The sequence below is a fragment of the Prionailurus bengalensis genome, chromosome X (assembly GCF_016509475.1).
Source record: "Prionailurus bengalensis isolate Pbe53 chromosome X, Fcat_Pben_1.1_paternal_pri, whole genome shotgun sequence".
Taxonomy (NCBI): Eukaryota; Metazoa; Chordata; class Mammalia; order Carnivora; family Felidae; genus Prionailurus; species Prionailurus bengalensis.
The window spans coordinates 43,424,448-43,496,536 of record NC_057361.1 but is presented as its reverse complement, the minus strand read 5'-3'; the positions used below and the strand labels follow the sequence as shown (position 1 = coordinate 43,496,536).

At 40.0% G+C, this 72,089-nt stretch overlaps 1 protein-coding gene and 1 pseudogene across 1 annotated transcript; one reads left to right on the top strand and one right to left on the bottom strand.

The window, feature by feature from the left end:
• The first annotated feature begins 28,003 nt into the window (after positions 1-28,003).
• LOC122477057 lies at positions 28,004-28,834 on the top strand (annotated as a pseudogene).
• A 9,557-nt stretch (positions 28,835-38,391) lies between these two features.
• On the bottom strand, positions 38,392-41,871 carry USP27X (ubiquitin specific peptidase 27 X-linked). Its single transcript, XM_043569895.1, has one exon. The coding sequence runs from the start codon at positions 40,592-40,594 to the stop codon at positions 39,278-39,280; it is 1,317 nt and encodes a 438-aa protein (XP_043425830.1). The 5' UTR covers positions 40,595-41,871; the 3' UTR covers positions 38,392-39,277.
• Between the last annotated feature and the right edge of the window lie 30,218 nt (positions 41,872-72,089).

Below are 72,089 nucleotides of genomic sequence, written 5' to 3'. Positions count from 1 at the left end.
TGCTGGATTTATTGGCATTAAGTTGTTCATAATATTCCTTCATTATCCCTGTAATACGTTTAGAATCTGTAGTGTTTGCTTGTTTCATTCCTGATACCAGTAAATTGTATCTTCTCTTTTTTTCTAGTCAGTATGAATAGAACCTTATTAATTATATTGATTTTTTGAAAAAGACTGCTTTTGGTTTCACTGATATTTTTCCTAATTTTTAATTTTATATTAAGTGATTTCCTCTCTAATATTTATTATTTCTATTATTCTGTTTAGCGTGTTTGATTTGCTTCTCTTCTAGTTTCCTAAGATGGAAGCTTGGGTTATTTATTTGAGACCTTTCTTCTTTTCTAATGTGTTTAGTGCTATAAGATCCCCGCAAAGTGCTGCCCTAGTTGTCACCCTCATAATCTGATACGTCATATTTTCATTTTCATTAAGCTTAAAATACTTTCTAGCACCCCCTGTGATTTCTCTTCTCTATTTATGAGTGCGTTAGTTTCCAAATAATTTGAGATTATCCAGATAGGTTTCTTGTTGATTTGCAATTTAATTCTTTTGGGACCAGAGAACATACTTAGTCTTACTTGAATACATTTAAATGGACTGAGACTTGTTTTCTGGCTCAAAATTTGGGGTCTTGGTAAATATTCTGTGTGACCCTTGAAAATAATGCATATTCTTTTGTTATGGGGGAAGTCTTCTATAAATGTGAATTAGGACATATTAGTTGATAGTTTTGTTTAAGTGTTCTGTATCCTTACTGATTTTCGACTTGTTCTATTGATTATTGAGAAGAGGGTGTTAAAAATGTCATACTTAAGAATTTGTCTATTTCTCCCTGAAGATCTGTCAGTTTTTACTTCATGCATTTTAAAGTTCAGTTATCTGATGAATTGACTACTTTATTATTACGAAACAGCACCTATCTCTGGTAATATTCTTTGCCCTGAAATCTATTTTATCCTTTGTTAATATAGCCGCTCCAGCTTCCTTATGATTAACATGGAATATCTATCCTTTTGTTTTTAGTCTGTTTGTGGTTTTATATTTAAGTGGATATCTTAGGGGCTCCTGGGTGGCTCAGTCAGGTGGGCATCCAACTTCGGCTCAGGTCATGATCTCACAGCACATGAGTTTGAGCCCCACATCAGGCTCTGTGCTGATAGCTCAGAGCTTGGAGCCTGCTTCCAATTCTGTGTCTTCCTCTATCTCTGCCCTCCCCCACTTATGCTCTGTCTCTCTCAAAAATAAATAAATATTAAAAAAATTTTTTTAAGTGGATATCTTATAGGTAGCATATAGTTGGGTCATGCCTTTTCATCCAATCTGACAGTCTCTGCCTGGACTTTAATGTGATTGTTGATATGGTTGCATTTAAATCTGCCATCTTGCTATTTATTTTCTCTTAATTTCATCTGTTCTTTATTCCCATTTTGCTCTTTTATTGTCTTCTTTTCAGATTAATGGGTATTTTTTTGGATTACATGTTATCTCCTTTTTAATAACTTTCTGCTGTATTACTTTAGTGATTGTTTTAGAATTTACAGTATATATCTTTAATTTATATGGTATATGTACACAGTATAGATCTTTCACCAATCACAATCAATTGTAACAGTTCACATGTAGCAGAAGAACCTTACAACAGTATTCTTCCATGTTCCTTCTCCTTGCCTTTTGTGCCGTTGTTCTCATATATTTTGTTTCTACCTATGTTATCAACCCCATAATACATTGCTTCTTTGTTTTGCTTTAAGCTGGCAATCATCTATTCAAGAGATTTTAAAAATAAAGAAAAGAGGGGCGCCTGGGTGGCGCAGTCGGTTAAGCGTCCGACTTCAGCCAGGTCACGATCTCGCGGTCCGTGAGTTGGAGCCCCGCGTCGGGCTCTGGGCTGATGGCTCAGAGCCTGGAGCCTGTTTCTGATTCTGTGTCTCCCTCTCTCTCTGCCCCTCCCCCGTTCATGCTCTGTCTCTCTCTGTCCCAAAAGTAAATAAACGTTGAAAAAAATTTTTTTTTTTAAATAAAGAAAAGAAACTGTATTTACCCACGTAGTTTCCACCTGGTATTGTCTTTCTGCCTGAAAGACTTCCTTTAGCATTTTTTGTAGTACTGCTGCTGCTGGTGATGAATTATTTCAGTTTCTGTGTGTCTGCACAGGTCTTTATTTTTCCTTCTTTTTGAAATATTATTGCTGGGTAGGCATACAATTCTAGGGTGACAATTTTTTCTTTCAGTTCTTTAAAGATGTTACATCACCATTTTCTGCCTTACGTGGTTTCTGATGAAAAATATGAATCATTTTTATTTTTGTTCCTCTGTGCATAATATGTCTTTTTTCTGGTCCCTTTCAGGATTCTTTTTTTCTTTATCACTATTTTTTTGAGCAATTTGATTTTAGTGTGCCTTAATGTAGTTTTCTTTATGTTTCTTGCACCTGGAGTTTCTTGTTTCTTAGATTTGTAAATTTATGGATTTATCATATTTGGTGTAATTTCAGCCATTATTTCTCCTAATAATTTTTCTTTGCCCTTCTCTCTCTCCATTCCCGGGAATCATACATGTATTAGGTTGCCTGTAGTTGTCACACAGCTCACTAATGTGTTCATTTATTCTCAGACATTTCTTCTTTTTTAAGATTTTATTTTGTTTTGTTAATGTTTATTTATTTTTGAGAGAGACACAGATAGCAAGTGGGGGAGGTGCAGAGAGAGAGGGAGACACAGAATCCGAAGCAGGCTTCAGGCTCTGAGCTGTCAGCACAGAGCCTGACTTGGGGCTCGAACTCGTGAACTGTGAGATTTTAAAGTTTTTTTTTTTTTTTAAGTAATCTCTACACCCAACGTGGGGCTTCAACTCACAACCTCAAGATCAAGAGTTGCAGGCTCTACTAACTCAGCCAGCCAGGTGACCCATTCAGACTTTTCTTCTGTGTGTTTCTGTTTGAATCATATTTATTGCTGTATACTCAAGTTCAATAATCTTTTCTATGGGAGTATCTAATCTGCTCTTGATCTCATCCAATATATTTTATATTATAGACATATATTTTCATCTCTACAAAATCATGTGGATTTTTATTTATATTTTCCATTTATTGCCTTAATGCATTCATGCTTTCCTATATGCTTTCAATATATGAATATGCTTTTTATTATTTTTATTTTTTTAATGTTTATTTATTTTTGAGAGAGAGAGGTCTGGGGAGGGGAAGAGAAAGAGGAAGACACAGAATCCAAAGCAGGTTCCAGGCTCCAAGTTGTCAGCACAGAGCCTGAGGTGGGGCTCGAACTCATGAACCGCGAGATCATGACCTGAGCTGAAGTGGAATGCTCAACCGACTGAGCCACCCCAAGCACCCCTGAAATATGTTTTAACAGTTGTTTTAATGGCTTTTCCACTAACTTTATCATCTGTGCCATTTTGGGGTCTATTACTATTGATTATCTTTTTCTTCTTATACCTGCTTCTTTGTATACCTGGTAACTTTTTATTGGGTGCCAAAATTGTGAGTTTTATGTTTTTTGGTACTAAATTTTCTGTATTTCCTTTAATAATTTTTAGCTTTTTTGGGGGGGAGGAAGTTAAGTTACTTGGCAAAAGTTTGATCCTTTTGAGGCTTGCTTCTAACATTTGTAAGGTAAAATCTGGAAGGGTCAATCAAAATAAAATTGCTCTTCCCCTTTAGAACTTGCCAAAAAGGAAAGAGCACTTTTCTCTCTCCTCTTTCTTAGAGTATTTCCTAAGAAATCTAGTATTTGTGAATCCTTCCTCTGTCCCTCTGATATATACATAAATCTTTTTGAGAACTGAATAAGCCTCTCGCCAGCCTTGTAACCCAAAATGCTTTTGTTAAGGGACTGGGAGCCATCACTTTGAAATGTTAACATCAAGGAGGATAGTGCCCCTATATATCTCTATCATCCTGGGATTTTAGCCTAAGCACCTTGCTCTAAGCTGTAACCACCTGCTTGTTGTAAAGATATGAGAAGTTTTGTTTTCCCTTTGGATAAAGGCAATTAACCAGCACAGATGGCCATTCCAATTACCAGGTGAACTTAGGATGAACTATGAAAGAGTGTATAGCAAACAATGCTTTCAAGAACAGTGCTTTAAGAACATGTATGTAATGGATAAATTACATCCATAAGAATGGGATTTATTTCTGTCTTTGCAGTCTCGTTAGCAGATTGTCTGTAATGCATCACAGTCTGGTTTAATGCATATTCAATAGTAAAACTGCTTTCTATCTTTTCTGTATTCAAAGAGAGGATTTCCTGGATTGGCAGGAAATTTTATTTCTAATTTTCTCTCAATAGATCATAGCAGCAATTTATGGTGAATATTGTTCTCTACCGAGGCACTGTTCTTCTCAGCACTCTACCCAAAGCCCTGTGTATTACAAGATTTCTCCACTCTAGATATTGGGGGTATGAACTCTTCCCAGCCCTGTTTCAGCTTCAGCATTTGTTCTCCATATTCATTTCTTGTGATTCATTACCTGGCCTTGGGTAGTTTCCTCATATACATGTGCTGATCAGTACTATCTGGAGACTCTAGGAGAACCCTCTGCATACTTCCAGAGAGCTTGAGCCTGTGGCCCTCTGTCTCTCCCCCTGCTCTCTCTCTCTCCCTCTCTCTCTCCCTCTCTCTCTCTCTCCCTCTCTTCTTCTTCTTCTTCTTCTTCTTCTTCTTCTCTCTCTCTCACACACACACATGCAACTCTGTGCTGTGAATCTAATCGCCTTGTGCTCCTTGAATTTTCAACTCTGTTCTTGACTCAGAGAGACTGCCAGACTGTCTTTAGATTCTCCCTGCCTGTGCTCTGACCTGAAAAGTCTCTAAGCAGTAAGCTGAGGTAATCATAGGGTTTGCTTTGGTTCTTTCCTTTCTCTCAAGGACCAGTGTCCTTTGCTGCCTGGTGTCCAGTGTCCGAAAACCATTGTTTCACATAGTTTATCCATTCTTTTTAGTTGTTTAAGGCAAAAAGGTAAACCCTGTCCCTTTTACTTCATCATGATAAGAAAAAAACAAGCCCCTGTGTTTTCTTTGAACCATATTTCCTCTTCCCACCCCCTCTATTCCTGCCTCCCTTGGATTAATCACTTTTAAAAAAAATCTTTATTTCTCTAATGATTTCGAAGCTGTTCATTATATAGCCTTTTATTTTAGAGTTGACTATTTTCCACCTATCTTCCTGAACAAATGTTGAGCTTCCTTGCCATATTTCTGGTCCTGTAGGTGAAATTTTACTGGTTCCCTTTGTGTGAAAGGGGGGTCATGGCTTAATGGATGGAAATAAGTTCCTGCTTCATGGCCTCATCTTCAATCTCTGTGAAAATATTAAAATGCCAGTCCCTAAAATGCCACAGGTCTCAAACTTTTATCTCAGTACCCCATATACCCTTAAAAATTATGGTTTCACTCTGGTAAGAAGCACTCCAAACTCCAAACTGTCTCTCCCACCAAATACAACTGTAAAACTTGGACAGAATGTATGGAACAGCTATTTTAGGACTCAGAAAGTAAATAATAGAGAGTGTATTGGGGAAGAAGACCAGATTTTGTGGTATCACTAAATTTTGAGTAAGTTTACCACTTTCTTTCTTCTGGTATAACCTGGCATGGACCCATGGAAGTCTAAAACCAAGAGTGTTTACAAAATGCAGGTGGAACAAACCAGTGAAGGCTTAAATAATGGAGGAACATATGTTCACAGACTGGAAGTCTCAGCATAGTAAAGATACCAGTTTTTCCCAAATTAATTCATACATTCAATGCAACACAACAAAATCAACACAATCAAACTCCAAGCAATATATATTTTTTTAATATTGACAAGCTGATACCAACAGTTATAAGAAAAGACAAAGGAATGGGATAGCTAAAACAATTTTGAAAAGAGAAAAACTCAAGGTAATCATACTGATTTTTTAAAGTATTTTTTTAAGTAATCTCTACACCTACCATGGGGCTCAAACTCATGACCCCGAGATCAAGAGTTGCATGCTCCACCAACGGAGTCAGCAGACACCCCTCACACTACTTGATTTTAAGACTTACTATGAAGTTAGATAAATCAAGACAGTGTGGTATTGGTGAAGGGACACACACATAGATCAATGCAGAATAGAGAGTCCAGAAATAGAACCATACCAATAAGAGCAATTGATTGTTGACAAAGGTGTTAAGCAAGTCGAATGAGAAAAGATAGTCTTTTCATTCCTTCCAAGTTTTTCTTTAAATTCCAGTTAACATACAGTGTAATATTACTTTCAGGTATAGAATTTAGTGATTCACCACTTCCATACGATACCCGGTGCTCATCACAACAAGTGCCCTGAGAAAGAATAGATTTTCAACAAAGGACATTGCAAAAACTAGATTTCCATGTACTAAAAAAATTACCTCAACCTGAACCTCACACTTTATACAAAAATTAACTAAAAATCATAAATAGATGTAAATGTAAATATAAAACTATGAAACTTCTAACAGAAAGTGTAGGAGAAATAGCTTCATGACCTGGGGTTAGGTAAAGCTTTTTTCACATGACACTATAGTGGGACCCATAAAAGAAAAAAAAGATGATAGGTTGAACCTCATCAAAATCAGTGTTTTGTTCTGTAAAAGACACTATTAAAAGAATGGCTAGAGGAGCTCCAGACCAGAAGGAAATAGTTGCAATTCTCACATCTGACAAAAGACTTGTATCCAGCATGTATAAAGAACGCTGATAACTCAGTGAGAAAATTAAAACTCCATTTTAAAAAATGGCCAAAAGACTTAAACAATTACACCAACAAAGATGATATGTGGATGAAAATAAGCACATAAAAAGATGTTCAACACCATTAGCCGTTAGGAAAATACGTATTAAAACCATGATGAGCTACAACTACATATTTATTAGAATGGCTAAAATAAAAAGTATGGGCAAAACCAACTGCTCAGGTGGCTGAGTGTCCAACTCTTCATTTCAGCTCAGGTCGTGATCTCACGGTTCATGAGCCCCTTTTGGTGGGCTCTGCACTGACAGCATGGGGCCTGCTTGGGATTCTCTCTCTGCCCTTCTCCCACTCTGTGCACACTCTCCTCTCTCTCTCTCAAAATAAATAAATAAACTTTTAAACAAATAATGTAGAGCAACAGGTGCTCTTTTACATTGCTTTTCAGACTGCAAAATGTTCTAGACACTTTGGAAAACAGTTTGAAGGTTTTTTTTTTTTTAAATAAAGTTAAACATATACTCACCAGATGATCCTACAGTCTCATTCCTGGATATTTACCTTAGTGAAATATTCACAAGAAACATGTACACAAATGTTCATAGTAGCTTGATTTGTAATAGCCCCAAGGTGGAAACAACCCAAATGTTCTTCAGCGGGTGAATGGATAAACAAACTTTGGTACTACTCGGCAATAAAAAAGAATGAACTATTATTGATGGATCTCAACCTGAATGGATCTCAAAGGCATTGTGCTGAAAGAATTAAGCCCCAGAGGTTATATATTATATGGTTCCATTCTCAAAAAGATTTAACAATAGGGACAGGGAATAGATTAGTAGTTATCAGGGCTTCAGAGTTGGGAGCAGGGAGTATTACAAAGGGATAGCACATGGGAGGGTTTTTTAATTTATTTTTTTTTTAATTTCAGTATACTTAACATACAGTGTTATATTAGTTTCAGGTGTACGGTATAGTGATTCAACACTTCCATACATCACTCATCATCACAAGTGCCCTCCTTAATCCGCATCTCGTATTTCACCCATCCCCCCACCCACCACCCCTCCGGTAACCATCAGTTTGTTCTCTATAGTTAAGAGTCTGTTTTGGGGGCACCTGGCTGGCCCAGTCGATGGAGCATGTAACTCTTGATCTCAGGGATGTAAGTTTGAGCCCAACATTGGTATAGAGATTACATAAAAGTAAAATCTTTTTAAAAAGAGTCTTTTTTTAGCACAAGGGAGTTTTCAGAGTAATAGAACTGTTTTTTATTCTGGTTGTGGTGATGTTTACATGAACCTACACAAGTGTTAAAATTCACCGAACTGTATGCCAACAAAGTACATTTACTATATGTTAATTTTAAAATAAAAATTAAAAAAATTATTAAACATCCAAATAGTATCAGTTTATATGGGTTATATCTATCAGTTTTGCCATAATGGAAGTTAAAAGTGATAAAAAAATTAATTTGTTAGTTCATTTAAAAACAATACTGAGGGGCGCCTGGGTGGCGCAGTCGGTTAAGCGTCCGACTTCAGCCAGGTCACGATCTCGCGGTCCGTGAGTTCGAGCCCCACGTCAGGCTCTGGGCTGATGGCTCGGAGCCTGGAGCCTGTTTCCGATTCTGTGTCTCCCTCTCTCTCTGCCCCTCCCCCGTTCATGCTCTGTCTCTCTCTGTCCCAAAAATAAATAAACATTGAAAAAAAATTTTTTTTTAAAAATAAAAATAAAAACAATACTGAAAACATGTTACATAAATAACCTACTTATAATAAAAAATAACCATATATTTCAAAATGTGCAAAACATATAATCTCATTGTTTTACATTTTTGTAAATCTCTTTAGTGTCTGGCTTAATAGAAGACAGCTGGAGTCTATTTCCATTCAATCTGTTATAATATCATAGGTCAAGTAGCTTCAGGAAAACTCTAGTTTTACTTGACAGAGAGAGTGATCAGTTCAAATAAAATCTCCATATTATTGTGAAAATAGTTTTTACTTTGTGGACCCTGGAAAAGATCATGGAGATCCACAGAGGTCACCAGACCCCCCTTCCATTATTGCTGCTAGTGTATGCCAAAATCTGATACCCTCCTAACTAATTTTCCTCTTCAGCTCAGGGTCACTGATCTAACTTTGCCTTCCCTTTTTGTCTCTGGTACTTGGGGATTTCTGCTTCTTGATTCCAAACATGGGTATATCCATTTTATTTCCATTTATCCAGCACTTATGTATCTGAAGTTGAATGAAGACGTTCTATCATCATGATGTTATTGATATTTTCTATTTTGTTCCAAGTGATTTCCTTGAGCCTTTCCACAATGTTTCTAAACTTTCAGTTGTGGAGTTTGCTTGCTTGCTTGCTTCTAATGTGGCTTTGTAATTTATTTTTCTTTTCTATTTTGTTTTGAGCTGTATAACGTGTTTTCTTAATCTCCTACTGTCTTACATATCTTCTTTGAACTCTATTATTTCTTAACTGTGCTCTTTTTATTTTTTTTATTTTTTTTATTTGTTATTTTTTTTAATTTAAATCCCAGTTAGTTAACATATAGTGTAATAATGATTTCAGGAGTAGAATTTAGTGATTCATCACTTACATATAGCGCCTAGTGCTCATCCCAGCAAGTGTCCTCCTTAATGCCCATCGCGCACTTAGCCGGTTCCCCCATCCAACACCCCTCCAGCAACCCTCCGTTTGTTCTCTGTATTTAAGTCTTATGGTTTGTCTCCCTTTCTGTTTTTACCTTATTTCTGCTTCCCTTTTAAAGAGCCGTCGTGATACCTATAATAACCACATACCATCATGATATTTATAATATCTATACATGATCATTATATCTGTAATACTTCCAGTGTTTCCTTGGTCAACCTTCTTTCTTTTCCTTAAGTTTTTTTTTCTTTTTTTGAGAGACAAAGAGTGAGCAGGGGAGGGGCAGAAAGAGAGGGAGACACAGAATCTGAAGCAGGCTCCAGGCTCTGAGCTGTCAGTACAGAGCCTGATGTGGAGCTCTAACAAGCTGTGATATCATGACCTGAGCCAAAGTTGGACACAACCAATTGAATCACCCAGGATCCCCTCCTTGGTCAACCTTCTAATTGTGTGTGCTCTTCATTTGCCTTTTTCTTTTTTTTGTTTTTTGTTTGTTTGTGGGTTTTGTTTGTTTGTTTTTTGCCTTTTCCTTATGTTCCTTTCTCTTCCTCATTTCCCCCACTGGTTTCTACACATAGGTCTTAAACTGGTTCCTTTTTGATTACCATTCATATTTTGATGGGCTGGCTACCTGTTGAAGACACTATAAAGCAGCCCACATCCTTGACAAAGGTATATTGAATCAAATACTCTATCTCAAATCATGTCAGCTTATTTTTTCTAGGAGAACATCTCTCCTCTATCTTTGTCATTCCTTACCAAGGGCAAACGTGGTGGGAACAGCTTTCCACACCAGGTGGCAGGACATTAAATGGGTATATTACCTTTAGATAATTTTAAAATAATAATAGGGGTGCCTGGGTGGCTCAGTTGGTTAAGCGTCTTGACTCTTGATTTCAGCTCAGGTCATGATCTCACAGTTCGTTGAGATCAAGCCCCAAGTCAGACTCTGCACTGAGCACAACCTGCTCGGGATTTTCTTTCTCCCTCTCTCTCTGCCCTTCCCTGCTTGCTCTCTGTTTCTCAAAATAAATAAATAAACATTAAGAAGTAAATAAAATAATAATAATCAACTAAAAGTCAGTATGCTTTTTATCACCAAGTATGAGCAATTCTAAATAATATCAGTGATAAAATACTGCTCCCTCCAGGGAATGCTCCCATTGCTCTCCCCCCCCACCTCTTCCCTGCCCCTGCCACTGACTCATCAGATTCATGTGATTCAAGGCCTTTATGATACAATATCTTTATAAAAGAGGTTTTTGCTGGGTTGCTTATGTGTATTTGTGGTAGCATGGGGGAGGACAACAGACTAAGCTGTTCTGTACACAGATCTATCATTCATTCCTCTATTTTCCATCTCCTTTCTCATTCCTACCAACCCCCAAATCCTGTCTGGGACTCCACTGGCAAGATGGGCTTCAACCTCCATTCCAGCCTCCTCATAAAACTACTGCAGTTAGGCTTCTCCTTTTCCTCTAGAATATAGACTCTTTAAATCAGGGATTTTCACATGTTTTGTTCACTGCTATATACCCAGCATTCATTACAGTGTCTGGCATATAGTAGTTATCTATGTACCATGTGTCTATCTATTTATCTATCTATCTAATCAGCCATGATCATACATTTTTCTGTATTGCTATGTGGCACAACTCAACAGATGGTGCCATAGGCAGCATTATGAAAATTACATGTCCCCAACATGGCATAGATTCATCAGATAGCCACCAGACTTCATGGGACTGTGAGGCCCAAGATTTACTTAGTGGCAAACTATGTAGACAGATGATTGAGGACCAACCGCCAATCTCCAATATCCTGGCACTATCTAAAATATCTGGATTTCGGTGGTAGATGGGGATAGGTCTGAAATAGTATTACTGGTGAAATGAAGGCTCAGAGACACAAATTAGATTGAATTATTGAAAATATGGTTATATTCCAACGGAATGGGAAAAGATATTTGCAAATGACATATCAGACAAAGGGCTAGTATCCAAAATCTATAAAGAGCTCACCAAACTCCACACCCGAAAAAACAAATAACCCAGTGAAGAAATGGGCAGAAAACACGAATAGACACTTCTCTAAAGAAGACATCCAGATGGCCAACAGGCACATGAAAAGATGCTCAACGTCGCTCCTCATTAGGGAAATACAAATCAAAAACACACTCAGATATCACCTCACGCCAGAGTGGCCAAAATGAACAAATCAGGAGACTATAGACGCTGGAAAGGATGTGGAGAAACAGGAACCCTCTTGCACTGTTGGTGGGAATGCAAACTGGTGCAGCCACTCTGGAAAACAGTGTGGAGGTTCCTCAGAAAATTAAAAATAGACCTACCCTATGACCCAGCAGTAGTACTGTTAGGAATTTACCCAAGGGATACAGGAGTACTCATGCATAGAGGCATTTGTACCCCAATATTTATAGCAACACTCTCAACAATAGCCAAATTGTGGAAAGAGCCAAATTGTGGAAATGTCCATCAACTGATGAATGGATAAAGAAATTGTGGTTTATATACACAATGGAGTACTACGTGGCAATGAGAAAGAATGAAATATGGCCCTTTGTAGCCACGTGGATGGAACTGGAGAGTGTGATGCTAAGTGAAATAAGCCATACAGAGAAAGACAGATACCATATGTTTTCACTCTTATGTGGATCCTGAGAAACTTAACAGAAACCCATGGGGGAGGGGAAGGAAAAAAAAGAGGTTAGAGTGGGAGAGAGCCAAAGCATAAGAAACTCTTAAAAACTGAGAACAAACTGAGGGTTGATGGGGGGGTGGGAGGGAGGGGAGGGTAGGTGATGGGTATTGAAGAGGGCATCTTTTGGGATGAGCACTGGGTGTTGTATGGAAACCAATTTGACAATAAATTTCATATTTTATAAATATATATATATGGTTATATTTATTTCACATGTGTTTGTGGACAGAGATTAATACAAGGTAAACATACATGGCTTACATAATTGAAACCATATCTCTGGGGTAGATAATACATTCACATGAGATGGTGGCATTTCATGCTTATTATTCTGTACTTTGCTTTTTTTCACTTACTGTGTCTTGCCAATTATTCCACGTGAACACATCAAGAGTTTATTTGTTTTTTTTTTTTAATAGCTGCATTTTAGACTATTGTATAGAGGTGCCATAAATTATTTAACCAGATCTCTGTTGATAGACATTTAGGTTGTCTCCAATGGTTCAGTAAATAACTTTATACATCATTTTGCATGTGTGCAAGCATATATGGTAGGATAAATTCCTACAAATGGAAGTGACTAGTTGCTGTACACAGAAGCTGCACCAGTTTAATAGCTACCAACATCTCTCTGTCTTGTCTCTTCACATCCTCACCAATTTGGTGAGTTAGCAGACTTTTTATTTTCATCTTTGTTAATCTGATATATATAATATGGCATTTCAACTTAGTCTTAATTTGCATTTCTGTTATTATGACTGAGGTTGAGAATCATTGATGTGTTAGAGCAAATTTTTCTCTCTGTGAACTGTCAATATTCTTTGCCCACATATTTATTGTGGTCTTTTTCATATAAATTCGTAGGAGTTCTTTGTATTTTAGAAAAAGAAGCCAGGTGTGATATGAGTTGTAACTATTTTTCAGTTTGTTATCAGTCTTTTGGCATTGCTTATGGTGGATTAGAGCAATAAATCATGCTTTTATTACTAAATATTTCAAACACATAGAAAGTGCACAGAATGCTAGAACAAATACCTATGTACTCTAAATTTTGTTATTTGGGGCATGTTTGCATAAAATTTTTTTTAAATAAAATGTGCCATGGGCGCCTGGGTGGCTCAGTCAGTTGAGCATCCGACTTTGGTTCAGGTCATGATCTCACAGTTCGTGGGTTCAAGCCCCATGTCTGGCTCTGTGATGACAGCTCAGAGCCTGGAGCCTGCTTCAGATTCTGTGTCTCCCTCTCTCTCTGCCCTCCCCGCCCCCCCCCCCAGCTCATATTCTGTCTCTGTCTCTCACAAGTAAACATTAAAAAAAAATTTTTTAAGACATAAAATGTTCCAGATACAGATGAAGTCCCCTCTGTACTCCTTTCAGATCCCTTCCCCTCTGTCCCTCCCCCAAGGTAACCATTATTCTGAAATTAATTTGTATTCTTCCTATTAATGTTTCTATACTTCTACTATATGGATGTGTCCATAAAAACTGTACTGTTTGGTATATTTTTAAAATCTACAGGGGTGCCTGGGTGGCCCAGTTTAACACCCGACTTTGGTTCAGGTCATGATCTCGCGGTTCGTGAACTCGAGCCCTGCTTCGGGCTCTGTGCTGACAGCCTGGAGCCTGCCTCAGATTCTTGTCCCCCTCTCTCTCTGCCCCTCCCCTGCTTGCGCTCTGTCTGTCTGTCTCTCTCTCTCTCTCTCAAAAAGAAATAAACATTAAAAAAATTAAATCTACATAAATGACATCAAACTGCATGTATCACCTCCAAACTTTTTTTTTGTTACTCAATATTATGTTTGTAGGGCTTATACAGGTGGTACATATAGATCAAGTTAATTGATTTTCATTTCTATAAAGCATTCCATTGTGTTAACATATCAACATTTGTTCATCCCTTCCCTCACTGGTGGAAATTTTACTATAAAAAGCAATACTGTCTGTGCAAGAGTTCTCTGGGGTTTATGCCTAGAAGCGCAGTAGCTGGATGGTACCACATCCCTTTCACAACCTGTGAGAGAGAAAAAATAAAAAACTTCCAAACTGCTCTCTAAAGTGGTACCAATATATACAACCAGCAGTATATGAAAATCCTACTTACTCTAACATCCTTGCCAGCGCCAAGTTGGTATTTTCAGACTTTTAAAATTTTCCAATCTGATGAGTATGAGAATGGTAGATCAACATTGTTTAATGTGCATTTCCTAACTGCTAGTAAAATTGAATATCATCCATCTGGGTTTCCTCTTATGCAAATTACCTATTCATCTGTTGTTCATTTTTTCCATTGGCTTGTGCATCCTTATTGTTTTATAAAAGAGATTTTAAGGGGTGCCTGGATGGCTCAGTCAGTTAAGCGACCAACTCTTGGTTTCAGCTCAGGTCATCCCGGTTCGTGTGCTCGAGCCTTGAGTCAGGTTCTGCACTGACAACGAGGAGCCTGTTTGGGATTCTCTGTCTCTCTGCTTCTATCCTTGCTAGCACATATTCTCTCTCTCTCTCTCTCTCTCTCTCTCTCTCTCTCTCAATAAACATTTTTTAAAAGGGAGTGAGATTTTTATATTCTGGACAATAGTGGTACACAGAGCACATATGAATGACATTCAGTCAAAGTCAAGGCCAAAGCTGAATATAATTATTATAGAATAGACTCCTGGAATGCAAGAATAATTCTGAAATTTTATCAGTAAGCATTTTTACAATCACAATTTTATTACGGGCTTTTAACAATTTGACACAATGCAAGAATATGAATTTCTCAGCACCGTCAGCAGCTGGACTCCTATGCTCGCTAGAGTGCATATGTTCAGTACTAAATACTTTCTTTTTTAAAATTTTAAGTTTATTTATTTTTGAGAGACAGACAGACTATGGGCAGGGGAGGGGCAGAGAGAAAGAGGGAGACACAGAATCCGAAGCAGGCTCCAGGCTCTGAGCTGTCAGCACAGAACCCGACACAGAGCTCAAATTCACAAATGGCGAGATCATGACCTGAGCTGAAGTAGGACGTTCAACCGACTGAGCCATCCAGGAGCCCCTACTCACTTTCAATTGAGTTCAATGAAAGAATGAGATATTTGGGGCAGGAGTTTCTCATTTTTCTCTAAACTTTTTCCCTTTCTTTGAACTCTTTATAATCTTTATTAAGTCTGAACTAAAGATTTATCATGAATGTTGTACAAGATTTTGGAATTTTTCCATCACATGAAATTTTAACCTTTTGCTTTTATGGAATGAAAAGATGGAATCTTCACAAGATATGAGGAATTCTCAAGGCTTTTTCTTAAAAGATTTATAGTCTAAATGGAATTCAGCAACTTAATATTAAATATAACTTAAAAAATTATTTTGTTCAACATGAATGCTCTATAGGTAAACACCTCTTATCTTCGTATAATAAAATTATTATATAATCAATTATCTGTTATTGTACCTTGGATTATTATGTAAAATAACATATACATCTGTCCAAAAAGCATATAATGCCTTTCCTAAAATTGTCTAGCTAATATGTTCTCTTAATATTGACATTAAAGGCCAACCTATGTCCCACTTAACTATTTGAAATTTCTTAATTGGTTTTTGACATAAAATTCACACTTTACATGAAATTAACAGAATTAACAGGTTTTTTAATTTTTCTTAACATTTATTTATTTTTTTGTATAACCTTATTTTTTTTTCAATATATGAAGTTTATTGTCAAATTGGTTTCCATACAACACCCAGTGCTCATCCCAAAAGGTGCCCTCTTCAATACCCATTACCTACCCTCCCCTCCCTCCCACCCCCCATCAACCCTCAGTTTGTTCTCAGTTTTTAAGAGTTTCTTATGCTTTGGCTCTCTCCCACTCTAACCTCTTTTTTTTCCTTCCCCTCCCCCATGGGTTTCTGTTAAGTTTCTCAGGATCCACATAAGAGTGAAAACATATGGTATCTGTCTTTCTCTGTATGGCTTATTTCACTTAGCATCACACTCCAGTTCCATCCACGTGGCTACAAAGGGCCATATTTCATTCTTTCTCATTGCCACGTAGTACTCCATTGTGTATATAAACCACAATTTCTTTATCCATTCATCAGTTGATGGACATTTCCACAATTTGGCTCTTTCCACAATTTGGCTATTGTTGAGAGTGTTGCTATAAACATTGGGGTACAAATGCCTCTATACATGAGTACTCCTGTATCCCTTGGGTAAATTCCTAACAGTACTACTGCTGGGTCATAGGGTAGGTCTATTTTTAATTTTCTGAGGAACCTCCACACTGTTTTCCAGAGTGGCTGCACCAGTTTGCATTCCCACCAACAGTGCAAGAGGGTTCCTGTTTCTCCACATCCTTTCCAGCGTCTATAGTCTCCTGATTTGTTCATTTTGGCCACTCTGGCGTGAGGTGATATCTGAGTGTGTTTTTGATTTGTATTTCCCTAATGAGGAGCGACGTTGAGCATCTTTTCATGTGCCTGTTGGCCATCTGGATGTCTTCTTTAGAGAAGTGTCTATTCGTGTTTTCTGCCCATTTCTTCACTGGGTTATTTGTTTTTCGGGTGTGGAGTTTGGTGAGCTCTTTATAGATTTTGGATACTAGCCCTTTGTCTGATATGTCATTTGCAAATATCTTTTCCCATTCTGTTGGTTGCCTTTTAGTTTTGTTGATTGTTTCCTTTGCTATGAAGAAGCTAAAACTCACACTTTTAAAGTGTACAATTTGGTGGATTTTAGTATATTCACAGGATTATGCAATAATCACCATTTTCTAATTCCAGAACATTTTTATCAACCCAAAAGGAAACCCTGTCCCTTAGCAGTCACTGACATTCCCCCTTTCCCTCAGCCCCAAGTGACCACTAATCTAATTTCCGGCTCTATGGATTTGCCTATCATGAGCATCTCCTATACATGGAATCATACAATGCATGGTACTTTGTGTCTGGCTTCTTTCACTTCGTAATGTTTTCAAGATTCACCTACGTTGTAGCACATGTGTTGTAGCACATACTTCATTCCTCTTGTAGCTGAATATTCCATTGTATAGATATGCCAGATTTTGTTTTCCATTCACCAGTTTAGGGTCATTTGGGTTCTTTCTGGATTTGGGCTATTATGAATAATTCTGCCATAAACGTATATCTATGAGTTTTTGTGTGTGCATGTTTTCATATTTCTTGGGTATATTCCTAGGAGTGGAATTTCTGGGTCATATGATAACTCTGTCTTCAACTTTTTGAGGAACTGCCAAACTGTTTTCCAAAGCAGCTGCATCATTTTATATTCCAACCAGTAATGTTCAAGAGTTCCAATTTCTCCATATCTTTGCTAACTCTTGATATTGTTTGTTTTTTATCAAATCTGTTGAAATTATCATGGAGTTTTTTCACTTCATTCTATCAATAGGGTTTATTACATTGATTTTTTTTTTAATTTTTAATGTTTATTCATTTTTTGAGAGGGAGAGACAGCAAGTGGGGAAGGGGCAGAGAGAGAGGGAGACACAGATCTGAGGCAGGCTCCAGGCTCTGAGCTGTCAGCATAGAGCCCAATGCGGGGCTCGAACTCACGTACTCTGAGACCATGACGTGTGCCAAAGTTGGACACTTAACCGACTGAGCCACCCAGGTGCCTTCATTGTTTGATTTTCATACGTTGACTCAATCTTGCACCATGGGACGAATCCGAATTTGTCATGGTTTATAATCCTTTTAATATGCTGCTGTACTCAGTTTATTAGCATTTCGTTGAGGAGTTTCACATCTATTTTCATAAAATATATTGGTCTATAGTTTTCTTGTAATGTTTTTCTCTGGCATTGGTATGAAGGTAATATAAGCTTCATACAATCAGCTGGGAAGTGTTCGTCCTCTTGTACTTTGTGGGAGACTTGTAAAAGATTGTTCATAATTCTCTTTTGAAAATCTGGTAGAATTTGCCAGTGAAATCATTGGCTTCCCGGCTTTTCTTTGTGCACTAACTGCTTCTTAAATGATTTATTAACCAAGCCTCCTATTTTTAGTCTCACCATCACCCCTACCGTCAGAAGTTATTGATGCCATCAATTCCTAAAAGTTTTTGAGGATCTCATTGTGTAAAATGGGATTGCCTCTCTACTTGGTCCACTACCATTTTAGGATTCAGCTTTCTTGGGACTACTAAGTCAGTTATCTGCTTTCTCTGTATTCCTTTAAGATTTTCTCTGTCCTTAGTTTTCTGAAGTTAGGTGTGGGCTTTTTGTGTTTTATTTTGTTTTTGTTTGGTGTTTATCTTCCTTGCTGTTCTCTGAGCTTTCCAGATTTGTGGTTTTGTGTCAGTCATTAACTTGGGACCATTTTTGGTGATTACTGCTGCAAATAGCTTCAACTATTTCTTCTGTTTTTGTATGAGTAGGGTTAGTCAAAGAATCAGGGTCAACAGGCTATCCCTCTCTCTATATGTAGACATAATGATAGATATATAGAGATATAATGATATATTCCCTGTGTGTGTGTGTGTGTGTGTGTGCACCAGCCCACAGTTTCCAGCAATATGTCCAAATTACTAGTCAAATACGTGGTCTTAACTCTATTGCTTATACTGGCTTCCATTCCAGATAAGCACAACTCAGGTACCGAATTTCTTTGTATCTGCCTGTGTCTCCAGATTTCAAGGTGGCACATTGCCCTGTGACTTCAGTTCTCCAATGGGTCTAAGAAAATCATCTATTTTCAGTTGGCCCAGCATTCTTATTGTAAGCATGGGAGCAATAACTTCTAAATTTTTTACATGTTGGAGTTGAAAACTGAGCTTTCTAGGTCCCCCAATTTTATTGCTCTTGCATACTCTCTCCTTGTCTTTGTGGATTTTTTGCTTTCTAAAATCCCTTTGCTATCCATTTAGTAATGTCTCAGGAGGGAGGAAAAACTAATGTGAGATTCAACCCTCCATCTTTGACCAGAAGTCTCAATCAATTTTCTAATATTAAGCCATACTTGCATTCTTGAGTAAAATAAAATTTGGTCATGATATATCTTTTTCATATGCATTGCTACTTTGGTTTGCTAGCATTTTAAGGATTTTTGTATCTAAGTTTGTATGTGAGATTGGTTATTCTCCATAAAGACTATATATCAATTGCATACAATGATATGGGAGTGTTTCCTCTTTTTACATTTCCTGAAACAGTTTGTATTAAGTAGGTTTCTAAGTAGGTAGATCTTACCTTAGAAAACTTTTTTTAGGGGCACCTGGGTGGCTCAGTCACTTAAGCGACCAACTCTTTATTTCTGCTCAGGTCATGATCTCATGAGTTCATGAGATCGAGCCCCACATCAGGCTCTACACTGACAGCACAGGAGCCTGCTTGGGATTCTCTCTCTCCTTCTCCCTCTGCCCCTCCCCTGCTTGTTCTCTCTCTCTCTCAAAATAAATAAACTTAAAAAAAAGAAAACTTTTTTTTAATATATGAAATTTATTGTCAAATTGGTTTCCATACAACACCCAGTGCTCATCCCAAAAGGTGCCCTCCTCAATACCCATCACCCACCCTGCCCTCCCTCCCACCCCCCATCAACCCTCAGTTTGTTCTCAGTTTTTAACAGTATCTTATGCTTTGGCTCTCTCCCACTCTAACCTCTTTTTTTTTTTCCTTCCCCTCCCCCATGGGTTTCTGTTAAGTTTCTCAGGATCCACATAAGAGTGAAAACATATGGTATCTGTCTTTCTCTGTAAGGCTTATTTCACTTAGCATCACACTCTCCAGTTCCATCCACATTGCTACAAAAGGCCATATTTCGTTCTTTCTCATTGTCACGTAGTATTCCATGGTGTATATAAACCACAATTTCTTTATCTATTCATCAGTTGATGGACATTTAGGCTCTTTCCATAATTTGGCTATTGTTGAGAGTGCTGCTATAAACATTGGGGTACAAGTGCCCCTATGTATCAGTACTCCTGTATCCCTTGGATAAATTCCTAGGAGTGCTATTGCTGGGTCATAGGGTAGGTCTATTTTTAATTTTCTGAGGAACCTCCACACTGCTTTCCAGAGTGGCTGCACCAGTTTGCATTCCCACCAACAGTGCAAGAGGGTTCCCGTTTCTCCACATCCTCTCCAGCATCTATAGTCTTCCGATTTGTTCATTTTGGCCACTCTGACTGGTGTGAGGTGATATCTGAGTGTGGTTTTGATTTGTATTTCCCTGATAAGGAGCGACGTTAAACATCTTTTCATGTGCCTGTTGGCCATCTGGATGTCTTCTTTAGAGAAGTGTCTATTCATGTTTTCTGCCCATTTCTTCACTAGGTTATTTGTTTTTCGGGTGTGGAGTTTGGTGAGCTCTTTATAGATTTTGGAGACTAGCCCTTTGTCCGATATGTCATTTGCAAATATCTTTTCCCATTCCGTTGGTTGCCTTTTAGTTTTGTTGGTTGTTTCCTTTGCTGTGCAGAAGCTTTTTATCTTCATAAGGTCCCAGTAATTCACTTTTGCTTTTAATTCCCTTGCCTTTGGGGATGTGTCGAGTAAGAGATTGCTACGGCTGAGGTCAGAGAGGTCTTTTCCTGCTTTCTCCTCTAAGGTTTTCATGGTTTCCTGTCTCACATTCAGGTCCTTTATCCATTTTGAGTTTATTTTTGTGAATGGTGTGAGAAAGTGGACTAGTTTCAACCTTCTGCATGTTGCTGTCCAGTTCTCCCAGCACCATTTGTTAAAGAGACTGTCTTTTTTCCATTGGATGTTCTTTCCTGCTTTGTCAAAGAGGAGTTGGCCATACGTTTGTGGGTCTAGTTCTGGGGTTTCTATTCTATTCCATTGGTCTATGTGTCTGTTTTTGTGCCAATACCATGCTGTCTTGATGATGACAGCTTTGTAGTGGAGGCTAAAGTCTGGGATTGTGATGCCTCCTGCTTTGGTCTTCTTCTTCAAAATTCCTTTGGCTATTCGGGGCCTTTTGTGGTTCCATATGAATTTTAGGATTGCTTGTTCTAGTTTCGAGAAGAATGCTGGTGCAATTTTGATTGGGATTGCATTGAATGTGTAGATAGCTTTGGGTAGTATTGACATTTTGACAATATTTATTCTTCCAATCCATGAGCAGGGAATGTCTTTCCATTTCTTTAAATCTTCTTCAACTACCTTCATAAGTTTTCTATAGTTTTCAGCATACAGATCTTTTACATCTTTGGTTAGATTTATTCCTAGGTATTTTATGCTTCTTGGTGCAATTGTGAATGGGATCAGTTTCTTTATTTGTCTTTCTGTTGCTTCATTGTTAGTGTATAAGAATGCAACTGATTTCTGTACATTGATTTTGCATCCTGCAACTTTGCTGAATTCCTGTATCAGTTCTAGCAGACTTTTGGTGGAGTCTATCGGATTTTCCATGTATAATATCATGTCATCTGCAAAAAGCGAAAGCTTGACTTCATCTTTGCCAACTTTGATGCCTTTGATTTCCTTTTGTTGTCTGATTGATGATGCTAGAACTTCCAGCACTATATTAAACAACAGCAGTGAGAGTGGGCATCCCTGTCATGTTCCTGATCTCAGGGAAAAAGCTCTCAGTTTTTCCCCGTTGAGGATGATGTTAACTGTGGGCTTTTCATAAATGGCTTTTATGATCTTTAAGTATGTTCCTTCTATCCCAACTTTCTCAAGGGTTTTTATTAAGAAAGGGTGCTGGATTTTGTCAAAGGCCTTTTCTGCATCGATTGACAGGATCATATGGTTCTTCTCTTTTTTTTGTTAATGTGATGTATCACGTTGATTGATTTGCGAATGTGGAACCAGCCCTGCATCCCAGGAATGAATCCATTTGATCATGGTGAATAATTCTTTTTATATGCCGTTGAATTCGATTTGCTAGTATCTTGTTGAGAATTTTTGCATCCATATTCATCAGGGATATTGGCCTGTAGTTCTCTTTTTTTACTGGGTCTCTGTCTGGTTTAGGAATCAAAGTAATACTGGCTTCATAGAATGAGTCTGGAAGTTTTCCTTCCCCTTCTATTTCTTGGAATAGCTTGAGAAGGATAGGTATCATCTCTGCTTGAAACGTCTGGTAGAACTCCCCTGGGAAGCCATCTGGTCCTGGACTCTTATTTGTTGGGAGATTTTTGATAACCGATTCAATTTCTTCGCTGTTATGGGTCTGTTCAAGCTTTCTATTTCCTCCTGATTCAGTTTTGGAAGAGTGTGGGTGTTCAGGAATTTGTCCATTTCTTCCAGGTTGTCCAATTTGTTGGCATATAATTTTTCATAGTATTCCCTGATAATTGTTTGTATCTCTGAGGGATTGATTGTAATAATTCCACTTTCATTCATGATTTTATCTATTTGGGTCATCTCCCTTTTCTTTTTGAGAAGCCTGGCTAAAGGTTTGTCAATTTTGTTTATTTTTTCAAAAAACCAACTCTTGGTTTCGTTGATCTGCTCTACAGTTTTTTTAGATTCTATATTGTTTATTTCTGCTCTGATCTTTATTATTTCTCTTCTTCTGCTGGGTTTAGGCTGCGTTTGGTGTTCTGCTTCTATTTCCTTTAGGTGTGCTGTTCGATTTTGTATTTGGGATTTTTCTTGTTTCTTGAGATAGGCCTGGATTGCAATGTATTTTCCTCTCAGGACTGCCTTCGCTGCATCCCAAAGTGTTTGGATTGTTGTATTTTCATTTTCGTTTGTTTCCATATATTTTTTAATTTCTTCTCTAATTGCCTGGTTGACCCACTCATTCGTTAGTAGGGTGTTCTTTAACCTCCATACTTTTGGAGGTTTTCCAGACTTTTTCCTGTGGTTGATTTCAAGCTTCATAGCATTGTGGTCTGAAAGTATGCATGGTATATTTTCAATTCTTGTAAACTTATGAAGGGCTGTTTTGTGACCCAGTATATGATCTATCTCGGAGAATGTTCCACGTGCACTCGAGAAGAAAGTATATTCTGTTGCTTTGGGATGCAGAGTTCTAAATAGATCTGTCAAGTCCATCTGATGCAATGTCTCATTCAGGGCCCTTGTTTCTTTATTGACCATGTGTCTAGATGATCTATCCATTTCTGTAAGTGGGGTGTTAAAGTCCCCTGCAATTACCACATTCTTATCAATAAGGTTGCTTATGTTTATGAGTAATTGTTTTATATATTTGGGGGCTCTGGTATTCGGCGCATAGACATTTATAATTGTTAGCTCTTCCTGATGGATAGACCCTGTAATTATTGTATAATGCCCTTCTTCATCTTGTTACAGCCTTTAATTTAAAGTCTAGAGTTTCTGATATAAGTATGGCTACTCCAGCTTTCTTTTGACTTCCAGTAGCATGATAAATAGTTCTCCATCCCCTCACTCTCAATCTGAAGGTGTCCTCAGGTCTAAAATGAGTCTCTTGTAGACAGAAAATAGATGGGTCTTGTTTTTTTATCCATTATGATACCCTATGTCTTTTGGTTGGTGCATTTAATCCATTTACATTCAGTGTTATTATAGAAAGATACGGGTTTAGAGTCATTTGTGATGTCTGTATGTTTTATGCTTGTAGTGATGTCTCCAGTACTTTGTCTCACAGGGTCCCCCTTAGGATCTCTTGTATGGCTGGTTTAGTGGTGACAAATTCCTTCAGTTTTTGTTTGTTTGGGAAGACCTTTATCTCTCCTTCTATTCTAAATGACAGACTTGCTGGATAAAGGATTCTCGGCTGCATATTTTTTCTGTTTAGCACACTGAAGATCTCGTGCCAATTCTTTCTGGCCTGCCAACTTTCAAAAGAGAGATCAGTCACGAGTCTTATAGGTCTCCCTTTATATGTGAGGGCACGTTTATCCCTTGCTGCTTTCAGAATTTTCTCTTTATCCTTGTATTTTGCCAGTTTCACTATGATATGTCGTGCAGAAGATCGATTCAAGTTACATCTGAAGGGAGTTCTCTGTGCCTCTTGGATTTCAATGCTTTTTTCCTTCCCCAGTTCAGGGAAGTTCTCAGCTATAATTTCTTCAAGTACCCCTTCAGCACCTTTCCCTCTCTCTTCCTCCTCTGGGATACCAATTATGCATATATTATTTCTTTTTAGTGTATCACTTAGTTCTCTAATTTTCCCCTCATACTCCTGGATTTTTTTATCTCTCTTTTTCTCAGCTTCCTCTTTTTCCATAACTTTATCTTCTAGTTCACCTATTCTCTCCTCTGCCTCTTCAATCCGAGCTGTCATCATTTCCATTTTGTTTTGCATTTAGTTTAAAGTGCTTTTCAGCTCCTCGTGACTGTTCCTTAGTCCCTTGATCTCTGTAGCAAGAGATTCTCTACTGTCTTCTATACTGTTTTCAAGCCCAGCGATTAATTTTATGACTATTATTCTAAATTCACTTTCTGTTATATTATTTAAATCCTTTTTGATCAGTTCATTAGCTGTTGTTATTTCCTGGAGATTCTTCTGAGGGGAATTCTTCCGCTTGGTCATTTTGGATAGTCCCTGGGGTGGTGAGGACCTGCAGGGCACTTCCCCTGTGCTGTGGTGTATAACTGGAGTTGGTGGGCGGGGCCGCAGTCAGACCTGATGTCTGCCCCCAGCCCACCGCTGGGGCCACAGTCAGACTGGTGTGTGCCTTCTCTTCCCCTCTCCTAGGGGCGGGATTCACTGTGGGGTGGCGTGGCCTGTCTGGGCTACTTGCACACTGCCAGGCTTGTGATGCTGGGGATCTGGAGTATTAGCTGGGGTGGGTAGGCAAGGTGCACTGGGGCAGGAGGGGCAGGCTTAGCTCGCTTCTCCTTAGGTGATCCACTTCAGGAGGGGCCCTGTGGCAGCGGGAGGGAGTCAGGTCCACTGCTGGAGGGGTGGCTCCGCAGAAGTACAGCGTTGGGTATTTGCGTGGAACAAGCAAGTTCCCTGGCAGGAACTGGTTCCCTTTGGGATTTTGGCTGGGGGATGGGCAAGGGAGATGGCACTGGCGAGCGCCTTTGTTCCCCCCCAAGCTGAGCTCTGTCGTCCGGGGGCTCAGCAACTCTCCCTCCCTTTGTCCTCCAGCCTTCCCGCTTTCTGAGCAGAGCTGTTAACTTATGACCTCCCAGACGCTAAGTCACGCTTGTTGTGGGAACACAGTCCGTCAGGCCCCTCCGCTTTTGCAAGCCAGACTCGGGGGCTCTGCTTGGCCGGCGAGCCGCCACTCCGCCCCGGCTCCCTCCCGCCAGTCCGTGGAGCGCGCACCGCCTCGCCGCCCTTCCTACTCTCTTCCGTGGGCCTCTGGTCTGCGTTTGGCTCTGGAGACTCCGTTCTGCTAATCCTCTGGCGGTTTTCTGGGTTATTGAGGCAGGTATAGGTGGAATCTAAGTGATCAGCAGGACGCGCGGTGAGCCCAGCGTCCTCCTACGCCGCCATCTTCCCTCTCTCCTCAAGAAAACTTTTTTGATTCAATTTTTTTAAATGTGTATATATTTTTAGGCTATTTCTTCTTAAATAAGTTTTGCAGTTATGTTTTTCTAGAAAATTGTTCATCTCATCCATACTATTATATGTATTTGGTAGAAAGTTGTTTATAGTATTTTAAAATTATTTAAAAATCTGTAGTATTTTTAAATTATTTAAAAATCTCTGTTTGGGCTGCCTGGGTGGCTCAGTCAGTTAGGTGTCTGACTCTTGATTTCAGATTGGGTCATGATCTCACATTCGTGATTTGAGCCCCACATCAGGCTCTGCACTGACAGTGCAGAGCCTGCTTGGGATTCTCTCTCTCTCCCTCTCTCTCTGCCCCTCCCCTGCTCGTGCATGCGTGTTCTCTCTCTCAAAAAAATAAACTTAACAAACAAACTTTAAAAACAAAATAGGAATGCCTGGGTGGCTTGGTCAGGTGGGCCTCCGACTTTGACTTGGGTTGTGATCTCATGGTTGGTGAGTTCAAGCTCCACATCAGGCTCTCTGCTGTCACTATGGAGCTGGCTTCAGATCCTCTGTCCCCTTCTCTCTGCACCTTCCCCACTTGCTCTCTCTCTCTCAAAAATAAAACATTTAAAATAAAAAATAAAATAAAATAAAAATAAAAATTTCTGTCAGGTAGCTCTTGGATGGTTCAGTAAGTTAAGTGTCTGACTCTTGATCTCAGCCCAAGTCTTGATCTCATGGTTTGTGAGTTCAAGCCCTGCATTAGGCTGTGCATTAGGTGTGAAGCCTACTTAAAAATTAAATTAAATATAATTTAAAATTTTTTATTAGTTTATTATTTTTTTTGAGAGAGAGCGAGAGCAGGGGATGGGCAGAGAGATAGGGTGAGAGAGAATCCCAGGCAGACCCCAAACTGTCAGCACAGAGCCTGATATGGGCTTGAACTCATGAACCATGAGATCATGACTTGATCCGAAATCAGGAGTCCAACTCTTAACTGACTGAGCCACCCAGGCACCCCTAAATTTAATTTAATTTAATTTAATTTTAAAAAATCTCTGTAGTGCCTGCAGTTTTGTCCCTCTATTCATTCCCAATATTATTCACTTATGCCTTGTCTTTTGTTTTCTTGTTCAATCTTGCCAGAAGTTTCTCTTTCCAAAGGACAAAGTTTTGATTTTATTGATCTTCTCCTTTGCATCCTTGTTTTCTATTTCATCACTTCATGGTCTTATTAGATTATGCTTTTTCTTTTGCTTTCATTAGGTTTAATTTGTTGCCACTTTTCTAACTTCTTGAATCAGAAGCTTAAATTTGTTACATTTTAGACTTGTGTTCTAATAAAAAGATTTCAAGGCTATACAGTTCCCTTTAAGTTCTGCTTCAACTATATCCCACAAGTTTTGATATCTATATGATCATTCAGTTCTAAATACTTTTTAATTCACATTATGATTTACCTTTAACCCAGGAGTTATATAAAAGTGTTTTTTAAACATTCCAAAAAAAACCTCTTTTAACATTTTTGTGGTTATTGTTTTTTATTTAGAACTTAATCATAATCAGGGAAGGTAGTCTGAATGAAACTAATGCTGTGGTATTTATTGAGACTCGTTTTATAGACTGTGGTCATTATTTCTAACTATGCTATAAAAAAAGTGTATTAATACTTAGGTGAAGGAAATATATATGTGTGTCTGTGTACAATACCATTGACTATATTCCCTATGCTGTACCTTTTATTCCATGAATTATTCATCCCACAACTGGGAGCCTGTATGTCCCTCTCCCTGTCACCCTTTTTGCCTATCCCCCACCCTCCTCTCCTCTGGCAAACATCAGTTTGTTCTCTGGGTTTATATGTCTGCTTCTGTTGTTTATTCATTTGTTGTGTTTTTTAGACTCCACATATAAGTGAAATCATATGGTATTTGTCTTTCTCTGATTTACTTCACTTGGCATAATACCCTCTAGGTCCATCCATGTTGTTGCAAATGGCAAGACCTCATCCTTTTTTATGGCTGTGTAATATTCCACCATATATGTACATACATATATACCACATCTTCTTTTTTCATTAATCTATCAATGGTCTTGGGCTGCTTCCATGTCTTGGCTCTTATAAATAGCGCTGCAATGCATATAGTAAAAAGCTTCTGCACAGAGAAAGAAACTATCAACAAAACATAGAAGCAACCTACTGAATGGGAAAAGATGTTTGCAAATCATAGATCTGATAAGGGGTTAATACCTAAAATATATAAATAACTTATACAACTCAACACCAAAATAAACAAATAATCTGGGGTGCCTGGGTGGCTCAGTTGGTTAAGCGTCTGACTCTTGATTTCAACTCAGGTCATGATCTCACAATATGTGGAATCGAGGCCCGTGTGGGGCTCCACACTGAAAGCTTGGAGCCTGCTTGAGATTGTCTCTCTCTTCTCCCTCTCTCTGCCCCTCCTCCTGCCCTCTCTCTCTTTCTCAAAATAAATAAACATTAAAAAAACATATAATCTGATTTAAAAATGGGCAGAGGCCTGCCCAGTGGTGGGACCTAGGCTACAATGCATCCCGCCCACCACTTCTGCTCTTGGGCAGCAGGTGCAGCAACTCACCTGGGGGGGGGGGGGCGCCTCTGGAAGCAGTGGACGCTGCTGGCAAGGATAGCACTGGAGAGTGTGGCCCACATCAGGAAGGTGCAGCTCTCCATGTATCTAGAGCGGCCCTGTCCCCGAGAGCATTATTAGGTTCACTCAGCTCACAGTTTCAGAATGACTTTGGTTATTGCCTTTCCTTGGTATACTTGTACTACTTGGCTACCTTGCAATTCGCCCATTTCTCCAGAAGGAAAAACAACAGGACAGCTTGATTAATCTTAAAATACAAAAGGAAAATCTCAAAGTGGTGAATGAAATAAAATTGAAGATTTGTGTCTCACTAAAGCAGCTTATTGTAGGTGTTCGCATTCTAAGACGTTACCTGCCTGTGATAGTTCACATAATAAACACAATGTATTGACAGGAGGTAATGTGGGTGTCCACTAATACTTAAGAAGAAAGAAGCATAATAGGAATGAATTTGGAATGAATTCAGTTGTGTGCTGTAAAATCTTATAACAATATTCCTTCATTCTTTGTGTATAGAAGATCTTTCAAATGGTGGTCTTAATTATTGCTACTGGCTGAGTAATTATTTCTGCCAATTTATTTTCTTGCTACACTACTGTTTATATTTGATACTTTGTATATTCAAACAATCGTTTATGTAGAAATTAAATTGTACAACCCTTTCATTCTTACTTCAAAGACTTAATGTATCTTCCTGTGGCTAAGTCCTTTGAGTGACTGACTTTGGCTCAGGTAGTGATCTTGCAATTCCTGCATCAGATTCGCAGCCTGTCAGTGTGGAGACCCAGCCAATTAGATACTCTGTCTCCCTCTCTCTCTCTCTCTGCCCCTCCCCTGCTCACACTCTCTGTCTCTCTCAAAAATAAAAAAAAATATTTTTAAAAAAGACAATGTATCTTCCTAAATAAAACCAACATGCTTGGTTTTAATTAACTGAAAAAAATCTAAGTGTTGGCAATGGGTCCAAAGCTTTTCCTTTGAATATCAATATTTTCAATAGAATCTATACGTAAAATTTTACTCCCTACATGATTAGGTATATTATTTTCAGTCCTCTTCTGTTTTGATCATTTGAAGCGATTTTTCCTCTTTGGCCTTCCACACTCCATTCTTTTTAGACCAATAAAAAAAAATGTTGCTCTCAAGAATTACTTGAGTTTGAAAAGTGATAAACACTTTGCTTTATAAAGATTGTGTCAAATAAGTGTGACTATCTCAGTTTCAGAAAAGACATGAACTACATGTAGAAAGTTCCAAACAGGAACAGTTATTTACATTATAAAAAATTTGTTTACTTTACAAAGGCTTGTGTCTGTTTACATGTGTGTTTTGTATATGTATCTTGAACTCTTTGACTAAGTGGGATGGGATGGCAAGAATACTCATACTTCACGGAAATCTACCCCTGAAACCAAGAGCACACTGTACACACTGTATGTTAGCTAACTTGACAATAAATTATCTTTAAAAATAATAAAAATAAAATTAAAATTAAAAAATAAAGAATAAAAAAATACAAAATAAAGAATACTTATACTAAACTCATGAGCTGCTGCAACTTGGAGGTCAATTAGAAATAAACATAAAGTATATCTGAATTCATATTAAAATGGTAAGTAGTTCAGTGTTCAAAATTGTATACACTTTTCTCCTTATAACGTGTAAGCCAATAAAACATACAATACAAAATGTTTGCAAAATAAAATTACTGGAGAATCTTTTAAAAAAAAATAAACATAAAAAATAAATTAAAAATTAAAAATGGGCAGAGGACGTGAATAAACCTTTTTCCAAAGAAGACATACAGATGGCCAACAGACACATGAAAAGATGCTCAACATCACTCATCATCAGGGAAATACAAATCAAAACCACAATGAGATACCACCTTACACCTGTCAGAATGGCTAACATTAACAACTCAGGCAACAATAGATGTTGGCAAGGCTATGGAGAAAGAGTATCTCTTTTGCATTGTTGGTGGGAATTCAAGCTGGCGCAGCCACTCTGGAAAACAGTATGGAGGTTCCTCAAGAAATTAAAAATAGAACTACCCCATGACCCAGCAATTGCACTACTAGGCATTTATCCAAGGGATACAGGTGTGCTGTTTCAAAGGGACACATGCACCCCAATGTTTATATCAGCACTATCAACAATAGCCAAAGTATGGGAAGAGTCCAAATGTCCATTGATGGATGAATGGATAAATAAGATATGGTATATATATATACAATGGAGTATTACTCAGCAATCAAAAAGAATGAAATCTTGTCATTTACAACTACGTGGATGGAACAGAAAAGTATTATGCCAAGCAAAATTAGTCAGTTAGAGAAAGACAAATATCATATGACTTCACTCATATGAGGACTTTAAGACCCGGAACAGATGAACACAAAGGAAGGGAAGCAAAACTAATATAAAAACAGGGAGGGGGACAAAACATAAGAGACTCTTAAATATGGAGAACAAACAGAGGGTTACTGGAGGGGTTGTGGGAGGGGAGTGGGCTAAATGGGTAAGGGGCACTAAGGAATCTACTCCTGAAATCATTGTTATATAATATATGCTAATTTGGATGTAAATTTAAAAAATAAAATTTAAATAAATAAATAATTAAATTAAAAAGAAATAAACATAAAGTATATCTGAATTCATATTAAAATGATAAATAGTTCAGTGTTTAAAATTGCATACATTTTTCTCCTTATAACCATGTAAGCCAATAAAATATAAAATACAAAATGTTTGCAAAATAAACTTAATGGAGAATCGTTTTTAAAAAATAAACAAAAAACAAATTAAAAATTAAAAATGGGCAGAGGACATGAATAAGCCTTTCTCCAAAGAAGACATACAGATGGCCAACAGACACATGAAAAGATGCTCAACATCACTCATCATCAGGGAAATGCAAATCAAAACCATAAGATATTACCTCACACCTGCCAGAATGGCCAGACTCAAAAACACAAGAAACAACAGGTATTGGTGAGAATGTGGAGTAAAAGGAACCCTCATAGTGGGATGTAAACTGTAAATTGGTGGGATTGTAAATTGGTACAGCCACTGTGGAAAATAGTATGGAGGTGCCTCAAAAAATTAAAAATAAAGATACCATAGGATGCAGTAATTCCACTGCTGGGCATTTGCCCAAAGAAAACAAAAACACTAATTCAAAAAGGTATATGCACTCCCTCCTTTTACCCCCCCCCCTTTTATTTTAAGCAAAAGAGTTCTGCTTGGTGTCAAGGCAGCCGTTCAGTACAGTTCTCTGGGATTGCTGGGAATAGGCATGTTCATTCTGGTTGGCCCTTATGCAGCAGATGTAGCCCATTGGGGTCTCAGCTCAATGTGGAGAGGTTCTTTTATTAAACTCCTACCTCGGGCTGCCCCTAAGCCTTAACTTCTGCCTCTCTAGCCCTATGTGGCCATTGAATCAATACTCAGGTGGGCAATGTAGGCAAATATGCTCAGAGCAAATTGCTTTGGTGCACCAATATTCTGCTTACCTGTCTGGTTACAAGCTTTCATCCAAATTTGGCCTGGACATTTTCCTCTGTCCTCTTGGCTCTTCAGTCCTTTTAAAGTGGTTTTGAGGGACACCTGGGTGGCTCAGTCAGTTATGCGTCTGACTTTGGCTGAGGTCATGATCTCACAGTTCATGAGTTCGAGTCCCGCATCCAGCTCTGGGCTGTCAGCCCAGAGCCTGCTTCGGATCCTTTGTCCCCTCTCTCTCTGCCCCTCCCCTACTTGTGTGTGTGCACATGTACTCTCTCTCTCTCTCTCTCTCTAGAAAATAAATAAACATTGAAAAAAATTATTTAAAAAAGTTTACAGGGCGCCTGGGTGGCTCAGTCAATTAAGCGTCTGACTCTTGATTTCAGCTCAGGTCATGATCTCAGGGTTGGTGAGATCGAGCCCCAAGAGTCAGGCTCTGTACTGTTAGCGGAGCTTGGGGCTCTCTCTGTCCCTCTCTCTCTCTCTGCCCCTTTTCCCCACTCATGTGCACTCTCTCTCTCAAAAGTAAATATTTTTTTTTAAAAAAGTGGTTTTGAAGGATTTTATCCAGCATACTTCATTACTTCAATAGAGAAGTTGAATCAAATAACCAAGCCTGCCATTGCCAGAAACTAGAAGCCCATATTCTTAAATGTTTAAACATTTATCTTGACTTAACAAGGTCCAAATATCCCTACCCTTCTTCCAAACAACACAAGAGCTTCAGAATGCTTTAAATATTAATAGTCTCCCACTGTCTTAGATGTTTTTGTGCTCCATTGTTTGGTGCCAGCTTGTTTTTATACCTCCATAGTATTCAATGTTATTGTTTTATATACTTAACACCTAGATTTCCCCACATTTGTCAGTTTTTGTCCACTCTTCCTTGCCTCCTGTTCACCCCTTCTTCCTGATTTCAATTACCTTCTTCCTGAAGTATATCTTTCAATAGTTGTTCTAGTGACAGTCTATTATTGCTACACTTTCTTAGGTTTGTTTTTTTCTGAAAATGTCCTTATTTCACTCTCAAGAAAATACTAGTAGTTCTCATCAGTATTTCTTGGGGATACTAATTCTATTCCTTGTGCCACCTGGTGACTCTCCTTCATGGTGTATCATTTCTTTTGCAAGTATATTTCTATTGTTCGTTTCTGAACCCATATTCAGCAGATATTGTCTTTTTCTGTGACGTTCCATGTGCCCTGGATTATAAAAATGTACATTTGCTCTCGCTGGGGTTCTAGAGATTTGAATGGTTCTGCTCCCATTTTCACTTTAATTTTTCCACATGTGGTTTCCATAGCACACAAGAGGGTAAATTTTGACCCCACCTCCATATATAACATAAGCCTGGGGTGTTCATTTCTTATGGTAGCTCCAGAGAGAGCATAAGACTTTTCACTACTCACTTTCCAAACCAGTTTTAACAGACAGAGAAGCTACTAGAGGCTTTATCCAGAGGTTTCAGTCACAGCTTCTCTGCCTCTTGTGGACTTGAGGCTGTGTTGTGAGTTCCTGCATGGGCATGATATTACCAGGTCTAAGCCCCTAGCCACTAGTGTCTGATACCTGGGACCAGCACCATAATGGGCTATTACAGTGTCCGTTTACAATTACTCACCTGGCTTTAATTTTTCTGTTACTCTGGTGATTTTATATGTAAAAAAAAATTTTTTTTATGTTCTAGTTACTTTTCAGAGAGAGAGAGAGACAGAATGTGAGCAGGGGAGGGTCAGAGAGAAAGGGAGACACAGAATCCAAAGCAGGCTCCAGGCTCTAAGCTGTCTGCACAGAGCCCGACGCAGGGCTCAAACCCACGAACCGCGAGATCATGACCTGAGCCAAATCCAGACGCTTAACTGACTGAGCCACCCAGGCGCCCCTGATTTTATATTTTTTAAGGTCACCTATAAATTAAAATTTGTGTTATAGATTATCTAGTGTTAATATGTGTGTATAGTTGGGGAGTGCTATTCATGTCATCTTAGCATGCTATATTGCCAGAAAAAAAAAAACATACTTTATGTATATGCACCTTATTTATAATTAAGCATTTTCCCTTATCACTTTCATCCTCATAAATATGTACTTCTTTAAGTTCCAAGGAAATTAAGTTCCCTGCAGGACCATCTAGATTAAGGGCATATAGGAGGCCAGGTCTCTGTAGCATGTTGGATTATTTTCCAGATAGGCCACCCATGTAGTTCAAATACATCATTCCCCCAGGGGCTACAATTCCTTAGCACAGTGATTTCCAACTTTTAAAATTTTAGTAGCAGAACTTTTGCTTCAAGTATTACTTGGAATTTAAAAAAATATTATTTTGAATTCCACAATATAAAATAAGTAAGAAGAGAGCTGCTCTGGTTAAAGTGAGATTAAGAGTTCTTCATATTTAGGATACCCAGGTGGCTCAGGCAGTTAAGCATCTGACTCTGGATTTCAGCTCAGGCCATGATCTCATGGTTCACGAGTTCAAGCCCTGCATCAGGCTGTGTGCTGACAGCACAGAGCCTGCTTGGGATTTTCTCTCTCATTCTCTCTCTCTCTCTCTCTCTCTCTCTCTCGCTCGCTCGCTCTCTCTCTGCTCCTCCCCCTGTCAAAATAAATAAACATTTAAAAAAAGAGTTCCTGATTTTCACCAGTTTAGCCACCCCTTGGGGTACCTGGGTGGCTCAGTCAGTTATGCGTCCAACTTGGGCTCAGGTCATGATCTCGCAGTTCGTAATTTTGAGAGTTTGAGCCCCCCATCGGGCTCTGTGCTGACAGCTTGGAGCCTGGAGCCTGCTTCAGATTCTGTGTCTCCCTCTCTCTCTGCCCCTCCTCCACTCTCACTCTGTCTCTCTCTCAAAAATAAATAAACATTAAAAAAGGTAAGAAAAATTTACCCACCCCCTTGCTCCCCAAGATGCTCTCCAAGATGCTCCCTGGAGCACCTTCATAGCCTCCTTGGGCTCCGAGTACCACAGTGCGAAAACAAACTGAATAGAACACTGGTTCTCAAAGTGTGATCCCAGAACCTAAAGCGTCACTCAGGAATTTGTTAGAAATGCAAATTCTCAAGCCCCCATCCCAAATCTACCGAAATCAGAAATTCTAGGGGCAGGACCCAGGCATCTATGGATTAATAAACCCTCAAGGTGACTCTGCTACACATTAAAGTTTGAGGATTTACTAGAAAAGAGTATCCCATTCAGGAGCTACTGGAACAGGGCTGGGGTCCAAGATTATTAGAACAGGACCCAAGATTAACATTTCTGTGGTACTTAAATATCCCAAGATTCTCTGGAAGGTTATTTTCCATCCACCATTTTCTTATAGCTGAGATTAGACACTCTCGAGGTCTAACTTTGCAATGGCCTATGTCCCTTTGAATTGACTCAATGTCAGAAATCACTAGAAAGAGTATGGATTCTTACTTTTGGTTCATTAGACAGAAATAATGACATTCCTCATAATTTTTTGTGACAAAAAGACTTCATAGCTGAAGCTCATAAATGTTGAGCCAAAGAAGCCAAACACAAAAGTAAACATACTGAACCATTCCTTTTATAGAAGGCATAAAAAAGGCAACACTGATCTACAGTGAAAGAAGTCAGGATAGGGTTTGCTTTTTGGGGTTATTGACTGGAAGGAAGCAGAAGTGGGGCCTGACTTATGGATAATGTTCTGTTTCTTGATCTGGATGTTGTTTGCAGGGCTCTGTTCATTTTCTAGAAATTCATCAAGTTGTACCCTTATGATATGTGCATTTTCCTATATATCTGACATACTTAGATACATGAGTTTAAAAAAATGGTATTGGGTCAACTACAGGGAAAGGACAGTGTGTAATGACATACGCTGTGGGCGCTGAACTTCATACTCTCAGAGGACCTAGGCCTTCACTTCTGGGTGTGAGTGTACATTTGGTGCAAACACGGGTTCCTGGCATCAGGTCTACTGCATTATGACAACATGAGTTGTGTGGGGGCCATTCTGTTTCTTGATTGGAAAAGACCTCTTGGTTGATGGCATCCCTGATCAGGATTCCCTGTGGATGGGGAAGAAGTGAGGCAGTTAAGTATGTGAACTGTGGGCCAGAATAAGTTTCAGCATTCGGCTACTCCAGGAAATGGGAAGTAGTAGCCTTCTGAATTTTCAACCGGGTTAGGCCAAAAAAACCTACATACATATAAGGCATGTATGATGGGTGAAAGAGAGCTCAGAATGGTCCCTCATTCTGAGCTCTGTGGGTGGATAAGACCCCAGTTGTGAGCACTCATCTTTTGCCCATACCCTTCTGGGCCCCGATCATAAATGTACATGGGAACTGAGTTTTCCTGGCTGGCTGATGACAGCTTGTGGGAGTCTCAGTTAAAAATTAGCTTAAATTTCATCAGCTCTTGCCCACATCTGCTCACACGGGAATTCCAGGCATCATGTAAAATACCCCAGTTGTGTCTGAAAGTTCCCAGTAAGTCACAAACCACTGTTTTTGACATCTCCTGTGTTTTTCCTTATTCGGGGCCCCATCTTCACGTACTCTGCCCATGAAGCTGTTTAAGAAGTACTTAACCCCTTCCCTGCTCCCCTCCTTGTGCCCCCCATGCGAATGTTGATAAAGGTGCCAAGGACATTCTGTTCTGATCCCCCTAAAGGCCCCACCATGGAGGTGCCTGCCCAATGTGCCAGACATGCCTGAATCTCCATCTGGGCTCAAGGTAACACATACCTGCTGAATACATGATTCCCTGGGTCCCACGGTGGTGTGATCTGAAAGCAGGCCCTGGCTGCTGTTGTTACACTCCATGGCTCAATTTGGGGGTTGGTGACAGGTAGGGGCATTGGGCTGGGCTTGAATGGCTCCCCTGTTGCTGAGGGACAATGGTGTTTCCCAGAGGTGGTGCGTGCTTCAATCAGGAGGTGCCAGGCATAGCTGCTCCCTCTGGTGGTCTGTGCCTTCCACCAGCGGAGACAGGGAGGTCAGCTTCAGCAGTCTCGCGCCATTCATATCTCTTAGAACTATTCCTGAGTGCAGGGTATTTAAAAGACAGTTTCTGTATCAGACAAACCCAAAATGAGGAGCATTGTATTAAAAATGCTAATGCCATACAAGACAAAGTAAGTTTGTGGAAATGTTCCAGGTTAAACCTGACAACTAAAAGCAATACCTCACCCTAGACCAGATCCTATGATGGACAAGGAAATGCTGTAAAGGACATCATTGTGCCAGCCGATAAATTTGAAGTGCTAATGGTAGATTAGATACTAGTATTGCATCAATGTAGAGAACATGCCTATCTTTAGGCAATGCATGAAGTACATTAGTCATGAAGGGCTATGATGCATGTAATCTACCATCATATGGTCCAGACACACACATACACACACACACACACACACACACACACACACACACACTTATGAGGGTGTGCATTCACGTAAACAATAAAGTAAATGGGGTAAAAACTGTTAGCAATAGGTGAATCTGGCATACAGATGTTCTTTATACTATTTTTATTTTTGCAACTTTCCTCTACGTTTAAAATATTTCCAAATAAAAAAGCTTAAAAATGTCAAAGATAGTTTCTGCAAGCAGTCAGAATCTGGTGGCACATGCCTTACTGAACGCTACCTATGGCAGAGAGGAGGAATGAGGACATGGCTGTCTTCCCAGGCAGCCCTACCAGACACATCCCAAAAAAATAATCAGATACCCTGCACTGATTTGCCAAGTGGCACCTGAGGCCACTCATCCCTGGATCTCCCCCTTCCTCCAAGATACCAAAGGTAACACTTTTATATATTTTGAGGATCTTGGGCCCCGGGTGGTGGCAAAATTTTGCTTATGAAAGGAAGGTGCATTGGTTCATTGATTCATCGGTATGTGTTTTGACTGTCTACTTACTATGCACCAGGAACTGTGCTAGGGGCTGCGTGTGCAGCCTAGGGTCCAAGAGGAGACACAACCCCTGTCCTAAACAACATCTATGAGCTAGCTGGGGATGCATCCCCAACCACATTCATAAACGTATATTTTCCAAATGAGTGGAACATGAAGTAGATTTGGGAAGCCCTGTAGGTGGGGGTGGGGGGAGCCAGCCTTTTACCAGAGCCAGTGGATCCAAGCCCCATGGGTCTGATAGTCTCCCCCCTCCCCACAAAGATTTTCTAGGTTATAGATACTTTTGTACCTGATGCCGGGGAGAAAAGAAGGAACCATCAATGCTTACCCCCTCCTGGGCACATCCCATCTGTTCTGGCTTAGCCCTCTGCAGGCTGTTCTGCCCTCTGGGAGAATCAGGGAAGAGGCCAATGTGCCACTCCATCGATCTCCTTGGGCTGGTGGACCAGTGAGCTTTGGAAAATAGTCTTTCAACTGATCCAGGCCTGCAGGTGAATGTGACAGCCCACACATGATTGTGGAAGGCAAAGACTAGCAAACACCCTCATTCAGAGGCCTGGCAGCCTACTGGTCCTGAGAGTCCCCTCATCAGGGTGCTTAGTCATGGAAACAACAGGATGGTCTTCCAAATGGACAGAAGGTCTTTGGGAGACAGTTGTAGTTCTCCCCCCACGCCCCGGTGTGGCACTGGCTGTGATGCCCTTACATAGGGACAAAGGTGGAATCCATTGCCTTGGGGCTCCAAGTAGACAGTGTTGGGGAGGGAGTCGTTAAGTGTGTGTGCATGTGTGTGTATGTGCGTGAGTGACTGCATGTGAAACGAGGTGTGTCCATTCTGTCCATGGGTCTCAGGTTGGACCAACCCTCACCTCTGATGCATTCTGGTCCTGGTCCGAAGAAGTTTCAGATCCAACAAACGTTTACTGAGCCCCTACAAAGTTCCAAGCCTTTTACTTGATACTTAGACACATTTTATATCGTTTAATCTTTAACAATAACCCTTTAAGGTAGGAATTATCTGCATTGTACAGATGAGAAAACAATCGCAAAGAGGTTCATTGATTTGCTCAAGTATATCATACAGCTTTTTTTTAAACACTCACACACTATACTCTTAGCTGAGGCCTGTCTGTGTTGGTTGCTTATCTTACAGTATTTTTTTTTTTGTCTTCTCTACACTTGGAGCAATTGCTCCCCTTATACAAGCCCCCTTCCTTCTTCACCTTTCACTAGCCTCATGGGCTTTTCTTTTTTTTAATACTGCATTTAATAGCACAAAAAATCACGAATACAAAGAAACTGGCAAAGGTGTTTGTCAATGAGATATCCTTGCCTCCTCCACTTTTCTGCTTTCAGACCCATATAGGTAATGGGCTACATTTGTATAGACTTTTCTCCCCCCCTCCAAACATATAACTGTTATGTGATTGGTCAGTTGAAGCTGAAACACCCATGGAGAAAGATGTTTTACGGTTACAAGGGCACACACCCCCCCACACACCACCCCCCTCCCACCCCACACTTTCCCACACAATCTTTTGGAGGAATATAGGATATGTACCAGTGTCAGGATTTCCCTGCTCCTGCCTTCCCCACCTAGAGCATTCCTGCCATTGAATTCTCCTTTAAGTGACTGTTTAGACTAGAGCCTCTTCTCCCACCCCGTCTACTTCTCTTCCAACCAGGACCTTTTAGACACTGGGTACTGTTCAATTCTTACTCTGTCAGGCCCATGGGCCATGCAAGTAGGTCCTTTAAATCTCGAAGCCAGTTGTAGTATAGGTGTTGTCATCTTCCATTACAGGTAGGTCTGTGTCACTTCAGTAGGCTTGTGTATTCATTTCTTTCACTTTTTCTGACTCATGTTCCAGGACCTGTTTGTGATAGAACAGTAAATACCCTTCACTGTCCAGAACGTCCTTAATACTGGCCTTGGTGATGACGGCATCATCACACTTGAACCACTGGTCCTTGTGGTGCCGGATGAAGCTGGTGTAGTGGCCACTCTCCAAGGTTCCTTGGTGATTAACCACAGCAAACAAGGAATACTTATTCTCATCGTTTCCACTATTGGTTGGCAGCTGCAACTGTCCATTCACCCTGCTCTCTTTACTCGAGGCCATAAATGGTGTCATATCCAGCTCCAGAGGAAAGGATATGTATGTAGTGATCTTGCGCCTCTGTTTGGCCGAGTGTTCAAACCGTTTGAAATGAAAACAGGCAACAACAGGTAATTTATTCATCGTGAGCTGTTTGGTAGATTCCTGGTAGCTTTGGCAACTACCGCATTTGATTTTGGCACTGCTACCTAAGTGCTCTGGCCTTGTAAACCTTCGCAAGCAGTCCGTGAGGGTGGTGATTCCTGGTATGTGGCTTTCCCCATTCACACTGCTCTCCCTCCCTGGGCTCATGGGCCAGAAGGAGGTGCAAGAGCCAGGCAAGTCCAAACTGATGTCCCAGCATGGGTCTATGGTGGTGGAGACGCCATGGCAGGCTTGACAGGTGACATCAGACTGCAGGCCACCTGTGAAGATTTGGTCTATGATGCAGTTACAGTGGTTGGGATTGTTGGCAGCCTTCCCGGCATCATCACCTTTGCAGTGCCTGTGCAGGACATCTAACGCGGCAATGAGGAACTCGTGGGCATCCTGTTGCCTGTATCCTGCTAAGTGACGAGCGTGTATCCATACCAGGTGCAGTAATTTATAAGGAACGTGAGGAGATGGGTTTCCAGAATACAACTCCCGAAAAAGCGAAGACATCTCACAGACCAGACACAACTCAGGACTTGGCATTTCACATCTGTGCCTGTCGGACAGGAAGAAATCTCTCAGGATCGGAGTATGGGTAAGGGCCTGGACGATGCAGTTCATAAAGCACGTGTTGCCAAGATTGATTAGTCCTCTTAAACCGATGGTAAAGCTGGAGGTGATTCTTCTTCTCCTTGGGTTGTGTCCCAGCAGTTCTAACTCGGGTTTGGTTGTCTCCCAGGTTGGATATTTCTCTCCGAGTCCTGGCATTGAACACTGCTGGTGAGAAACCTCGGTTGAGGTGGAGGCCTGTAATTTCAAAGCTTCTCCTTGCTCTTCTTTGGCAATTTGCTCAATGTCTCTGTCATATACATAATCCTTACACATAAAGCAGTATATACCTCCATAATAAAGGTCTACGGCTAAGTTGTGTTGTTTTGTCTCGGCGTGCTCATGAATGTGTTTCTCTGTGAAGCAGCCAAAGAAGACACAAGAAAGGCAAGAGTGAAGTCTGTTCAAATGGGTGCCACACACATGGCAGATGCACGACTTTGCCTTGCTTTTCCTGGTCTCTGGGGTTCCACACCACACGAAGCACTGGTAGATCACCCGCAGTTCCTGCCTCCAGTTCTCTCCCACCTTAAAGCTGTTCACGTGGGAACAGCCTGGTGGACCCACAGAGAAATCCACATCCAGGCATCCGCCCCCAGGGCCGCGCCGGGGCCGGGGCCGGGGCGGGGGCCGTGGCCTAGGCTGCGGCGGGGTACGGAGCCGGGTCTGTGGCCGCGGCCGGGGTCGGCGGCGGGGGGCACGACTGCGCCGCGGAGAGGGATCGGGGGGCCGCGGGGGTTCGGAGGGAAGGGTGGGGGGAGGAACCTCGTCGCTGCTGCCGCCACCGCCGCTCCGCGCTGGGTTCTCATCCTCCAGCTCCTGCTTCGGCTCCCCCTTCGGCTCCTGCTCCGCCTCCGGTACGGGCTCGGGTTCGGGCTCCAGCTTGAGCTCAGCCTGGCGGCCCAGACCCTCCGCTGTCTCCACGTTCCCGGCGGTGTCCACCTTCCCCGCCGCCTCCACCTTCCCCGCCGCCTCCACCTTCCCCTCCACCTTCGCCTCCGCCTCCACCTTCCTCTCCGCCTTCTCCGCCTTCTCCGCCGTCTCCGCCGTCTCCGCCTCCTCTACCTCCTCCGCCTCCACTGGCGGCGGCTCCTCCCCCTGCTCGCAGGGCTCGGGCGGCCACTGGGCGTGGCGGCACGGGGGCCACGCAGACCTGGGGTGTCCCCCGCCCGGCCTGAGGGAGCGCGGTGGCTGTGACAGCTGGACCCAAAAGGGACTTTCACTGAAGGAGGCGGCGGCGGAAGCAGGCGACGCCCCCCGGGAATCCTCCCGCCGTAGCCCCCTAGCGGAGGCCGCTTCGGCAGCCAGGCCCCGTTTCCTTTAATTCAGTATTTCCCAAACTTGCTTGTTCACGAGAATCACGTGGGGAGCGTGTTAAAATTACAGATTCCTCGGCTCCACCCGCAGATGTACTGAATCAGAATCGCGAAGGGAGGTGCTCCGGAACCTGTATCTTTAACTAGGGCCCGGGAGGATTCTTATGATCAGGCAAGTTTGGGAAACACAGCTCTAATTCATTGAGGCTGGCGGGAAGGGGGGCGGGGACCGCGCAGTCTCTTTAAGGCGCTTCCAGTTCTCAGCTCCAATCGCAGCTCTGACCCCCTTCATCGTCTCCTCCCCTTTCCCCGTCCTTCCCTTCGTCCATGCAGCTTCCCCCAGCCCTGCGGGGCTGGGGACGGAGGAATAAAGTCCAGAAAGGTCTTTGGGGCTGTGAAATGTCCCCTCAGAGACCAGGTCCTCAGGAGCAGTCGGAAACCACGATAGGCCATCATCCCTACAGCTGAGCCTGCCCCCAGCCCTGTCCCAGGCTCCCTCCCACCCCAGGTCCTGTCCTCACAGATAAGGACCAGGTCCATTCTGGGGGCGGGCTTGGACCCCACATCCGGAGAGGCAGAGCTCCCAAGGTTGCTGGGCCCGGAGAGGCACATCCCTTTTGCCCATCTTATTGGTGCTCTGCAGAATCTATGCCTGTTCCTCACCTTCTCTGGCTCCAAAGGCCGCGGGTGGGATGAGGGTTTGGCAGTATGCCCTCTGCCCCAGCAGACGCTGAGCCGCCCGGGGGCACCAGAAGGGACAGGCCATGCCTACTGCTGGCACCTCCCCTACCGCTGAGAAAGGGGAAGACACCACCCCAAGACCCCCAAGTCTGGCAGAGAGCCCCTGATAGGCAGCAGGTGGGAGTAGGGGGTGGGGAGCAGCTTCGGTAGTTGTAGCAGCCAGCAGGGGGAGGGGGCGGGCCTGGGTCTGAGAGCACTGAGCTGCTGGCAGTGGAAAGTGGCCACAGGTGCTGGTCCCAGGGAGTCAGGAGGGGGCTCAGAAGAGGTAGATAGCCAGTGTTCTAGGAAGAGTCAGTTCCCTGAGTCCCGTAATGGCTGGCCTTGACCCCGTATACACAGTCTGGCTACGGGGCTGTGCTGCTTGAGTATACCCTAGCAGACTTCTCCTTGGTTGGCACTGGACATCACCTCTCAGCCGGCCCCTTCCTGCTGGGAGGAGGTGGTGCCTAAGCCTCCTGGAGTTAGCAGCGAGAGTTGGTTGTCAAGAATTATGCACCCTTAAGGAGAATGAGATGCTTGGCTCCCATACAGCTAAGGTCCCCCAGAGCTGCCATGGTGCCCTGCCTTTCAAAGCCAACTCTTGCTTCAATTCCTTGAAGCACCCCAGCATCTTTCCAATAAATGCCTGCCCTTTGTGACCTGCAACCAGAGGAACTGCAACTAGCATACCCACTGAAGAAATCCTGCTCCTGCTCCTAATGCTGCTGCTAAAAATGCCTGAGGTCATGAACTGGAGGGAGGAGGGGGAGGTACTCCATCCCACCTCCCCAGAGTGACAGATATCAAAGAGACCTAAAGATCTCTATGTACCTAAGACTGTCTACCCCTGAAGACTAACCAAAGCAACCTGACTACTTTATTATCCAACCTCCAGCAGAAGCCCACGTGTCCAGGAGGTTCTGGAACGGGGTGGAGGGGGGGCTTTCCAATCATCCACTCAGCAAATGTGTTTTCAAAAGCTCCAACCCAGAGCCAGGTGTTGTACTAGGGGCTATGGGCAGCACTAAACCAAACAAACTTGCCCAGGGCCACAATCAGGGCTGGGTTCCCCAATCAGGGCAGACTAAGGAAGTGTCTAGGTCACCAGCAGAGAATAGGCACCAAAAACAAAAGAATCAAGAAAAAAAATATCGGAAACAGTTTGACATTTGCTATTTTTTTAAGTAGCCCCCATGAGAAAAGTCAGAATTTTATTGTACTTCCTTACATTTCTTTCCTGATTGCATGTTGCTTTTGACGTGAATCACGTTCAGGGGTGGGGGTGGGGGTGACAGCCTAATCCTTTTCATGCTTCGCGCTTGCTTGCCTGTGTCTCAGTTCAGTCCTGCGCAAGTGTCACCGTGTCTATCTCACAGCGACCTGACTGAAGGCTAGCAGAAGGGACTGACAAGGTGAGACCCCTCCTCATGCAGCCGGGGCGCCTGGGGTTGAACACAGTTCTGACCACAAGGTGGCAAAAGAGTATATGACACTTCCTGGGATATTTATTTTGTATAAACATACATAAAACTATCGGTTTATATCAAAATACACTCAAATATTTTTTCATCTTTTTTTACTTGCAGTATAGCTGGCATACAATGTTATGTTAGTTTCAGGGGTACAGCATAATGATACAATTCTATGCATTACGTAGTGTTCTCAGTGATAAATACAGTTACCATCTGTCACCATACAAAGTTATTACAATGTTATTGACTACGTTCTCTATCGTGTACTTTTCATCCCCTGTGACTTACTTATTTTATAACTGGCGATTTGTGCCTCTTAATCCCCTTCACCTATTTCACCCATCCCCCCACCCCCCTCCTCTCTGGCAACCATCAGTTTGTTCTCTGTACTTACGAGTCTGTCTCTGGTTTTTCTGTTTGTTTGCTAAACCATATTGCTTTAGAATGCAGAAACAAATAGTCAAAATGTAAGGAAAAGCAGGGAAATGATTATGAGAAGAGTCAGGAGAGGGATTCTTTCTTGAGGACCGATGAGAACTATGATCAGAAGGGACACCTTGGGGCCTTCAAGTGTGGAGCTATGTCCTATTTTTTTCTTAAAAATATTTTTGGGGGTGCCTGGGTGGCTCAGTTGGTTAAGTGTCCAACTCTTGATTTCGGCTCAGATCATGATCTCAGGATTCGTGAGTTCTAGCCCCAAGGGTGGCTCAGTGCTGTCAGCACGGAATTCTTTCTCTTCCTCTCTCTCTGCTCCTCCCCCTGCTTCCCGCTTGTGCTCGCTTCCACTCTCTCTCTCAAAATAAATAATAAACATTTAAAAAATATTTTTTAACCTTTTGCTCCTTCACACATTTTTAAGTTGCCATCTAAAATTTTGCATCAAAAAATCAGCTGCAAATAATGTGATTTCTGACAAATGTTAACATTCACAAACAAAACTGTTATGTCACCATTTTACCTGAAACTAGTCAAACCCAAATACCTTAATGATTTGAGAGCCACCATCATCTGTTTTAAAAATTCATAAATGAGTTCTTGATGGTAGGAAGTTGTAAATTTTTCCTTTTCTCCCTAAGTTCTCGATTCCATTTTAGTCTTCTAACAGAATTTTACCCCAATAATACATTTTTTGCACTGGAAATTATTTTATTGACAATCCTATTATATTTCCCTGCAGGGAAAAATATTTTGCTATTTAATTTGTATGTATATATTTTGCTATTTAAACGCTTTTTAAATGTTCCTGTGAGCCTAAAGCTCTAAAGGTTGTTTAAAAATTTACTCCTGCTTGGGGCATCTGCCTGGCCTAGTCAGTGGAGCATGCGATTCTTCATCTCAGGATTGTGACTTTAAACCCCATGTTGGGTGTAGAGATTACTAAAAAATAAAATCTTTTAAAAATTTTACTCCTGCTTGAATTAGGACAATTAATATTAGAATACGATAGATCAAAAATTATAAATATATTACAAATTTTGATAGGTAATTATTAAACATAAAAATTAAAATGTATTAGAGATAGAAAAGCCCTTTTTTGAAAAAAAGTTAGTGGGTGTCTCCATGGGTAAATATTGCTTATTGCTAGAATGAAACAGGATTCAGCATCAATTCTCTTTCTACTTTTTGTTTGGCTAAATGTTAGCACACAGAAACCTTGGTTATATAAGTAAGTAAATGGAAATGGACGTTTGTTTTAGCAATGTCACTCAAGTCTCTGAGTTCCTTTAGAGATCTATGGGGGAGGGGATTATACAATGATTTATCTTCAAAATTATTTTCCCTGATTTATCAGCTGACAGCTCCATTGGGTTTTCCTTCATTTCATTGGAAGCCATCTGAACTGCAAAAGGATTTGATCCCCATTCATTTGTTAGAGCAATTTTTTTTTTCTTCACCATTGACAACAATGTTTGGAAGTGTCTCTCTGGTGCCCTGAGGATTTTCTACTGTGGGGCAGTGCACCCAGGTAAGATTCTGGATGCATAAAAGGAATGCTTTGTTTTGTAAAGTGCACAAAGCACCATTTTGAAAGGGGAGATGGAAAGAATCAGCTTGATTCTGCCACCACATGTGTTCTCTGGCAGATCAATTTTAGGAAATATGAAATAGGAAATTTGAGGATAAAGAAGTTTATCCCCTTAAAACTCTAAGTGCTTATTTACCCCGGGGAAAGTCTACCTGTGTCCCCAGGTTAATGCACACTCTACTTTTAAGGTTCCTGGTTTCTATTTATTATTATAAAAGTAATGTGTACAATATCTGTGGTTTTTTAAAAAAAGGTTTACAAGAAGGCATAACATGAAAATTTAAAGTCCCTCTCTTCCCTGCCAATCACACCCAATCTATTCCCCTGAAATGACCACCTGTTAACAGTTTCTCATTTCAGAAATTTTCTAGGGAAATGCAAGCATGCTGTATACATTTATCCTTTTTATGAAATATAAATGGGACTGTAAATACATATTGATCTACAGATTAGCACTGTACATTGGGCATCAGACGGTTTTCTCCAAGTTGATCTACATATCCAAAGCAATGCCAATAAAAATTCCAATGAGTTTTTAGGGGAAGACTTTCACAAAATTAATATAGAAGAATAAAAGGCATTTCCTCCCTCCTAGTTTCCCCTTCTTCCTCCTGGAAATGAGGGTATAATGACTATAGCTGAGTAGCCATCTTGCAACCAAGAAAATGATTACCTCTGGACCTATTCTTACGTGAGAAAAAAAATGCCATTTTTTACCAACTCTAAGAGGTATATCTCTTCATTCATATTTCAACATCTCTGAAATCTTTGAGTGACAGTTTATGATTCTGCTTGGCAGCATTTTGTTTTCTTTCTCGATGGCACGTATAATAATGGCATGTCTTGGGGTGCCTGGGTGGCTCAGTCGGTTAAGTGTCCAACTTCGGTTCAGGTCATGATCTCACAACTCATGATTTCAAGCCCCATGTCAGGCTCTGTGCTGACAGCTCAGAGCCTGAAGCCTGCTTCAAATTCTGTGTCTCCCTCTCCCTCTGTCCCTCCCCTGCTCATGCTCTGTCTCTCTATCTCAAAAATAAATAAAGATTTAAAAAATTAAATTTAAAAGACAATGGCATGTCTTACAGTTGATTATGTTTTAGAATCAATATCACACTTGAAACATCATCCTATTTGAGCTTTTGTTATTTGGATCCCAGTCATGTACAGGTGATTACAATTCTAAATGATGGCAAGCTTTCTATTTTACTCCTAGTATGTCCCAAGTCCTTATCCTAGCCTTTAAAGCCCTAGAGAATCTGACCACAGTCTCTTAGACCTCACTTCCTATCAATTCAGCCTTGCCCCAAACAAACTGGATTTACTGCTGTTCCTTGAATAAGCTAAGCTGGCTCCTGCTTCTAAGCCTCTGCCTTTGTTGTTTCCTCTGCTTAGAAAGCTCTTCCCCTAGAAATCCCTATGGCTTTCTCGATTACTTAAGATTACTCCTTAAATGCCACCTTATCTCAGAGTCCTTCCTTGATCTCTATATAAAATAACACCTCATCTCTGCTTTGTCTTCAAAATACTATCACCACATGATATATTAAATATTACACACACATATAAAAATAACTATAATGTAAACTCCCTAAGAGAAAGATGTTCACTATTCCCAAAGAATCTTTGGCACTTGATAAATATTTAAATATTTGTGAAATAAACGAACGCATGCTTTTAGTTATGAGTGAAGTTGACCATATTTTCAAATATTTATTGGCCATTTTGTATCACTGTTCATGTGAGGTATCTGTTCACATTCTTTGCTGGTATTTTTGGCTGCTTACTAGCAATAATAAATAACAGTTGTATGACACCTAAAGTATGCCAAGAGTTGCTTTCTTAAAGAGATTTAACCCTTACAACAATTTTAGGAAGTAGGTGTTATCATCACTGTTTTACAGGTGAGGAAATAGAGGCACAGAGAGATTGAGTGATTGATGCTCAACGTCACACAGATAGTAAATGATGGACCTGGGATTCAAACCCAGCAGTCGGAACCTAGAGTTTGGATTCTTAACCACTAAGCTATTAGCCCTTCATCTGTCATACTCTAGTATATTTTTCCCATTTACCATTTGACTGTTGTGTTTTATTTCATTTTTTAACCTTATGGTGCTTAAGATAATTATGTAGTTGGGATGCCTGGGTGGCTCAGTCGGTTGAGCATCCTACCCGACTTTGCCTCAGGGCAAGATCTCATGCTAGGTGAGTTCCAGCCCTGCATCAGGCTCTGTGCTGACAGCTCAGAGCCTGGAGCCGGCTTCAGATTCTGTGTCTCCCTCTCTCTCCGCCCCTCTCTCCCCCACAGTCTCTCTCTCTCTCTCTCTCAAAAATAAATAAACATTTTAAAAATTAAAAAAAAAATGGGGCGCCTGGGTGGCGCAGTCGGTTAAGCGTCCGACTTCCGCCAGGTCACCATCTCACAGTCCGGGAGTTCGAGCCCCGCGTCGGGCTCTGGGCTGATGGCTCAGAGCCTGGAGCCTGTTTCTGATTCTGTGTCTCCCTCTCTCTCTCTGCCCCTCCCCTGTTCATGCTCTGTCTCTCTCTGTCCCAAAAATAAATAAACGTTGAAAAAAAATTTAAATAAATAAATAAATAAATAAATAAATAATAAAAATTAAAAAAAATTATTAGGTAGTTAAGATTCTCAGACTTTATGGATTCTTGATTTTAGTGTCTCTTTTTTTAAGTTTTTTTTTGTCCAGTTATAAATGTATAGAGCAAGTGCAAAGGTCCTGAGAGTAAAAAAAGCTTCATAATTTTAAGAAATGAAAATAAGGCCAGAATGGCTTGAGTTTGGTGATCAAGAAGGAGGAGAGTGATATAAGATGAGGAGAGAGGTGCAGGCAGGAATCAAATCACCTGAAGCCTTGCAGACCATTGTATGAAATCATTTGGGGTTGGGGGGCAGTTATCAAGGGAATGACATGATATGATTTATAATTTACACACAATTATAATGAAATAATTAACATTCATCAATGGTTTATTATATGCAGGCACTATTTTAGAAGTATTTTACTATTTTATGTAAACCTCATAGCGCCCTGATGAGGTCGGCACTAATATTATTCTCACCATACAAATGAGGAAACTGCAGCACAAAAACATTAAGGACGCTGAATTTCCTTATGCTTGCTCTCTGCTTCTATGCCTGTTCCCATTCAGAATATATCTACTATCAACGAGATGTCTGACATCTACTTTATCCAGGCCCTGACATCTCATTAGTGGTCTGCAAGTCTTCACTGGGCTAAAGAAAGGGAAATTGGCAAGTCCACTCAGCACCAGGATCTTTGGGTCTAGAAGCTGGTCAGGTGGGCTCTTCCCATTCCATTTGGACCAAACCAAATTTCCCTAAGTTCAGCCATAGCCCTCCTGCCAGCCCATTCATGATGATCAAGGATCCAGCTCAGCAGCCCCTACCTGCCATTGCAGCAGGACAAGGCCTCACCCCCTGCACTCCCATAGCCATATCAACAACCAGAAGACTGAGGAATGGGCTCATCGGGATCCACCAATGGCTTCCAGGAGATGCCAGCCCTACAGAGGGAAGCAGCAGGCCTGGTGGTATGCAGCAGGCACAAAATGGAAGAGCTTAAGGCCTTCTTCAAGCACACATCTAGCCCCTGGTAGCCTGTACCTATGTGATTCCAGTGACTGGGGCCCTTCTCTGGCCAAAAGAAAGGCTCACAAAGAGAGCAAAGTCATGTTTGTGAGGGATGACAGCAAAGATGAGGTTACATTGCATCATATTCTAACCAGCCATTTCCCCAGTTTGCACCACATGCTGACTGAGGAATTCTGGGTCTCAGCTTCCCTCAATCTTTACCAACTCTGACTATGATCCTTCAGACTTCTGCCCTGTTTGACTCACACTTTTGATTCCTTACCTATCTGCCTCATCACGTGGTCTCTGAACATCCTCCTGCATTCTGACACAGCATCTGACCAACCATCTTACCCCTCTCTTTTAGGAAAACTCTGGAATCCCAAAATCTGTTCCAGTGCTGGAGGTCAGCTTTGTGGGATATAGCATGGCCCTGGGCCTGAGCTTAGACAGAGGCACAATAGAGAACACATTCTCCAATTTTACTCACTAAAGTGTGGAATCTGACTTCTTGTGCTTGTCCTAGATGTCTCTTAAAAGTTTGAAGAGGAATATGGAAGCAAAAATTCTCAATAAGATACTAGCAAATCGAATTCAACGGCATATAAAAAGAATTATTCACCATGATCAAGTGGGATTCATTCCTGGGATGCAGGGCTGGTTCAACATTCGCAAATCAATCAACGTGATACATCACATTAACAAAAAAAGAGAGAAGAACCATATGATCCTGTCAATCGATGCAGAAAAGGCCTTCGACAAAATCCAGCACCCTTTCTTAATAAAAACCTTGAGAAAGTCGGGATAGAAGGAACATACTTAAAGATCATAAAAGCCATTTATGAAAAGCCCACAGCTAACATCATCCTCAACGGGGAAAAACTGAGAGCTTTTTCCCTGAGATCAGGAACACGACAAGGATGCCCACTCTCACCGCTGCTGTTTAACATAGTGCTGGAAGTTCTAGCATCAGCAATCAGACAACAAAAGGAAATCAAAGGCATCAAAATTGGCAAAGATGAAGTCAAGCTTTCGCTTTTTGCAGATGACATGATATTATACATGGAAAATCCGATAGACTCCACCAAAAGTCTGCTAGAACTGATACAGGAATTCAGCAAAGTTGCAGGATACAAAATCAATGTACAGAAATCAGTTGCATTCTTATACACTAACAATGAAGCAACAGAAAGACAAATAAAGAAACTGATCCCATTCACAATTGCACCAAGAAGCATAAAATACCTAGGAATAAATCTAACCAAAGATGTAAAGGATCTGTATGCTGAAAACTATAGAAAGCTTCTGAAGGAAATTGAAGAAGATTTAAAGAAATGGAAAGACATTCCCTGCTCATGGATTGGAAAAATAAATATTGTCAAAATGTCAATACTACCCAAAGCTATCTACACATTCAATGCAATCCCAATCAAAATTGCACCAGCATTCTTCTCGAAACTAGAACAAGCAATCCTAAAATTCATATGGAACCACAAAAGGCCCCGAATAGCCAAAGGAATTTTGAAGAAGAAGACCAAAGCAGGAGGCATCACAATCCCAGACTTTAGCCTCTACTACAAAGCTGTCATCATCAAGACAGCATGGTATTGGCACAAAAACAGACACATAGACCAATGGAATAGAATAGAAACCCCAGAACTAGACCCACAAACGTATGGCCAACTCCTCTTTGACAAAGCAGGAAAGAACATCCAATGGAAAAAAGACAGCCTCTTTAACAAATGGTGCTGGGAGAACTGGACAGCAACATGCAGAAGGTTGAAACTAGACCACTTTCTCACACCATTCACAAAAATAAACTCAAAATGGATAAAGGACCTAAATGTGAGACAGGAAACCATCAAAACCTTAGAGGAGAAAGCAGGAAAAGACCTCTCTGACCTCAGCCGTAGCAATCTCTTACTCGACACATCCCCAAAGGCAAGGGAATTAAAAGCAAAAGTGAATTACTGGGACCTTATGAAGATAAAAAGCTTCTGCACAGCAAAGGAAACAACCAACAAAACTAAAAGGCAACCAACGGAATGGGAAAAGATATTCGCAAATGACATATCAGACAAAGGGCTAGTCTCCAAAATCTATAAAGAGCTCACCAAACTCCACACCCGAAAAACAAATAACCCAGTGAAGAAATGGGCAGAAAACATGAATAGACACTTCTCTAAAGAAGACATCCGGATGGCCAACAGGCACATGAAAAGATGTTCAGCGTCGCTCCTTATCAGGGAAATACAAATCAAAACCACACTCAGGTATCACCTCACGCCAGTCAGAGTGGCCAAAATGAACAAATCAGGAGACTATAGATGCTGGAGAGGATGTGGAGAAACGGGAACCCTCTTGCACTGTTGGTGGGAATGCAAATTGGTGCAGCCGCTCTGGAAAGCAGTGTGGAGGTTCCTCAGAAAATTAAAAATAGACCTACCCTATGACCCAGCCATAGCACTGCTAGGAATTTATCCAAGGGATACAGGAGCACTGATGCATAGGGCCACTTGTACCCCAATGTTCATAGCAGCACTCTCAACAATAGCCAAATTATGGAAAGAGCCTAAATGTCCATCAACTGATGAATGGATAAAGAAATTGTGGTTTATATACACAATGGAATATTACGTGGCAATGAGAAAAAATGAAATATGGCCTTTTGTAGCAACGTGGATGGAACTGGAGAGTGTGATGCTAAGTGAAATAAGCCATACATAAAAAGACAGATACCATATGGTTTCACTCTTATGTGGATCCTGAGAAACTTAACAGGAACCCATGGGGTAGGGGAAGGAAAAAAAAAAAAAAGAGGTTAGAATGGGAGAGAGCCAAAGCATAAGAGACTGTTAAAAACTGAGAACAAACTGAGGGTTGATGGGGGGTGGGAGGGAGGAGAGGGTGGGTGATGGGTATTGAGGAGGGCACCTTTTGGGATGAGCACTGGGTGTTGTATGGAAACCAATTTGTCAATAAATTTCAGAAAAAAAAAATAAAAAATAAAATAAAAAAAAGTTTGAAGAGTGTGAAGGGTACATCTTGTTATAGTATATCAAAGCTGGTAGCTAAAAATCCTAATCACACTTTTTATTCCTTTTTTAAAATTATTTTTTATGTTTTTATTTTATTTTTGAGACAGAAAGACACAGTGAGAGCAGGGGAGGGGCAGAGAGAGATGGAAATAAAATCTGAAGCAGGCTCCAGGCTCTGAGCTGTCACTGCAGAGCCCGACGTGGGGCTCGAACTCACAGACTGCAAGATGGTGACCCGAGCCAAAGTCAGATGCCCAACCAACTGAGCTACCCAGGTGCCCCTCCTTTTTTTTTTGAAGTTTATTTATTTTTGAGAGAGAGAGAAAGAGAGTGAGAGCACTTGTGAACAGGGGAGGGGCAGAGACAAAGGGAGAGAGAGAATCCCAAGCAGGCTCCGTGCTGTCAGCACAGAGCCCAACGCAGGGCTTGATCCCACAAACTGTGAGATCACGACCTGAGCCAAGATCAAGAGCTGGCTGGATGCTCAACTGATGGAGCCACCTTGGTGTCCCTTTCTAACTCTTTTTCAAAACTTTATTCCTTTTAAAATATTTGTATTTATTTTGTTTATTTTTATTGAAATTTGATACATTTATATATTGCAATATGATTGTCATTGTAGTGATAGCACTTCTATCACATCATATAATTATAATTTCTTTTTTGTGGTTGGAATAATTAAGATTTAGTCTCTTAGCAAGTTTGAGGATTCTAATGCACTATTGTTTATATTCACTATACTGTGCATTAGCTCTCTAAGGCTTATTTACTACTAATTGCAAGTAAATTTCGTTCCTTTTAAAACCACTAAAAGTGGGGCACTTGAGTGGCTCATTTGGTTAAGCATCTGATGTTCAACTTCAGCTCAGGTCATGATCTCACAGTTCATGAGGTCGAGCCCCACATTGGGCTCTGTGCTGACAGCTAGGAGCCTGGAGCCTGCTTCGGATCTGTGTCTCCCTCTACCTCTGCTCCTCCCTTGCTCTCTCTCTCTCTCTCTCTCTCTCAAAAATAAATAAAAACTACAAAAAAATTTTAAATGTCTTCAGATGTTGTCAAATGTCCCATGGAGGACAATTATCTCTGGTTGAAAATCACTAATCTAGGGCAATGATCATGAATGGATGAACAAGATTAGGCAAATGGTGATGGAGAATTTTATAATGGAGGGATCAGATTAATACCACCTGAACCCACTGGTCAAATTTAGCATCACTAAGAGTGGGATAGCTAGATATTATATACCTCCTGATGTAATGCAGTAGTAAGCATACAGCACCACCTATAATTTACTGATGTCAAAACTAAAAATTGAAACTAAATCTAATCAAGTGTCTAGCTCTAACTGCCAGTTTATGGTACATATAGGAGATAGAGGAACAAGTATAGCATCACCACTAAGAAACAATCAGGCAAATCCAGAACGTGGAATATTTTATAGGAAGAATGACCCGTTTTCTTCAATGATAAGTGGGATTTAAAATGGGATGAGAAAAAGAAAGATGAGAAATGTACAGATCCTTTTTTAGCTTTATTGAGGTATCACTGACAAATAAAAATCATATATTTAAGGTGTACAACATGATGTTTTGATATACATGCACACTGTGAAATAATTACCACAATCAAGTTAATTAACATATTCATCACCTCACATAGTTACCTTTTTAATGGTGAGAACAGTTAAGATCTACTTAGCAAATTTCAAGTGTACAGTACAGTATTATTAACTATAGTCACCACGCTGTACCTTAGATCCCCAGAACTTATTCATCCTGCATCCTGAAACTTTGTACTCTTTGACCAACATGTCCCCATTTCCCCCACCCTCCAGCCCCTGAAAAACACCATTCTACTCTCTGCATCTATGACTTGGCCTTTTTTAGATTCCACACATAAGTGATGTCATGCAGTATTTGTTTTTCTGTGGCTGGCTTAGGAAATTTATAGATTTTTAAAAGAGACAAGAGAGATAACAACCAAATATAATGTTACATTTGGCTTGGATCCTATTTTGAGAAAACCAATTTTAAAAACACTTCTTGAACCGATCAGGGAAATTTGAATATGAATTAGTCTTTAATTACATTAAGGATTTATCGTGAAATAGTGAAATGTGATCATGTCATTGTGATTATGTTTTAAAAGGTATTTTTCTGTTAGGGATGCACACTCACACTGAGTGAGACAATACTATTTCTAGGACTTGAGTTAAAAGACTCCAACAAACCTCATGGTGGGGAGAATAAATGAGACAAGGTTGGCAAAATGTTGAAAATTGTTGAGGCTGAGTAAAGGAGATTCACTCGACTAATCTGTCTACTATTGTGTATGTTACCTTTTTCATAATAAAATGAAATTTAAAAACAAAGCAACTATGATGTCTGCTTCTGGAAAGATGTAGTTGGTATACTTCTTCCTATCCCTTCTGCTAAGTACAGTTAAAAGCCCTTAACATTGTCTATAAAACAAACATAAGACTCTGAGGGGCACCTGGGTGGCTCAGTCGGTTAAGCATCCGACTTTGGCTCAGGTCATGATCTCACAGTTCATGGGCTCAAGCCCCGCCCGTGTCAGGCTCTGTGCTGACAGCTCAGGGCCTGGAGCCTGCTTTGGATTCTGTGTCTCCCTCTCTCTTTGCCCCTCCCCCGCTCACGCATGTGCGTCCTCTCTCTCTCTTTCAAAAATAAACATTAAAAAATTATTAAAAAAAAAAAGAAGACTCTGAAAAGTAGACAGAAGAAGGCAGACTGGCTATAGACCCCAGAATCCAAGGACTGACACAGCAGTGAACTCCCTGAGGCTTTGTTTTGTTTTTGTTTGTTTTGCCTCCTATATTCTAGACTGAGCTTCTGCAGAAGCTGAAAACCCGGAAATGTCAATGGGCATAGGTTTAAAAAAAAAGAAAAAAAAAAACTCCTGAAAAGCCTGCTGTCTCTAAGCAAAGGACCAAGAATAGGGCAACCTTGCAAGACAGAAAAATTTTAAATAATTTTTCTACTCTACTTCAACCAAACACCAAAGAAAAAAGTGCAGTCCCACCCATGCTAACAAAGGCCAAGTGGGGAAATTAGACTTCTATCCTTCCAGAGAAAGGCAAGATGGGAGCCAGAAATTCCATTCCTACCGGGTGGTAACAAGCCCTCTCTGACACAGTGTCACTGGATACTACATGCGAAGCCTGGATTTCATGCCCACCTGGCGATAACAAGGGGTCCCTCCTCTTTTCCCCACTGGGATGGTGTCAGAGAAGTCCCAGGGGAGAAGCAGTGTTTTCACCACCATCCAGCAGTCACAAGCATCCTTCCACAGAAGTGAAGTTATAAGAAGAACTCTAACAAGGCATCCCTGCTCCTTTCAGCCAGACTGGTATAAACAGAAGCATCACAGAGAGCCTGAACCCCCACCTTTCCAAGCAGTGAGAAGACCCTTCCCACAGGTGTCAGTGAAAGCTGACTGAGGAGTCTCAACTTTCATTCCACCTGGCAGCAATGAAATAGTATTCCCCTTCCCATACCAGAGCAGTGTTAGAAGGAGTATGATTAAAACAGAAGACTTAAACAAGATCCAGTGTCTCATAACATGATACCTAAAATGTCCAGGTTTAAATTTAAAAAATCACTCATTATATCAAAATCCAGGAAAACATCCACTTGAATGAGAAAAGACAACCAAAAGATACCAACAACAAGATGACATAGATATTCATAAGGATGCTTCCCCCCAAGCAATTACAAACAGAAACAAATAAAAGAAAATAGAAACTCATCAAAGAAATAGAAGACATAAAGAAACTAAATGAAATTTTTTAAACTAAAAAATATAATAACTGAAATTTAAAAATTTAATAGATGGGCTCAACAGCAGAATGGAAGAGACAAAGGAAAGAATCAGTGAACTTGAAAACAGAACAAAAGAAATTATCCAGTGTGATCAATAGAAAGAAAATAGACTGAGGGGGAAAAAATCAACAGATCCTAAGAAGCATGTGGAAGTATAACAAAAGATTGAACATCTGTGTCATTAAAGTTACGAAAGGACAGGAGAAAAAAGGTGGGGCTGAAAAAGTATTTTTTAAATATCTATTTATTTTTGAGAGAAAGAGAGAAAGAAAGAGCATGCGTGCACAGGGGAGGGGCAGAGAGAAAGAGAATCCCACGCAGGCTCTGCACTGTCAGCACAGAGCCCAATGTGGAGCTCGAACTCACAAACCACAAGATCATGACCTGAGCCGAAATCAAGAGTCAGACACTTAGCTGACTGAGCCACCTAGGCACCCCTGAAAAAGTATTTAAAGAAATAATGGCTTAAATTTTCCTCCAGTACATAAGCCTACAGATTCAAGAAGCTGAACAACCCCAAAACTGTATAAACATAAAGAAATCTGTACCAAGACCCATCATACTCAAACTTCTGAATACAAAGGACAAAATAAAAAGGTAGCAAGAAAGAAATGACACCTTGCCTATAGGGAAAAAGCAATTTGAATCAAAGAGGATTTCTCATCAGAAACCACAGATGCCAGAAAGAACTGGCACAACATTTTTCAAGTGCTGAAGAAAAGAACTGTTGATCCAGAATTCTATGTTCAGCAAAAATTTCCTTCAGGATGAAGGGGAAATTAAGTCATTCTCAGATAAAGGAAAACTAAGGGAATTTGCCACTAGCAAACCAACCCTGAAAGAATGGGGAAAAAAAAGTTCTCCAAACAGAAAAGAAATTCTAAAAGAAGGAATCTTGGGGGCGCCTGGGTGGCGCAATCGGTTAAGCGTCCGACTTCAGCCAGGTCACGATCTCGGGGTCTGTGAGTTCGAGCCCCGCGTCGGGCTCTGGGCTGATGGCCCAGAGCCTGGAGCCTGTTTCCAATTCTGTGTCTCCCTCTCTCTCTGCCCCTCCCCTGCTCATGCTCTGTCTCTCTCTGTCCCAAAAATAAATAAACGTTGAAAAAAAATTTTTTTTAATAAATAAATAAATAAAAAATAAAAAAAAAAAAAGAAGGAATCTTGGAACATCAGGCAGGAGAAAAAGCATAACAGAAAGAGTAAAACTATGGGTAAATACAATAGATTTTCCTTGTACTCTTGAGTTTTCTAAATTATGTTTGATGGTTGAAGCAAAAACCTGTAACACTATGTGATGTAATTCTCAATGTATGCAGAGAACATATGTAAGACAATTATATTATAAATGGAGTAAAAGGAAGTAAGGTTTCTACATTTCACCCAAACTGGTAAAATGTTGACACCAGTAGACTGTGATAAGTATGTATGTGTAAACAATGTAATATCTAGAGAAAACATTGGCAGTTCTCTGTCTCTATGTGTGTGTGTCTCTCTCCATACACACACACACACACACACATACATATATAACATATATATAATAAAATACATATATACAAACAACAGAAGCAACATATATATAATGTCCTATGTACATATAATGTAACACAAACATTGAAAAAGTGATACAGGGACACCTGAGTGGCTCAGTCGGTTAAGCGTCCGACTTTGGCTCAGGTCATGATCTCACAGTTCGTAAGTTCGAGCCCCAAGTCGGATTCTGTGTGTGTGTGTCTCTCTCTGTCTCTCTGTCTCTCTCTGTCTCTCTCTTTCTCTATCTCTCTCTCTCTCAAAAATAAACATTAAAAATATTTTTAAATTAAAAAAATTAAAAGTGATACAAAGAGCAAAGATTTTAAAAAGCAATACAAAGGGATACACTTCAAAAACACTACAGGTCAATAAAAATTCACTTCTTTTTTTCTTAAAGTTTATTTATTTAATTTGAGAGAGAAAGAGTGAACGAGCATGGGAAGGGCAGAGAGAGAGGGAAAGAGAGGATCCCAAGATGTGGGGCTTGAATTCACGAACTGTGAGATCATGACCTGAGCTGAATCCAAGAGTTGGACGCTCAACCAACTGAGCCACCCAGGCGCCTGGAAAAATTCTCTTCTTAAAAAAAGTTCAAGTAACCCACAGGAGGGAAGAAAAAAGAATACAAAACAACAAAAAAAAAGAGATCAAACAAAACAAAAAATAAATTATATGTCAGGCGTAAGCCCTAACATCAATAATTATGTTAAAGTGTAATGTAATGATCAAAATGGTCAATATACCATTAATTGAAAGTAATACGGGATTAAAAAAATATGTCCCAACTGTATAGTGTCTGTAAGAAACTCACTTCAAATATACCAACACAGGAGTTTGAAAGTAAAAGGATTGTAAAAATATATTCAGATAAAGTACACTTTGGAGCAAAGAATATTACAAGAGACTAAATATCCATGAGGCCATACTGATATAAATAAATGTTTGAATAAATTAATAAATGGGGAAAAGAAATAAGAGTCCCTTGCAGAAGAATTCCAAATAATTTATGTAGATACTCTGCTCTCATGGAGTATAAACTCTCCCTCCTCAACTATGGGTTGCACATAGTAACTTCTTTCCAAAGGGTATAGTTTGGAAAGAGTAAACAAGTAAAGCAGTGGAGAAACCTGACCAACACTACTTTGGCCAGGTGATCAAAGTCCACATCACCTACATGGTTGTAATCTTGATATGATGTCATGAGAATGGCACTTTACCTCTGGGATCTTCCTTGCTAAAACCCATAATCTCAGATTAGTCATAAGAAAAACAGGCAAATTCCAATAGAGAAGTCCTCTACAATATACCTGACCTCCACAAAACTGTTACAAGGTCACCAAAAACAAGGAATGCCTGAGAAGCTGTCACAAAGGAGATTAAGGAGACACAATGACTAAATGTAATTGTTTTTCTGTAACTGACACCGGGGCAGAAAAAGGACATTAGGTAAAAACTAAGGGAATCTGAATAAAGTATGGGCTTTAGATAATAGTAATGTATCAATATTGGTACATTGATTGTGACAAATGTACCATGTTAATAATAGGGAAAACTGTACAAGAGATATATGGGGACTCTGTACTATCTGATCAAATTTTTTTGTCAATCTAAACTGTTCTAGAAAATTAAGTCGATTAATAAAAAAATTATCAGATATATTACATAATTATATAAAGGTTAATATACCAGGAAGACATAGCAATCATAAATGTATATAAACCAAACAGTAGCGCTGTAAAATTCATGAAGAGAAAACTAATAAAAAATAAATTCATAATGAAAGTTAAAGATTTTAACACATCGGGGCGCCTGGGTGGCTCAGTGGGTTAAGCATCCGACTTAGGCTCAGGTCATGATCTCGTGGTTCGTGAGTTTGAGCCCCACGTAGGGCTGTGTACTGAAAGCTCAGAGCCTGGAACCTGCTTTGGATTCTGTGTCTCCCTCTCTCTCTGCCCCACCCCTGCTTGAGCTCTTTCTCTGTCTCTCAAAACTGAATAAATGTTAAAAAAAAAAAAAAGATTTCAACACATTATTCTGAACAACTGATAGAAAAACTACACAGAAAATCATCAAGGATATAGGAAGAATTCAAAGGCATTATCAAACAACAGGATCCAACTGGCATTTATACAGTACTCCACCCAACAAAAGAATTCATATTCCTTGCAAGAATTCACAGAACAGTTACCATGATAGACCATATCCTGAACCATTAAAAAAAAACTCAAAAATTTAAAAGAATTAATGTCATACAGACTGTGTTCTCTGATCACAATAAAATCAAACTAGAAATCAGTAATGGAAAGATGATAGGAAAATTTCCAAACACTTGGAAACTTAAGAACACATTTCTGAATAATTCATGGATCAAGGAAGAACAAAAAATTTTTGCAAATGCATAAAATGAAAGAAAATAAAAAGCACAACATATCAAAATTTGCAGGACACAGCTAAAGCAGTACTGAGAAAGGAATTTATATATTACTAAATGTTTACAGTAGAAAAGAGAAAAAGTCTCAAATCCATAACCTAAGCTCCTGCTTCAAAAAACCAAAAGCTATCTGCGGTGCCTTGGCTGGCTCAATCAGTTAAGCGTCCAAATCTGGCTTTCAGCTCAGGTCATGGTCTCATGGTTTGTGGGTTCAAGCCCTACATCAGGCTCCATGCACTGACAGTGCAGAGCCTGCTTGGGATTCTTTCTCTCCCTCTCTCTACCCATTCCCCGTTCACGCTGTCTCTGTCTCTCTCAAAATAAAAAAATAAACTTAAAAACAAAAACAAAAAGTATCAAGTGAAAGAAGGAAATACTAAAGAGCAGAAATCAATAAAATTGAAAATGGGGTAACAATAGAGAAAATTAATGAAACAAAAAGCTGATTGATTATTTGAAAAGATCAATAGAATTGACAAACCTCTGGGGCCTGGGTGGTTCAGTTGGTTAAGCATCCGACTTCAGCTCAGGTCATGATCTCACGGTTCATGGGTTTGAGCCCTGCGTTGGGCTCTGTGCTGACAGCTCAGAACCTGGAGCTTGCTTCAGATTCTGTGTCTCCCTCTCTCTCTCTGCCCCTCCCCTGCTGGCTTGCTCTCTCTCTCTCTCTCTCTCAAAAATAAATAAAAACATTTAAAAATTTTTATTTTTAAACCTCTAATAAGACTGACAAAGAAAAATAAGACACAAATTACCAGTATCAACAATGAAGCAAACAATATCAACTGTAGACCCTGAAGAAATTTAAAAAATAATAGTAACAAGGGAAAACTAACAACTCTATACATATAAATATGACAATTTAAATAAAATGAACCAATTCCTCAAGAAGTAAAAACTACTACAACTCGCCCAATATAAAATAGATAATTTGGACACAAGTATAACTATTAAGGAAACTGCATACGTAGCTATGAAAACTCCCCAATTAGAAATATCCAGGCCCAGATGGTTTCACTGAAGAATTCTACCAAGCATTTAAGGGAGAATTAACACCAATTTTATATAATCTCTTACAGAAAATAGAAGAGGAAGAATATTTTCCAAACCATTCTATGAAGCCACTGTTACATGATAATAAAATCAGCCACTGACAGCCCAAAAAGAAAATTACAGACCAATATCCCTCATGAATACAGACACAGAAATCCTTAAGAAAATATTAGCAAATGAAATTCAGCAATATATACAAAAATTATACACCATGACCAAGTAGGCTTTACTTCAGGAATGCAGGACTGCCTGAAAATTTGAAAATCAGTCAATGTAACCCACCATATCAACAGACTAAAGAAGAAAAATCATATGGTTATATCAACTGATTCAGAAAAGTATTTGACAAAATTCAACACCCATTCACAATAAAGATTCTTTAAAAATTTGGAATACAGAGGAACTTCCTAAATTTTGTAAAGGACACCTACAAAAAATCTACAGGTAACATATTTAATGACAGACAGAATGTTTTTCCCCTAAGGTTTGGTACAAGACAAGGATGTTCATTCTCACCACTGCTATTCAACATAGTACTGGAAGTTCTAACCAGTGCAGTAATGCAAGAAACAAAAATTAAAAGAAAAGAGATCAGAAAAAAATACATAAAACTGCCTCTATTTTCAGATGACATGATTATCTACGTAGAAAATCCCAAGGAATCTACAAAAACAAAAACTCCTACAAAGTATAAGTGAGCTCAGCAAGTTTGAAGGATACAAGATCAATGCAAAAATGTCAATCACATTTCTATATATTACCAACAAATATGTGGAAATCAAAATTAAAAGCACAACAATATTTGCAATTGTTCCAAAAAGTGAAATCTCAAGTCATATATCTGACAAAACATACATAGGATGCATATGTTGAAAATTTCCAAGTTCTGACAAAAGAAAGCATAGAAGATCTAAATAAATAAACATACTGTGTTCATGTGTTGGAAGACTCACCATATAAAGATGCCCATTCTTCCCAAATCTATATACAGCTTTAAAGCAGTTCCTATAGGGGCACCTGGGTGGTTCAGTCAGTTAAGTGTCTGACTTTGGCTCAGGTCATGATCTCACCAATTTGTGAGTTCAAGCCCCGCATCAGGCTCTGTGCAAACAGCTCAGAGCCTGGAGCCTGCTTTGGATTCTGTGTCTCCCTCTCTCTCTTCCCCTCCCCCACTCGTGCTTTGTCTCTGACTCAAAACTAAATAAGCATTAAAAAAAATTTTAAATAAAGAAGCTCCTATAAAAACTGCAGCAAGGTTTTTTTTTTTTGTACAGATGTAGGCAAGGTTATTCTAAAACATAAGGGTTCCTGGGTGGCTCAGTCGGTTAAGCATCTGACTTCATGATTTCACAGTTCATGGGTTTGAACCCTGCATCAGGCTCTATGCTGACAGCTTGGAGCCTGGAGCCTGCTTCAGATTCTGTGTCTCCCTCTCTCTCTTTCTCTTCCTCTTCCCTGCTTGCACTCTCTCTCTCTCAAAAATAAATAAATAAACTTTTTAAAAAAGTACATAAAAAGGCAAAAAAATAAAAATAAAAAACCTAGAATAGCTACAATATTGAAACAGAAGAATAATGTTTAAGGAATCACACTGCCTGATTTTAAGATTTCCTTTATACTGTAGTAATTAAGACTATGTGGTGTTTGTGGAGAGATAGACATATTAATGGAAAAAAATAGAGATCAATGACAGAGAATTGTTCAATGATCAGTGATGAGCAGTGTGAAAGAATTGAGAACCTAGAAATAGACCCACTCACGTGTAGCCAACTGATCGTTGACGAAATGCAAGAGCAATTCTACGGAAGAAGGCTAGTCTTTTCAACAAATGGTGCTGGAGCAGTTGAAAATCCATAGGCAGAAAAAAATGAACCTCTACCTAGACCTCAAATTTTATACAAAAAGTAACTCAAAATGGATCACAAATTTAAATTGAAAATTATAAAACTCTTTGCGGCACCTGGGTGGCTCAGTTGATTGAACGACTGACTCTTGGTTTCAGCTCAGATCTTGACTTGACCTGAGCCGAAACCAACAGTCAGAAGCTCAACCAACTGAGTCACCCAGGCACCCCAGGGAGATGTAAATTTAGATCATTATGAGATACCACCACACACCTTTTAGAACAGCTAAAATAAAAAATACAACACCAGTGCTGGTACAGATACAGAGAAACTAGATCTGTCATACATTACTGGTAGCAATTTACAGTCACTCTGGAAAATAATCTAGTAGCTTCTTAAACAACTAAACTACCATATGACCCAGTAAATCTCACTCCTAGGCATTCATCCTGGAAACTTATCAAATGAAATGAAAGAAAGTGAAAACTATGTCCACACAAAAATGTGCACTTGAGGGGTATAAAGGTGGCTCAATCAGTTAGGAAGCCGCCTCCTGATTTCAGCTCAGGTCAAGATTTCACAGTTCGTGGGATCGAGCCCCACGTCGGGCTCTATGCTGACAACATGGATTCTCACTCTCCCTCTCTTTCTACCCCCCTACCCCTCCTCACACTCTCTCTCTCAGAATAAATAAATAAACATTTTTTAAAATATGCACTTGAATGTTCATAGCAGCTTTATTTGGAAGAGCTAAATTTGGGAACAACCAAAATGTCCTTTAATAGGTGAAATGTTTAAACAAACTTCGGTATATCTATATGGTGGAATACTATTTAACAGTTAAAAGAAAGACTGTACACACAATAATTTAGATGGATCTGAAGGTCATTATGCTGAGTGGGGAAAAAAAGCCAGTCTCAAAATGTCACACACTGAATGATTCCACTTATATAACATTCTTTAAAAAAGTGTTTTTAATGGGGGCGCCTGGGTGCCTCAGTCAGTTAAGCGTCCGACTTTGGCTCAGGTCATGACCTTGCAGTTTGTGGGTTTGAGCCCCACGTCCGGCTCTGTGCTGACAGCTCAGAGTCTGCAGCCTGCTTCGGATTCTGTGTCTCCTTCTATCTTTGCCCCCCCCCCCACTTGTGCTCTGTCTCTCTCTATCAAACGTAAATAAATGTAAATGAAATTTTTTTTTAATTTTTTTTAATTTTTTTTTTTTTTGAGAAAGAGAGAGAGAGCCAGAGTGCCAGCAGGGGAAGGGCAGAGAGAGGGAGACACAGAATCTGAAGCAGGCTCCAGGCTCTTAGCTGTCAGCACAGCGCCCCACGTGGGGCTCCAACTCACTAACCATGAGATCATGACCTGAGCCGAAGTCGGACGCTTAACCGACTGAGCCACTCAGGCGCCCCTATAACATACTTGAAGTGACAAAATTAGGAAATAGTGAGCAGATAAGTGGTTGCCAGGGGTTAGGAATGGTGGGTAGGGAGGGAATAGGCATGACTTATAGGGGGTAGCAGGGAGATCTTCACGGAGATAGAACAGTCCTGTATCTTGATTGTGGCAGTGGTACACCAATCTACCTGTAATGAAATAATGTGGAGCTATGCACACACAGTGTTCCAATGCCAATTTTCTTTTACGTAAAATATTAAGTACTGGGGGAAACTGGGTATAAAGCTACACAAAACCAAAACCAAACCAAACCAAAAAAAAAAAAAAAGGTACACAAAACAATATAATCTCTTGAAAAAGAAATTTCAAATAAAAACAGGAGGAAACTGTATTGTCAGGACTAATTTTCTATTATATCATTTGCAACTAGAATATAAGGATTGTTCTTTTTTTCCCCTTATTGCAGAACTTCCCAAGTGTCTCCACAAAGTGGTAACCCAAATGCTAAAGATTTCACCAGCAGTGACCAGGAGGAATGTCTGTTGGAAGAGAATGCCCTTGCACATACAATGATTCTGGCATTTGAAAGATAGGTCAGTGAAGTTGGCCAGTTATTACTAATTTGTATTGATGCCCTACAAAGGGATAATGGAATTGAGGGCTGTTGGCAAGCAATTAATGGTGAAGTATAAGAGCCGGAGGATCTCGTTGATAGCTTATAAAGATGCCCTTTTCTCCTTCACTAGAAGCACACATACATCAGAAGAGCAGACTCAAGCCTTGATAGTAAGAGCCTCAAGATGATTAAATGCTCATCCCAGGCAAATCAGTCATGCTAAAGTCAGAGCCCTAGCTGAAAAAAACCTGGGTCCTGAAAAATAGGTTGGAGACATCTGGATGGATACTCCTGAGATGTTGGCTCCGTAAATTTCCCTGAACTCTGAAATTCCCCAAAATTGGAGAGGTAGCCCACCCTTCCCTAGTAAGAGCCTGTACTTCTGTTATGCTGGAAGATGCCAAGGAGGCTTTGCCCCACAAAGAAAGTGGTTTCCCTTTCAGGAGCTGCCCCAATCTTTTCTCCTCACTGCCAGGCTAATAGTTTGGATTAAGTTCTGGTATAACCCAACTGAAGACATGCTGGGCCTAATAAGGAAGGAAAGAGATTATGTACTGAAGCAACTGCAAGAATTAGCTAACATATAGTGGCAGGAGCCAGGTGAACAGCACTGGGATTGGATTTTTTGGGTACTTGACCAAGGCAGCTAGAGCATAACATTAAATAAGCAAGAATTTATCCATTTGAGGGTGCTTTCCCAAGAGGTGGATTTAACACCCTGGCAAGTACCCTAGCAGTGGGGCAAACTTACTGCTAGGGTGGCTCTTAGAAACCTGAGTAGGCAAAGGCCCATGCTGAGTGAAATGCAAATGCTTGACTTGCCTGGAGGATGGTAGAAGGAATACAGAGGCTGGAGGAACTGGACATGTTGAAATGAATATATCACAGGTATAAATATCACCAGAAGATCATGTTCCATGGGGTGGGGCAGAAACTCACTATTCACCAAAGCCATCAGAAATGTACTAGTAAGATGGCACCAGCATCACTAAGAAGTTCAGCAATGGCTCTCACCTGCTGGCTAGGGCTGAGGGTAGGCAAGATGGCCCCAAGGTTGGGCTCATTGATGGCCATGGGAATCACGGAGATTTGAATGTAAGAAGTACCATTATTTTATGTAATGCTACAATAAAAAGTAAAAATTCTGCCAATTAAACCATACCATAATGTTTTCTTTGTGTGTGTGTGTGTGTATTACTTGTTGAAATAATTATTTTAGGCTTATATAGACATAGTATCTTTTCATATGTCATTCTTATGATACATGAAAAACACAAGCAACATAAATTGCTTCAAGCTTTTCTAAAATTTCTTCACATCTATAACCTGACTATTCTGAATCACTTTTCTGCTCAGAGCTGAAAGCGTCCATGGTCTTCCACACAGTATTGCCCTCTGTGTCATCAAGATTGTCGATGACACAGAATTCCTTAAAAGAGTGACTGACTTACTGCCCAGGGGATTTTCTTCCAAATTGCTTCTGAGCAACAAGTTTTGACGTGGGTTTTCTTGCTTGGCTTGTGCAAATCAATCCTGTGGAACATATCACACTCACAAAACATAACAGAGTTTTAGCTGCTTGGATGTATCTCCCTTTCTTTGGACTCAAAGTATAAGTGTGAGATTTTTAATTGGTTTTAGATCAAATGCTTCTAATCAATAATTAGGATCCTTCAGCAAATTTGAATGACTGTGGGCTTAGTTTCTAATGATCTTATGAGTCAAGTAGATTTGTTTAAGATTCTTGCTGACTTGTTTCCTTATGGCTCTTTTGATATTCTTGTCTATAGTCCAATTTCATTTTAAGGTAAGTAATTTTATTCTGTTTGGTTTTTAACATTTTCCTAAACCTTTTAAGTTTGCAAATTGGCTGAAAACGAGCATCTCCCCACAGCAGTTTATGCTTTTGTAACTACAGATTGTGTTCATTTTTCAACTATTTTATGTTACTGCTCTGGCATCAAAGCACTTTTTCGCTTTGTGAATTCTTAAAAATTAATTTAAAATATTTCAATAATTTTTGCATTGTGTATTTTTTTCATATTCAATAAATTTTCCATTTGCACAATTTTTATCAGTCTCTGATATTATTTTGCTACCATACGCTCTTCTATCAGAATTGAGGATGTGAATATTCCCAGGCTTTTCATTGGAACATTTAGTTTTTAAATCTGGTGTGGCACTTTCTAAACTTTTTAAAAATTATATATTTGCATGTCTTTCTGAGTTTTGAGAGCTATTTATATTTCTTTTAATTTTGGTATTTAATGTTTATTTTATTTTTTATTGAGATATTACTGACATGTACGACTGGGTAAGTTTAAGGTGTACAACATCTTGATTTGATACATTTACATACTGCAATATGATTACCACCACAGCACATTAGCTAACACCTCTACTATGTCCCATAATTATCATTTCTTTTTCATGGTGGGAATACTTAAGATCTAGTCTCTTAGTAAGTTTGATAATTATAATACACTATTGTTTTCTATAATCACTATACTGTGCATTATAATTCCAAGACTGTTCATCTACTATTTGCTAGTTTATACCCTTAAACAACATCTCTCCTATTCCCCCACCCTCCACCCCCTGATAACCACCAGTCTACTCTGTTTTTACAAGGCTTTTTAAAATTCCACATATAAGTGAGATCATACAGTATTTATCTTTCTATGTCTGACTTACTTCACTTTAGCATAATGTCCTCATGGTCCATCCATGTTGTCACAAATGGCAGGATTTCCTTCTTTCTCATGGCTGAATAATATTCCATCACACACACACACACACACACACACACACACGTGCGCACACACACCACATCTTCTTTATCCACTCTTCCCCTGATGAATACTTAAGTTATTTCCATCTCTTGGCTATTGTGAATAATGCTGCAATAAACACGGGACTGAAAATATCTCTTTGGTATCCTGTTTTTCATTTCCTCTGGATAAATACCCAGAAGTAGAATTGCTGGACTATATGGCAGCTCTGTTTTTAATTTTTCAGGAATCCCCATACCGTTTTCCATAGTAGCTACACCAATTTACATTCCCACCAACTGGGCTCAAGCGTTCCCTTTTCTCCACATCCTTGCCAACACTTGCTGTTTCTTGTGTTTTTGATACTAGCCATTGTCACTTGTGTGAAGTGATATGTCACTGTGGGTTTGGTTTGCATTTCCTTGGTGATTAGGTGTTAAGCATCTTTTCATGTACCCATTGGACATTTGGATATCTTTTTTGGAAAAATTCCTATTTAGTTCCTCTGCTCATTTTTTAATCGATTGCTTTTTCTCTTGTTATTGAACTTTCAGTTATCTTTACATATTTTGGATATTAACTCCTTATCTGATATATGGTTTACAAATATTTTCTCCCATTCTACATGTTGCATTTTTTATATTTTAAATCTAATTTATTAAATCAATTATTCCTGCTCTGTTTGGCAAAGATTTCAGCTGCAAATTCTTCTAAAATACATGCCTCCTGCCAGTAGTTAACATTTTTGGTAACTTTTATGTATCCTTTATCGATGTTACAAAGTCAAAAGTTGAACTATTCATACCTCACGGAATTTGGCACACTTTTATCATCAGTCAGTACAGGTTATTATTCTCTTTTTTAATTTTATTTTTTTCTCCTTTACCTCAAATCCCTACTTTCATTCCCCTTTCTTCCCCACAGACTAGCACTCTAAGTGTATTTAAAATTTATCTTGACTAAACCTATTGTGGTGATTATTTCAAAATATGTATAGATCAAACCACCATGCTGTATACTTTAACGATATCCAGTGATGTATGTTAATTATTTCACAATAAAACTGGAGGAAAATAATCTTGGATACATTTGTATCTTTAAATATATATATATATTTATATATATATTTATATATATATTTATATATATATTTAAAGATACAAATGTATCAATATACAAATGGGTGTGTGTGTGTGTGTGTGTGTATATATATATATAGTGGTGTTTGATGTCACAGCTTTTTAATGCATTTCTTCTCAAAAATCATTTTTCAAGCTTTAGTTTCTTTTCCAGACAACAATATTCACTTCAGATATCTAGCTTTGTTATATTTTTGATTATCTATATCACTTACGTCAATGCAGGTCTCACTCAGCATAATGTTCCTCAGCCCAGTGACATTATATTGCTACTATTATCTTTGCTTTCAGAATTGACGCTTTTATCTAAATGGGCCTGTTTCATATCATGAAAGGCCCATCTCAGAGTGTCAGGGGCAGGGATGAGGGCTCTTTTTCTGGGCAGAGAATGACTAATGAACTCTGCAGACTGGCTTGCCAGATAGCTCTCCTGACCCCTCTCTAGTGTGCCTTCCTATTAATGACAGAGTCTGGAAAGCAAAAGCTCTATTTTCCTACTCCTTTGAAACAAGTAAATGAATGTAATTTAGGTTCTGTTAATCTGGTGTACTCAAATAAGAATTAACTTTGAAAATTTAGTCAAGTGGGGAGGAAGGTGGCCTGTCATATGGCCACCTCCGTTATGCTGCTCCGTTATGCTGCTATGAATCTGGAAAAACAGATATGATGGCAGCTTCCTAATCTCAGGAGCACAGCAAAGGTAGCAGAGCCACCAGCTGTGGTGGCGAATTCCTGATCCCAGGATTGTGGCTATGGTGGTGTGACCCTGAATCTAGCTTTTGGGAAAGAAACTTCCTGATTCTCCAAGCTCCTGACTGGGGTGGCAGTGTTCCTGGTGGGACACTTCATTTTGTTCTAGTAGTCATTCCTGGCAGCTGAGCCTAGAGATTGCTCCTTCAACCCTTCTGAAGATTTTGTAGGCACATTACTCCCTGTGTTATCCATATCCTGTTAAAGGAACCAGAGTGATTTCTGCTATGGACAACCGAAACTTGACTAATACACACACTGATCAAAATAAAGTTCTTCCTATTAGAATGCTCTGTACTAGGGATATTAAGACTAGTGTCCCTTCAGACAATTACTTCCAACAACTTGTTCTTATTATAGGAGTCCTCATTAAGGCACATCAGGTACACAGCCTACCTCCTCACCCACAGATCATAGATTTGTGACCAGATGAAAGGCATCTAGCATGTGTTGGCAGAGATCATTTCTCTGAGTAATTAGAACCCCTTGTCCTCAATGGAATTTGCTTTTAGGTTCTACATGTTCCCTCTCAGAATAAATTGACTTAATAAGGAAATGTCTCACTCTTTTTTGCCCAGGCCTCTGACACCAGAGGCTTAGGTCCAAATGGGAAAAAGTGAAGGGAGAAGAGTAGGCTACAGAGTCATCTTTAGCAGGCCATCAAAATAAAAAAAAATCAAGAATTATAAGCTTCAAAGGATTCCAGATGTGGGAAGCAGGCTCTGCCCATCTCACTGGGACCACCTGGAGCTGCACCACGCTCCAAAGAGTCAACCAGCTGAGTGCCTTTGGGATGACTGAGGCAGCCTTCTCACTAGCCCTGTGCCCTGTTTTCCTTACATCCCCAACTCCCTCAGAGTGTGTCCCATTAATCAGAGAATGAATAAGGCACACTCATATGTAGAATGCTTGTATATGCAATGTTTCCAGACACTATCTAAAGGCCCAGTGGATTGCTGGTGGGGTTGGGGTGCTTGGGCAGCCCAAGGGGAAATATACAGAAGGCGATAGGCCAGCAGACAACTACACAAATGGTAGTTCCACCAAACTAGCCCTTCCCCACCTCTGCATTATTATCATTCCCAGCTGTTTTATTACTTATCGTTCTTCTTTTGAAGGTTCACTTGTGTGGGCTGCTATCCCTGTTTAACCTACACTCTGAGTTTTCTACCTTTTGGCTGCATGTCCTAGGCTCTTATTAACCACCTTCCTGTTAGCATTGTCTTTTCCAACTGATAAATTCTTAAATACCCCCTTGGGGGCCCAGTCCTCAGTCCTTCTGCCTGCACTCTTTCTTGTAAGGCAACCCTGATAGGACGTGACCCAGCTCAGACTGAGGGTTTACTAAAGAATACGGCTACCATCACCCCAGGCATTTTTTTGGTCTAGTTTTCTGAAATGTATTTCAAAGTTGGAGAGTTTGGAAAGGCAGTTAGTGTATTCCAAGGTCATGTTCCACAAGAATGATGACTAGAGAAGTCCCCGATACCTCTCTCTGTTGGCTAAAGTAATAATGCTCACTATTGTATGAGATAAACTCTGGCTTAACATAATAGAACTTTGTTGTTTTAGGTTTATTTTTTTAATTTTAATATAGTTGACACACAATGCTACATTAGTTTCAGACATACAACATAGTGATTCAGCAACTCTATATGTGATGCTGTGCTCACCACAAGTGTAGCTACCATCTGTCACCATGCAACACAATTATAGTACCACTGACTATATTCCCTAGGCTGTGCCTTTTATTCCCATGGCTTATTCCTTTCATAACTGGAAGCCTGTATCTCCCACTCCCCTCACCTATCTTGCTCATACCTCCACCCCCTCCCCTCTGGCATCCATCAGTTTGCTCTCTGTATTTATAGCTCTGATTCTACTTTTTGTTTGTTTATTCATCTTGGTGTTTTTTTTTTTTAGATTCCACATATAAGTTAAATCATATGGTGTTTGTCTTTTTCTGGTTTATTTCACTTATCATACACTCTTTAGGTCCATCCATGTTGTTCCAAATGAAAAGATCTCATCCTTTTTATGGCTGCATAATATTCCTATGTGTGTGTATGTGTGTGTGTGTGTGTGTGTGTACCACATCTTCTTTATCCATTCATCTAAATTAAGACAAGTTTAATTCTTGCTACATAAATTCCACAGTGATGATGTTGTTGCCTGGTGGTGACCTATCTTGTGACCTCACTCTTCTCTACGG

Excerpts from the sequence above, each read along its gene's own strand:
- USP27X (XM_043569895.1), bottom strand. The coding sequence starts at position 40,594 with ATGTGTAAGGATTATGTATATGACAGAGACATTGAGCAAATTGCCAAA.